General features: G+C 32.4%; 2 protein-coding genes and 1 long non-coding RNA gene across 3 annotated transcripts; all 3 read left to right on the plus strand.

Annotated features, from left to right (window-relative positions):
* Nucleotides 1-3,262: 3,262 nt before the first annotated feature.
* LOC142229168 (putative cytochrome P450 4s3) lies at nt 3,263-16,356 on the plus strand. Its single transcript, XM_075299705.1, has 4 exons — nt 3,263-3,638; nt 9,736-10,189; nt 15,294-16,003; nt 16,073-16,356. The coding sequence occupies exons 1-4, from the start codon at nt 3,488-3,490 to the stop codon at nt 16,228-16,230; spliced, it is 1,473 nt and encodes a 490-aa protein (XP_075155820.1). The 5' UTR covers nt 3,263-3,487; the 3' UTR covers nt 16,231-16,356.
* Nucleotides 16,357-18,340: 1,984 nt separating this feature from the next.
* On the plus strand, nt 18,341-18,754 carry LOC142232084 (uncharacterized). Its single transcript, XR_012721012.1, has 2 exons — nt 18,341-18,507; nt 18,571-18,754. It is a non-coding gene; the product is annotated as an uncharacterized LOC142232084 (long non-coding RNA).
* A 17,975-nt stretch (nt 18,755-36,729) lies between these two features.
* On the plus strand, nt 36,730-52,786 carry LOC142228933 (putative cytochrome P450 4s3). The gene is made up of 4 exons (XM_075299453.1): nt 36,730-37,022; nt 42,209-42,662; nt 51,790-52,499; nt 52,566-52,786. Exons 1-4 carry the CDS (start codon nt 36,869-36,871, stop codon nt 52,721-52,723), a joined length of 1,476 nt encoding a protein of 491 aa, XP_075155568.1. The 5' UTR covers nt 36,730-36,868; the 3' UTR covers nt 52,724-52,786.
* Nucleotides 52,787-72,089: the final 19,303 nt, after the last annotated feature.

Below are 72,089 nucleotides of genomic sequence, written 5' to 3' on the forward strand. Positions count from 1 at the left end.
CTTTGCCAGCGCACTTTTGAGTCTTTCCACGCTTCGGAGACGGTTCACCGGTCGCTGTCCACTCAACCGACTGTCGATTGGACTCAGGAATGCAGTGATGGAGCCATGTTTTATCCATTGTCACATATCGACGGAAAAACTCGGGTGTATTAGGAGTTATTAGCTACAAACACCGCTCAGAAACATCAACACGTTGATGTTTTTGGTCAAATGTGAGCTCGCGTGGCACCCATTTTGAACAGAGCTTCCGCATATCCTTTGATATCTTTAAGGCCTCTGCTATATCGATCAACTTCATTTTACGGTCATTCAAAATCATTTTGTGGATTTTTTTGATGTTTTCGTCGGTAACCACCTCTTTCGGGCATCCACTGCGTTCACCGTCCTCCGTGCTCATTTCCCCACGCTTGAATTTTGCATACCAATCAATTATTGTTGATTTCCCTGGGGCAGAGTCCGGAAACTCATTATCAAGCCAAGTTTTTGCTTCCACCGTATTTTTTCCCCTTCAGAAAACAGTATTTTATCAAAACACGAAATTCCTATTTTTCCATTTTTTTTTTACAATAACACAAACTACTAAACTAATTGACTTAGAGACGTCAAATTTTGACACGAATCATTTGAAGGTTGGTACTATACAAATATAATATGCATTTAATACTAGCGACGCCATCTATGTGTCAGACCGGGGACTTATCAGCCAACCTGTTATATATGTTTTTCTTATTTCGGCAAAAATGGTCAATATACCAACATTTTCCTTCGACACTACTAAGTCGAAAACTTGTAAGAATGGCATACATATTCCTATATCTCTAACACATAGCCATCGACCGATAAATTATAAATACACTTTTGCGAAGTTGTTTTTATACCCTTCACCACTACTGTGGTACAGGGTATAATAAGTTTGTGCATTTGTATGTAACGCCAAGAAGGAGTAATCATAGACCAACCTTTTAGTATACGGATCGGCTTAGAATTAAATTCTGAGTCGATTTAGCAATGTCCGTCTGTCTGTCTGTCTGTCTGTTGGTGTATTTTTGTGTGCAAAGTACAGCTCGCAGTTTTAGTCCGATTGTCCTAAAATTTCTTATAGGGTCCTGTTTCGGCTCAAAGACGATCCCTATTGATTTTGGTTCAGATTTAGATATAGCTGCCATATATATTTTTCACCGATCTGATCGTAATTGGCGTGTATATCAACCGATCTTCCTCAAATTCCGTACATCCGAATATTTGATGGGTCTCGAAAAACTTGCAAAATATCAGCCAAATCGGTTCAGATTTAGATATAGCTCCCACATATAGCTTTCGCCCGATTTACACTCATATGACCACAGAAGCCAATTTTTAACTCCGATTTAGTTGAAATTTTGCACAGGGAGTAGAATTAGCATTGTAGCTATGCGTGCCAAATTTGGCTGAAATCGGTTCAGATTTAGATATATCTCCCATATATAGCTTTCGCCCGATTTAAACACATATGACCACAGAGGCCAATTTTTAACTCCGATTTAGTTGAAATTTTGCACAGGGAGTAGAATTAGCATTGTAGCTATGCGTGCCAAATTTGGTTGAAATCGGTTCAGATTTGGATATATCTCCCATATATAGCTTTCGCCCGATTTACACTCATATGACCACAGAGGCCAATTTTTAACTCCGATTTAGTTGAAATTTTGCACAGGGAGTAGAATTAGCATTGTTGCTTTGCGTGCCTAATTTGGTTGAAATCGGTTCAGATTTAGATATAGCTCACATATATATGTTTTTCTGATTTCGACAAAAATGGTCAAAATACCAACATTTTCCTTGTAAAATCGCCACTGCTTAGTCGAAAAGTTGTAAAAATGACTCTAATTTTCCTAAACTTCTAATACATATATATCGAGAGATAAATCATAAATAAGCTTTTGCGAAGTTTCCTTAAAATTGCTTCAGATTTAAATGTTTCACATATTTTTTTTACTAACTTTGTGTTCCACCCTAGTGCATTAGCCGACTTAAATTTTGAGTCTATAGATTTTGTAGAAGTCTATCAAATTCTGTCCAGATCGAGAGATATTAAAATGTATGTATTTGGGACAAACCTTTTATATATAGCCCCCAACCCATTTGACGGATGTGATATGGTATCGAAAATTTAGATCTACAAAGTGGTGCAGGGTATAATATAGTCGGCCCCGCCCGACTTTAGACTTTTCTTACTTGTTTAATAATGGACTCAATATTAGTGGCATACTAACTCTTTTGGTGCAAAATAAACTGTAGCTCCTAATATTAGACATTTCTGCTCAGATTGTGACAACACACCCATAAACATGTACCCCCCTTTATGTTCACCAAAACCTATACCAATGATACCCCACAAATGCTTATGTTTACTAATTCAGTAGGGGTGGTTTAGGGTATGATATAGTCGGCCCCGCCCGACTTTCTACTTTACTCGCTTGTTTTAATAATGAAAGCAATATTAGTGGCATACAAGCCCTGTAGGTTCAGTCAGTTCAGATTGTAATAAAACTAATATAACTATGTACCCTTTAATGTTCTTACATATGGAAATGCGGGTTATCTCCCAATCATATACCACAAACAATGTTTACTAATTTAATAGGGGTGGTTTAGGGTATGATATAGTCGGCCCCGCCCGACTTTCTACTTTACTCACTTGTTTAAACTGGCATTTGTTTGTACGCTATAGCTTTATTAATATACCACGAAAAGAGAGTGAAAATAGGTGTATATCCTAATTTTAATTTTACTGTCCTAGATTTAAAGTCAGATAGGTCGCTAAAACATGTCTTTATTTTAAAGAATCCGCATCATTGACACGGAGTCAATACCAAAATCCTCAAAGGAAGGTCAAAATCTTTGGATCCAAGAAAATTTTTGTTTTGAGTGTAGTGAATTTTGTACAAACTTACTATCGTTGAAATTTCAAACTTTCGATCAAATTCATAATAAATTAATTCGCTTACTGTTGTTTCTGTATGCGAACCACCCCAATAAGTAAGAGCTAATGACAAGTTTAGCAGAACAAGACAATCTACAACAATCAGAGTTTGTGTAGCTTCTCTCACGCACAACTCGTCGAAATAAAGTGACATTTATCTCTTTGCTTTAATTGCCTGAGACGATTAGGCCTTTATCGTTTGAGGAGAAAGATTTATCAACAAATGTTTTTTTTTTGTTTTGCATAGTATACGCATTCAATACGAGTGTATATATGAAGTACTTGTTGGGCTTTATTTAGTTTAGTTGCTTTCTATCAGATAGTGGAACAAGTCGTTTGTTGACATTTGCGGCAACGAATACGATGTGTTGGTCGCGTGTCGTAGTCGTATTTTTTCATTGATAAACGCTATAAAGAATACTAGAACCGGTTGCTGTTTATACCCGACGAGAATATCAATGCATTTTGACTTTGTTCTAAATTGAAATAAAAGTGAAGCCTAGACAAAAATAATAAATAATTATAATGAATACATTGGCTTTGATTGCATTTGCCTTATGGGCATTGTTTATGCGTTTTTTACCACAAATTTTTGAATTCATTAAATTAAAACGTTGGGCTGACACTCTACCGGGACCAACAATTTCTGAACTTATAGAGAATGTCAAAAAAGGCCGTAAGTATAAATATGAAGTGTTATATCGAATTTGGAATTTCTCCTTCACCTCTCTCTCGTTCATTCTTTTAAATTATCTTTCTTACTGTTTTCTATTGAGACAGGTGACCTAGTTGTACAATGATATTTTCTATAACTACAAACAAATTACATATGGTCTTGAGAATTGAAAGACCAACTCTTATCAACATAACTGATATGATCATATACATATACACAAAGAAAGCAAATGCATTAAAAAAGAATAACATTTAATATTGCATAGATTTTGCATGAAGTTTTTTCAACTTGTTTCCTAATGTACCGACTCATGATTTTATTTTACATGTTGGACTTTGAGTTTGAGAGTAATCTCCATAGTTACATTATATTCGTAGCCTTTTCATTTGACCGCCAAATGCGATAAAATAAAAACAATAAAAAACATCGTTAAGATTAACATATGTATAAATATGAGACATTCCACGCTGATTCTGGCTTCTGGGACCATATGAGTGCATACACTGAAAAAAAAGCATGCCCGGTTCCAAAGATTTTGTCTTTACTTTAAAAATTTTGGTATTGATTCCGAGCCAAAGAAGCGTAGAATAAAAGTAAGGATACTTTTAAGACACAATTCTCTTTTAAATTTGGGATTTGTGTACTTGCTTCTAAGAAGCAAATTTTAATTTTTCGCTTTTTCAGGTTTTTCTCTTCATATGCTATCACAGTCCTTTAAAAACGGGTTAACGACAACTTTATTTTCCAAATTAAGACTCGACTTCCAGTAGAAATTATGCTATGTTTCAAGTAAAAAATGTCTTTAAAATAAACAGTTGAAAAACATGTCCTATATTTGAACAATTTTTTGCTTTGTAGTCAAGATGCAAAAAAACAACAAATTTAAAGACAATTTCATTAAATCTAAAGAATTTTTCTGAATTATTAAAGTCAAGTTGAACTTCGCCCAAACATTTTTTCTTTCATGTTATGATACCAATTTTTAAGTGAAATCACTTAATTCTAAGGACAATACGACTTCATTGAAAAGTTTATCGACTTTTGGGCAAGGAAAAAATTTTATATTAGAGAAATTCGTTTTCTATGCTAAGCAAAATTTGCATTCGTATTTTAAGGACATGAAATCTTTGACCTCACGACAATATTTTTTTCAGTGTATGGCCCGAGTCAAGAGATATATATATTGCAGCTATATCTAAATCTGAACCGGTTTCAACCAAATTTGGCACACTTTGCGACACTATCAATTGCACTCCTTGTGCAAAATTTAAAGAAAATCAAGGTAAAACAATGGTTTCTGGGGCCATATAAGTGCATATCGGGCGAAAGATATTTATGGGAGCTATATCTAAATCTGAACCGATTTCTTCCAAAATCAATAGGTTTCTATTCTAACCTAAACAAAAACGTGTGCCAAATTTGAAGTTGATTTGACTAAAACTGGGACCTGGACTTTGATTATAAAAATGTGTTGTCAGACAGACGGACGGCTAGATCGACTCAGGGGCCGGCCCTGAGCAATATTGCCAAAGAATATTCCCCACCGAAAAATAAGCTGACGTGAAGTATAAATAAGGATATATATATATATATATATATATATATATATATATATATATATATATATATATATATATATATATATATATATATATATATATATATATATATATATATATATATATATATATATATATATATATATATATATATATATATATATATATATATATATAATTGAATGCACTTGGTATCTTTCATAACTCTGGGTTGCATTTCTATCTCTATCTTTTTCTCTTTACACACTCTGACTATGATTTTTCAACCAGGGCTGCCAATATAATTTCAAGAACAATCTTCGTTTTTTTCCGAAGAAATCGTCATATAGATCTTTAGATCTTTAATATTTATTATTTTTTCAACATTTTCGATAAAAATAAAATTTTCTATAGAAGTAAAATTTTGACAAAATTTCCTATAGAAATAAAATTTGGACAAAATTTTCTATAGAAATAATATTTTGACAACAACTTGTATAGAAATAAAATTTTGACAAACATTTCTATAGAAATAAAATTTTGGCAAAATTTCCTATAGAAATAAAATTTTGACAAAAATTTCTATAGAAATAAAATTTTAACAAAAATTTCTATAGAAATAAAATTTTGACAAAAATTTCTACAGAGATAAAATTTTGACAAAATTTTCTATATAAATAAATTTTGGCAAAATTTCCTATAGAAATAAAATTTTGACAAAATTTTCTATAGAAATAAAATTTTAACAAAAATTTCTATAGAAATAAAATTGTGACAAAATTTTCCATATAAATAGCATTTTGACAACATTTTCATAGAAATAACATTTTGACAAAACTTTTTATAGCAATAAAATTTCCAAAAAATTTCCAAATTTTTCTATAGCAATAAAATTTCCACAAATTTTTCTATAGAAATAATATTTTGACAAAATTTTCTATAGAAATTAAATTTTGACAAAATTTTCTATAGAAATAAAATTTTGAAAAAATTTTCGATAGAAATAAAGTTTTGACAAAAGTTTCGATAGAAATATTTTGACAAAATTTCCGATAGAAATACGTTGACAAAATTTTCTATAGAAAGAAAATTTTCTATAGAAATAAAATTTTCTATAGAAATAAAATTTTGATAAAATTTTCTATAGAAATATAATTTTGACAAAATTATCTATAGAAATAAAATTTGGACAAAATTTTCCATAGAAATAAAATTTTGACAAAACTTTCTACAGAAATAAAATTTTGAAAAAAATTTTCTGTAGAAATAAAATTTTGACAATATTTTCTATAGAAATAATATTTTGTCAAAAAATTTCTATAGAAATACATTTTTGCAAGTATTTTCCACGAAAATGTGCAAAAATGTTCTACAGATATAAAATTATGACAAAATTTTCTACGGAAATAAAATTTTTACAAAAAATTTCTATAGAAAGAAAATTTTGAAAAAATTTTCTAAAAAATAAAATTTTGACAATATTTTCTATAGAAATAAAATTTTGACAAAACTTTGTATAGAAATAAAATTTTGACAAAATTTTCTATAGAAATACAATTTTGACAACATTTTCTATAGAAATAAAATTTTGACAAAATTTTTTATAGAAATAAAATTTTTAGAAAATTTTCTAAAAATAGAAAATTTTATTTCTATAGAAATAAAATTCGGACAAAAATTTCTATAGAAATAAATTTTTGCACGAAAATGTGCAAAAATTTTTTACAGATATAATATTTTGACAAAATTTTCTAAAGAAATAAAATTTCTACAAAATTTTCTATAGAAATAAAATTTTTAGAAAATTTTCCATAGAAATAAAATTTTGATAAAATTTTCTACAAAAATAAAATTTTTACAAGAAAATTCTATAGAAAAAAAAATTTACAAAATTTTCCATAGAAATAAAATTTTGACAAAATTTTCCATAGAAATAAAATTTTGACAATATTTTCCATAGAAATAAAATTTTGAAAAAAAAAAAATCTAGAGAAATAAAAGTTCGACAAAATCTTCCATAGAAATATAATCCCAGCAAAAAAATTTGGAAGTTATTCCAAAGGCACAACTTTAAAAGCACTTCCAGAAGATGCACTCCCAATGATGTTCTTTATTTTAACTACCCAGGAAGTTCTTTTACTTCAATTTTTTATAACTTGGTTTTTTCATACTTTTAATGGGTAATTTTAACTGTTTTTGTTCCAAAGAGGTTAAAAACAGAGTAAGAATTCATAAAATGGTACAAATCATTTAAATTTTGTCGAAAAAATGCTAAATCCAATCTGAAAAAATTGTGAATTTTTGAAAATATTTGAGGTCTAACGTTTCCGACAAGCGTTAGAATCCATTAAAAATTATAACAAATTATAAAAAATATTTATTTGACAAAATATCACAAAATTTTTTAATTTACATCCGAAACATTGAATTCGGATCACACCTAAAGAAGTGATGCAAATTCAGTGCATCGGCTGTTGAAATGGAGAACTTCCGTCCTATGACAAGCCCATGTTAAATTCATCGCTTCTGCGTCAATTTTGCACCACTTCCGGATCCAAAAAGAACATTTTCATTACTTTTTTGGCGACACTTTTTTTTGCTGGGATGTTAACAAAATTTTCTATAGAAATAAAATATAGAAATACAATTTTTAGAAAATTTTCCATAGAAATAAAATTTTGATAAAATTTTCTACAAAAATAAAATGTTTACAAAAAATTTCTATAGAAATAAAATTTTGACAAAATTTTCTATAGAAATTAAATTTCGACAAATTTTTCTATAGATCTAACATTGTGATAAAATTTTCCATAGAAATAGAATTTTGACAAAATTTTCCATAGAAATAAAAATTTTGAAAAATTATTCTATAGAAATAATATTTTGACAAAATTTTCTATAGAAGTTAAATTTTGACAAAATTTTCTATAGAAATAAAATATTGACAAAATTTTCGATAGAAATAAAGTTTTGATAAAAGTAATAGAATAGAAATATTTTGACAAAATTTTCGATAGAAATACGTTGACAAAATTTTCTATAGAAATAAAATTTTGACAAATTTTCTATAGAAATAAAATTTGGACAAAATGTTCCATAGAAATAAAATTTTGACAAAAAATTTGCTATAGAAATAAAATTTTGACAAAATTTTCTTTAGAGATAAACTTTTGACAAAATTTTCTGTAGAAATAAAATTTTGACAAAATTTTCCATAGAAATAGAATTTTGACAAAATTTTCTATAGAAATAAAACTTTTGAAAAATTTTTCTATAGAAATAATATTTTGACAAAATTTTCTATAGAAATAAAATTTTGACAAAATTTTCTATAGAAATAAAGTTTTGACAAACGTTTCGATCGAAATATTCTGACAAAATTTTCGATAGAAATAATTTGACAAAATTTTCTATAGAAATTATATTTTGACAAAGTTTTCTATAGAAATAAAGTTTTGACAAAATTTTCGATACAAATATTTTGACAAAATTTTCGATAGATATACTTTGACAAATTTTTCTTTAACAAAATTTTCTACAGAATTTTTCTACATTTTTAGAAAATTTTCTATAAAAATAACACTTTGACAAAATTCTATATAGAAATAAAATGTCGGCAAAATTTTATATAGAAATAAAATTTTGACAAAATTTTATATAGAAATAACATTTTGACAACTTTTTCTGTAGAAGTAAAATGTTAACACAAAATATAAACTTTATATAAAACATTTCTTTAAAATTAAAAAAAAACATTTTTTTCATATACTAACCAGAAAAATGTGATCAACAACTTCAAAATAATTTTTTTTAACTTGATAGATATTCCTACAATTTTGGTGGATTGTTGTTGACACGAGTGGTAACCGTGATACTAATACTGTAAAATAAGGTATAGCTCTTACATGTCTGAAATTTCTAGCAAAAACTCTCTTTTCCTGGCTCTAAACATGTAAACCAACAGCTTCTATTTCAAATTTTTGAACGGAGTTAATATCGTAATTTTTGGAAAAAAAATCTGAAAATCGGCATTTGCTGTATTGAGTAAAAAATCGTCAAAATGCCGATAAATCGGCAAAATTGGCAGCCCTGGTGGCAACAATATTTCTAAATTTATATATATTCACATCTACACTTATTAGTTTTATAAAAAATTGATGTCCCTACCATACTATATTCTAACATATTTGTTCCAAACATTTTATGCAAATTTAGGAACATTATAGTTTGGCATATAAAAATATTTTAGAATATCTCCCTGATTAAGAATGTTTCGATGTGTTACAAACGCAATGGCAACCTTATTATAGCTCCTATCACATCGCATGCACAAAGTAGGTCAATACTTTCTCAAAATTGTAAAATTTAGCAAAAATGTATCCATTTTGAGATTTGTATGGCGCTAACAAATTTTCTTAATTTTTATTTTTGTGACATATTTTTCTAAAATTAACTAACATTTACTTTCCTTTTAGAATTCTATTTCCTTTTATGCCACAATATATATTTATTAATTTTCATATACAGTTCCAAAATTCTTTTTGTATTCATATTTTCAGAAATTCTTTCATGGGTAAAGGAGTTACGTGTGAAACACGGGTCAACCTTTCGCATTTGGTTTGGCAAAGATTTAATGGTGTTTTTCACTGATCCCGAAGACGTTAAACAATTGCTGAGCAACAATAGCCTCTTGCATAAATCAACAAATTATAAAATTTTATTACCTTGGTTGGGCCAAGGATTGCTTACAAATGGAGGGGAATCATGGCACTCCAGAAGAAAACTGCTAACACCAGCATTTCACTTTCGTATTTTGAGTGAATTTAAAGAACCCATGGAGGAGAATTGCAAGATATTGGCTCGTCGTCTACAGGAAAAAGCCGATGAAAAGGAATTTGATATTTATCCTTATATTACTTTGTTCGCTTTGGATGTTATCTGTGAAACGGCCATGGGTATTAAGAAAAATGCTCAAATGCAAAGTGAATCGGAATATGTTAAAGCTGTCCAGGCGTAAGTAGAGTGTTTTTGCATTCCTCTATAGTAAGACTAGAAAATTTTGTTATTTTTACCTAAATCTAAATTCTTACCATGAAACTGACTACAAAGATCAGGGAGATATTATTTTTAACCGACCGCAGATGTGATCAATACGTGCCGTGATTGTACAGTCATCCTAATAAGATACAGTCTCAACGACATTAAAGAAGTGGAAATAGATGATAGGTAGAGGTTAAATACTGGCCCGATATTAGTGCTTAGTTTTCTATGTCCTCGAAGATGATGATATTGCTGACCGTCAAGAGCATGGATAGTTAAGACCTAAAGGGTGATTCTTTTGAGGTTAGGATTTTCATGCATTAGTATTTGACAGATCACGTGGGATTTCAGACATGGTGTCAAAGAGAAAGATGCTCAGTATGCTTTGACATTTCATCATGAATAGACTTACTAACGAGCAACGCTTGCAAATCATTGAATTTTATTACCAAAATCAGTGGCAGAAAATCCGCTTTTTTATCGACAAATTTTGTTCAGCGATGAGGCTCATTTCTGGTTGAATGGCTACGTAAATAAGCAAAATTGCCGCATTTGGAGTGAAGAGCAACCAGAAGCCGTTCAAGAACTGCCCATGCATCCCGAAAAATGCACTGTTTGGTGTGGTTTGTACGCTGGTGGAATCATTGGACCGTATTTTTTCAAAGATGCTGTTGGACGCAACGTTACGGTGAATGGCGATCGCTATCGTTCGATGCTAACAAACTTTTTGTTGCCAAAAATGGAAGAACTGAACTTGGTTGACATGTGGTTTCAACAAGATGGCGCTACATGCCACACAGCTCGCGATTCTATGGCCATTTTGAGGGAAAACTTCGGAGAACAATTCATCTCAAGAAATGGACCGGTAAGTTGGCCACCAAGATCATGCGATTTGACGCCTTTAGACTATTTTTGTGGGGCTACGTCAAGTCTAAAGTCTACAGAAATAAGCCAGCAACTATTCCAGCTTTGGAAGACAACATTTCCGAAGAAATTCGGGTTATTCCGGCCGAAATGCTCGAAAAAGTTGCCCAAAATTGGACTTTCCGAATGGACCACCTAAGACGCAGCCGCGGTCAACATTTAAATGAAATTATCTTCAAAAAGTAAATGTCATGGACCAATCTAACGTTTCAAATAAAGAACCGATGAGATTTTGCAAATTTTATGCGTTTTTTTTTTTAAAAAAGTTATCAAGCTCTTAACAAATCACCCTTTATATTGATACATGCTGTAATGGAATGTCGTGTAGTTTGAGAAATTCGTATTAGTTATTGATAGCTTGAATTCATCATTCGACCGTCGAACTGAACGGACGTGTTTTTTTAATAGCGGATTATCTCATCGTAATAAGTACTTATTACGAATTTCAAGTGTGGTGGTAAATGCAGCGAAATTCAAAGTCATCCACTGGGTTGCTAACTTCAGGGCCCACACCCAGAGAAGGAATATGATCACCTCAAACATGGTTGCGAAAACCATGTTACATGGTCACCACCCAAAAATAACATTTTGCTCTTGAAACATGTTTGAGGTGATCATATTCCTTCTCTGCGTGCAGTGGACCGGTATCGACTGAAGTTATAAATTTGGGCAATGACCAAGAGTTAGGCCCAATTAGTCGACCTGTAGACGGGTCGACAGGTTGCAATAATTTGACAAGTCGAACCTTCCCTAAGTCATCCACTGGGTTGCTAAATTCAGGGCCCAGTGGACGGGTATCGACTGAAGTTATAAATTTGGGAAATGACCAAGAGTTAGGCCCAATTAGTCGACCTGTAGACGAGTCGACAGGTTGCGATAATTTGACAAGTCGAACCTTCCCTAAGGTAACCACATCAGAAAGAGATTTAAAGAACGCATAAATGCCTTGTTTATCCTAAAGAAATTAGGATCAGTCGACCCAAGCACGTTGTCGACCAAGCAAAGCAATTCCTTAAAATGGGCGCAAGGAATTCTTAAAGCTGGAAAAGATCGCCGGATGAACTGCCATCTTCCAAAAGGGATCAAAAATCGTTTGTTTCAGTGGCAAAAAACAGTCTTGTGATGGCGATTGTTAATAGGGAAGCAGTTGACGGTATTGTTCCAAAGCACAAGTGGGTGAAATTGAGAATGCTTTGTCTGGCGTCTACTCACATGTGCTGGAAAAATTTCCCGGCCCAGATCCTCGACACCAAGAGGCTGGTTGGTATCAAGGACGATTAAAGCTAGTTGAGGACCAAAGGTCTATTGAATGTTTCAAAGCTGCGTTGATACTAATTGGTGGAGTTTGGGAAGGAACTGCTCTAGAGTTAGTCGAGAAGAAAGACATACCGGCTAGACCTAGAACACATGCGTGGATACCTGCAAACCCTCCTGACCCTGAATCTAATTTAAATAGGTTGAAACAATGCAATTCAGATCTTCCAACAGCTGATTGGAAGGTTGGCCGTTTGGATGAAGTGGATGGACCAAGACGGCATGCAGTGTAAATATTGACCACTCAGTTTTTGCCACATCTAAGAAAGTCCCAGAGACGCGTATGTTATGGCTATTATTTCTTCGGGGATGCAAGGGGGCTTGCCATATGTTCCGATTGACTATCTTACTAATCATTAGATTCGTTTCCCAATGCTAGAATCAGGAACATTTGTACGACGGAACACTTCAGGTTCGCTGCTTCTGATGGAAGGTCTCACTTGGGATAAGTTGGCAGCTGCTGCTGTGATAATATATGTGGCAATTTTCTCGCTAACCTATAATCTTGAAAGGGGACGGTAATTCTCTGAAGCAACTCCCTCGGATCTTTACGTAGCAAAAAATACCAAAGTTAGTAGTAGGCAGTAACTCATTCCAGCATGTCGCAGACCATGATTTCTCTCTTTGTAGCTATATCACTATCAGATTAAAAACCCTTAAGTTCCTTCTTCCGAGAGGCTCAACTGTTAATGACATGGATAAATGCTGCTAAGGTAAAATTTAACGGAGACCACGAGTTCGACGCATTGCTCTCCTTGTCGCTCTGCCACTCTCCGAAATACGAGGGGGCTCTTACTGCCATCTACTACTTACTTGAATCGGCAGCTTTATTTCCCCGTTTCTGGAATCAGCAATATTTGTATGACAAATCTCTCTGCTTCTACTGGGAAATTATTCTTCACTTTATACATTCGAGTACAAGATCGAATATGAAGCTAGCGCCTCCTGCATCGATAATGTCTCCAAATTTTCTCTCTATAGTATGAAATTTATAGGGGGACCTTAACTCTATAAATCTATAATCCATGAAGTCATTCCAAAAAGTGGATATTTCTTTCCGATCTTTACCTAATAAAGTGCTAAAGTTCGTAGTAGGTTTTAAGCCACGCCACTCTAGCGCGTCAGAGACCATGAATTCTTCGAATTTCTCTCCTTGTTGCCCTATCACTATCCGATTGAAAATCAGTCACCATCGCGTTACCAAAAGTTACTGAGATCCATCTTGTCCTTCTTCTAAGATTCAAGAGGGCTCTTAGGGTCGTCAACAATTTACTTGTACCTGAGCATACACCTGGTGTTTTGGTCACATATTCCTCTATTATTTTACTAATCGTTAAAATCGTTTCCCCGATGATAAATTTAATAGTATTTGTACTGCGAAACTCATCGTCTGTTATTTCCGCTGCATCCACTAGGCCTTACTTGGGAAACGACGAGCGAATATGAATCTACTGTCTCCTTCAGTGATGATGTATCGCAACTGTCTTCCTCTCTTCTCATGGTAGGGGGCGCCAATTCCCTAAAGCGACAATCGTAGGATTCTCTGATGGAAGATGGGTGAGAGGACGATACTGGACCTATATGTGGGGGACCCAGACCTCGAGATCCTATTACAATTAATGGATCACAGCACAGGATGCAGGGAGGAGAGCTTGCTATAACGGAATGGGTTAAGTGGCTCAAAAATAACACGACGCCACAAAACGTGAACAATTTCACAAATTGCCTGAGGGCAATAGCAGGCATTACGGTTCGATCGCGAAAGGGATTGGAATGCAAAAACATAGTCCGCGACTATTCAGAATACGGAGGGATCCGCATCATATGGATGTCGGGACATGACGGAATACGAGGAAATGTAAGTGCAAGTGGCGATAGGAGCTAGGACACATAGGAGGACCGGGGGAATAAAAACCCGGCAGCTAGAATTGAGATAACATCTGCGCCGAATAGAAGCATCGAAGGATGATGCATGTAGGTCTTGTTTTAAAAATAATGAAAACTTGCAACACTTCCTTTGTCACTGCCCTAACTTTACTATCCAACCGAAAGTGAACGGCGGTGGAATTAGTTTTGGCAGATGGAATAACCCAATGGTCTAGGCTTGTACTCTAACTGGGGTTGTCATCTATCTCCTCCAACACAATAAATGGACGAAAGGTATTCGGACTCGGCTGTAGAATTCCCTTGACTGAGCTAAACATAGAATCGGGAAGAACTCATTGATCTGAAAGGAATTCACAACCAATGGTATCACGACCTTACGGGACCGGTACAGGGCTAGTCTCTGGTGTGTATGGACCTGTTCCAGTTCTGACCAAAACACATGGAAGGGACCACTCACTTTAACATGGGCTTGTCATTGAGGGGGTAAATCTTCATTTGAGGACACGTCTTGGATTCATTCAAAAGTGACAATTCCTGATAGAATAGACAAGTCCTCATGAACCGGTATCGGTAAAACTCTTAAGAATCTGTCTCATTTTGGGCATCCGAATCGCACCAGAAATGAAAATGTTTTGAAATATGTTGAACAATTGGTTATTCTGGTAATTCTATTTCAATAAATGTGTAGATCTAATAAGATTTTAATATTAAGCGGAAGTGGAAGGAAATCAATAAATTATGACTATTTAAAAATTGCGACAAACTGGACCACCGGTACCAGTTTTGTCACACTTCCGCCAGTGGCAATTTGCATCAATTTCCCGTAGGAAATGGTCTGAATAGGCCAAGTGAGACTGAAGTAACGGATTACCGCTATAACATAACCAAGATTTTGGTTATAGATTAGCACAGCCTAGAGACACTTTGTGTTTATATCTCACTTTCCTTTCAGAATTTGCCGAATTATCCACAAACGTTCGTTCTCCTTCTGGCAGCGAAATAATATCTTCTTCAAGTATACCAAACCGGGCCAAGAAATGGTTGCCGCTTTGCAAATTCTTCATGGGGAAACAAATCGTGTTATGAAATTAAGACGTAAGATGCTCGAAGAATCAAACATTACAAATCTTCAAGATGCGGAAAAATCCATCGATGATATTGGAACAAAGAAACGTTTCGCATTTCTGGATATGTTACTAATATCACAAATGGAAGGTGTTCCCCTAAGTGATCGGGATATTCGTGAAGAAGTCGATACATTTATGTTTGAGGGACACGATACAACTAGCTCTGCTATAGGATTTGCTATTTACCTTCTCTCTCAACATGCTGAAGTCCAAGATCAAGCCTATAAAGAGGCTATGGCTTTAGAGGGTCGTGAAAAAGAATCTATGCCATATTTGGAGGCAGTGATAAAGGAGACGCTACGTTTATATCCTTCAGTACCATTCTATTCACGACAAATGAAAGAGGATACCGATGTGGGTAAATTGAAAGTACCCAAAGGGGCAAGCGTTAGTATTCTCTCCTATGTTGTACATCGCGATGAGAACTACTACCCTGAACCAGAGAAATTTATGCCTTCACGTTTTTTGAAGAATGACAAGGATCAGCATCCCTTTAGTTTTGTGGCATTTAGTGCTGGTCCCAGAAATTGTATAGGTTTGTGAAATGAGAAGTTTGTGATTGAATTTTCTCCTACTAATATCCATTTTTCGTTTATGATTACAGGTCAAAAATTCGCCATGCTTGAATTGAAATGCTCATTGTCATCACTTTTGCGTAATTTCGAATTTTTACCAGCTAAAGACTTCGTTCCAAATCCTTTGCCCGAATTGGTAATGAAAAGTGGCAATGGCATTAAAATTCGAATGAAGCCACGTCACTAAATAATTCTACCATACCATTGAAATACATAACGATGTAATTTATAAAAAAATAAGTTTGTATATAATATAATCGTACTCAATATTTGCAGATGATCTAATACATTAATAAAATCATGATAAGTTTAATCATTACATCCTAGCTAAAAAGGGAAGGTTGTTCCACAAACATTTACTTTTAAGCGCAATCAGAGATTCTCTATCCATTTGTCCACTTCCGTCGAAGTTCTTTTGGACAAGTCGTAGAACTCGACTCACAATCACCTCCTGAGCAAGGTTGCAACATTTGGTAGAATTCTACCAAAAATGGTATATTTTTTACTCTTTGGTAGATTGACAAAATTCTCGGTGTTTTTGGTAGATTTGGAAAAATATTCCCAAATTTTCTATAGAAATCAAATTTTGACAAAATTTCCTAACAAAACAAATTATGACAAAATTTTCTACAGAAATAAAATCATGAGAAAAAAATTTCAAAAAAATAAGATTTTGACAAAATTTTTTAAAAAAATAAAATCTATAACATAGAAATAAAGTTTTGACAAAATTTTCTATAGAAAAAAAAATTGACAAAATTTTCTATAGAAATAAAATCTTGACAAATCTTTCTATAGAAATAAAATTTTGACAAACTTTTCTATAAAAATAAAATTTTGACAAATCTTTCTATAAAAATAAAATGTTGACAAAATTTTTTATAGAAATAAAATTGGACAAAATTTCCCAAGAAAACAAATTTTGACAAAATTTTTTACAGAAATCAAATCTTGAGAAAAATTTTTCTATAGAAATAAAAAATTTTTTTATAAAAATAAAATTTTGAGAAAAAAAAATCTATAGAAATAACATTTGAATAACATTTTCTATAGAAATCAAATTTTGACAAAATTTTCTAAGGAATAGAATTTTGACAAATTTTTCTATAAAAATACAATTTTGACAAAAATTTTTATAGAAATAAAAATTTTCTATAGGAATAAAATTTTGACAAAAATTTTTGTTGAAATAAAATTTTGACAAAATTTTCTATAGAAATAAAATTTTGACAAAATTTTCTATAGACATAAAATTTAGACAAAATTTTCTATAGAAATACAGTTTTGACAAAATTTTCTATAGAGAAAAAATTTTCTATAGAAATATATAGAAATACAATTTTGACAAATCTTTCTATAGAAATAAAATTTTGACAAATCTTTCCATAAAAATACAATTTTGACAAAATTTTTTTATAGAATTAAAAGTTTTCTATAGGAATAAAATTTTGACAAAATTTTTTATTGAAATAAAATTTTGACAAAATTTTCTATAGACATAAAATTTTGACAAAATTTTCTATAGAAATATAATTTTGACAAAATTTTCTGTAGAAATAAAATTTTGACAAAATTTGTTATAGAAATAAAAATTTTCTATGGGAATAAAATTAAAAAAAAAAATTCTATAGAAAAAACATTTTGACAAAATTTTCTGTATAAATAAAAATTTGGCAAAATTTTCAATCGTCCTGAAATTTGGCACAGATTCGTCTTCTGGCCAAGTTCGAAGATGGGCTACACTGGTAGAAAAATGTTTCGTATTATTAACGAACGGGCTTCGTTGATTATTTTTCGTTAATATTACGAAATTTTTCGTTATAAGAACGAAAGTGATCGTTAATACAACGAAATCAATCGTTAAAAGACAATTTTGTGTTTTGGTTTTTCGTTATATTAATGAAACACGTTTCGTTAATATTACGAATATTAACTTTGTAATTTTTTCAAGAATTAGAATAAAAAAATTTTCCAAGATGAAATTATTATAATCATTTGCACATAGAGAGTAACTTTTGGAAACTTTTAAACTAAACAGTCGTTTTATATACTCTGAAACTGGAATTGAAAATTTCATTTATAAAACGAAATCGATCGTTAATATAATGATATGGCTCGTTAAAAAATAAATTTTAAATTGTTATATTTCGTCATATTAGTGAAATATATGTTCATTAATAATACGAATGGGAGTTTGAGTATTTCTGCCTCTCCTTACTCTCTCTCTCTCTCTCTCTCTCTCTCTAAAACGTCTCTTCATACTCTCTCTAGCGTGTATGTAATTTGTACATACACATCTTAGTATGGCAATAAGCACATGTGTGCGTCTTGAAAAACAAACGGTAAAAAGTTCAACAGAAAACTTGTCTGATGGGCAAACATTAACAACATTTACGTTCTTTTCGCTGAAGAGTGCACACGCTCATTACAGTTTCGTTGTGAATAATAAACATAGATGGGTGAGGTGAGTTAAATTGGTGTTTTTTGTATATTCGCAAGAAATATAGTGTACATTTTTAATCTTTAGTGAAAATGCCCCGGGGAAGTGAACTTTCAGATGAGGAAGGCGGAACAATTACGGTGATGAACCTTGGTTGCACAAAAATTGGATAAATGGACACGGTGATACGATTATCATTTTTTGATCTTAGAAATAAGAGGCTTTTTTTTCTTAAGTGAAAGTCACAATATATGTTTATTATATTACTTAATTTATCATTATATATTATTTCTTACTGTATATAAACCATATTTCAACGATCTTAACAAAAAATAATACACTACCAATTACTACACTCAAATGCGCTAATTGGTTCGGTTTCATTAATATAACGTTTGTGTTCATTTATACAACGTTCGCCTATCATTCATACAATGAATAATTTTCATTCATACAACGTATAAGCTGCACCCATACACCGAATAAATTTCATTCATACAACGAATAATATTCGTTAATACAACGAAAAGGCTACGTAATAGCAACGTAATTATTCGTTAATACTACGAAATGTATTCTACAAAGTGTTTCGTAAATATAACGTAAAATTACGTTGTTATAACGAAATGCTACGTTGGCTGACTTTTAATGAAGAATTTCGTTAATACAACGTAGAAATTCATCGTATTAACGAAACTTTTTCTACCAGTGTATAGCAGTCCAGGTTTTGATATAGCTCCCATATAAACGGATCCCCCGATTTGGAGTTTTGAGCTTCTAGAAACCGTGGTTTTTACCGATTTGCCTGAAATTGGAAATCTCGAGGTATTTTAGAACAACAAATAGGTGTGTCGAAAATAATGTGTATCGGTCCATGTTTTGGTATAGCCCCCATATAGACCGATCTCCCGAGTTTACTTCTTGGGCTTCTTGAAGCATATTTTCTATTCGATTTGCCTGAAATTGGAAATCTAGAGGTATACGCATAAGTACGCCTAATATGGTGTGTATCGGTTCATGTTTTTCATGTATGTTAATCGCCTATGTAACTTATATTTGCAGAATTCTTTCAAACAAAAAATTGTTTGTAGTATGCAAACATTCTATGTCATGTTTCATCCTCAGCATATCATGATTTAGGGCCCAAATAGTTAATTCCTGTTTCGAATCATTTCAGCTGTCTATACTTTTATTGTGTAGGTTGCTGAACTTTTAGACTTCCATAAATTGAAAAGGCGTCATCCTGTGGGCTATTGTAATCATTTAAAAAAGGGGTTTTTAGACTGCATCATTGGTTTCTCATTCAATTATTTGCGAAGAAATGGAAAATAAATATTGTCCTAACTTTTTTAATTCTCTTTCTCTCTCTCTGTCTCAAACATTTTCAAAAATTCACAATTTTTTCAGATTGCACGCACAGAAAAAACATGTTTGGACATGGTTGCCGCATCCATTTAATGCTTATTTAGAGTATGTAATTGTCGCGAAAACCATGTATTTTGTCTTTGTAAAAATAATTTTCGAGCGGAGAAAAATATATGTTGGCAATAAGCATTTAAATGGTTCTCAAATGCCGCAAACATGTTCTATTATTTAAATGATAGAATTTGAGACCATTATATGGTCAGGAAAATCATGTATCTGACCATTCAATTTTTTTACTTTTTTGCAGAGAAAAAAATATTTTTATAGTTTACGTATAGACATGTCTACAACCATTACATGGCCATAAAGACCATGTACATTGTTTTCGTGACCATTTAATTTTTTTGCAGCGACAAGAATTTTATAAAAACATTGAGCAGGTACACACGATTTTCATTTTGCGCGTCAGTCGTGTGTTGATTGTTTCTTGGAATGGACGGAGAATACGGAATTATTGTGTTTTGTGTTAATTTATTTATTCAGAAATGGCCCGTGGTTTTACGTGAATACAAACAAGGAAAGTGTAATTGAAAAAAATATACCTGGTTTTTGTTCTGCATTTTGATATATGGTATAATTTATTTTTATTTGCAGTTACATGATGTCTGCGTTTGTACATTTGATGGTCACGAAGTAAATATGGAATGATTACTTATTGTTGAAATTGAACCAAACTAGAGTGTGTAAAAATATGTGAAGTTTGCTTGCACGACATTATAAATACAAATAAACAATGAATTAGTTTATAAATAAATAAAAACAAATAAATAAAGTTGATTTTGTGTTTTCTTTTCTCAAGTGGCGTCCTTTTTTCGACGACGAAAAAAGTTTTTTCATAAAAATCAAAACATTTTAGGTTGTGACCATGTTCTTTTAACTAGAAGAAAAACATTTTTGACGAATAACATAACATTTTAGATCGTGACCATTGTCTTTTAATGGAAACAAAATTCTTTTTATCAATATAATAACATTTTAGATGAGGACAATTGTATTTTTCTTAGAACCATGTTCACTGAGCCAACATGGTTGCAGGTTAAAATGTTACATGGTCGCCGCAAAAATAGCTGCTATCATATTATTTTGCTCTTCGAATATGATTGTGGCAATCATGTTTCCAAAATCAATAGGGATCGTCTTTGAGCCGAAACAGGACCCTATACCAAATTTTAGGACAATCGGACTAAAACTGCGTACTTTGCACACAAAAATACATCAACAGACAGACAGACAGACGGACATCGCTAAGTCGACTCAGAATTTAATTCTAAGACGATCGGTATACTAAACTATGGGTCTCAGACTTTTCCTTTTTGGCGTTACATACAAATGCACAAACTTATTATACCCTGTACCACAGTAGTGGTGAAGGGTATAAAAACAGGTACATTTTTCAATTACACTTTCCTTTTTTGTGTTCACATAAAACCACGTGCCACTTCTGAATAAATAAATTAACACAAAACACAGTAAATCCGTATTCTCCGTCCATTCCAAGAAACAATCACCACACGACTGATGCGCAAAATGAAAATCGTGTGTACCTGCTCAATGTTTTTATAAAATTCTTTTCGCTGCAAAAAAGTTAAAAAATTAAATGGTCACGAAAAAAATGTAAATGGTCTTTATGGCCATGTAATGGTTCTAGACATGTCTATACTAACCTATAAAAATACTTTTTTCCCTGTAAAAAAGTAGAAAAAAATTTAATCGTCAGGTACATGATTTTCCCGACCATTTAATGGTCTCAAATTCTATCATTTAAATGATAGAACATGTTTGCGGTATTTGAGAACCATTCAAATGCTTATTGCCACCATACATTTTTCTCCGCTCGAAAACTATTTTTACAAAGACAAAATACATGGTTTTCGCGGCAATTACATGCTCTAGATAAGCATTAAATGGATGCAGCAACCATGTCCAAACATGGGTTTTCTGTGCGTGTTGACAAATAAATACATTTTAATTTTTTTATGATTTTTAATGCATTCCAACGTTTGGCTGGAACGTTTGACATCAAGTATTTTCAAGAACTCGCAAGTTTTCTAAAATGGATTTAGCATTTTTTTCGTCAAAATTTAAATAATTTGTATCATTTTATTAATTGTTGGTCTGCTTTTAACTTATTTGAAACAAAAAAGTTTTAAATTTCCCACTAAAAATATGAAAAAAGCGAGTTATAAAAAATTGACTCAAATGAACTTCCTGAGCAGTTAGAATAAAGAACTTCTTTGGGAGAACATTTTTGGAAGTGCTTTTAATGTTGTGCCTTTAGAAGAACTTCCAAATTTTTGTTGCTGGGATATGTGTGGCAAACATTTTATACTTGTTTATGAGCATTATATGCTTTCACTTAATAATAATGTGCTAAAAATAAGAGTTCCAAACATATATTTTTTACAGTTTTTTATATGAAAAGCAATCTTTTTCGTTCGTGTGGGTGTATGCACAAAATGATTCTTCATATTAAACATTTAATGTTTTAAGGAGCTGGTTAAAATAATTCAACCGAAACAGGTGTTTTTAAATATTGTTGTGTCGATCTATCTAATCGTAGACATATAAAAATTCCATGGAGAATAAAAATACCATACGAATATTCTTAATTTTGCAATAAAAGAAATCAGGGAAAATATTTTATTAACCTTATACGACGCAGTGCTTCGATGCACATACTTACTTGAGAATTTAGTTCTATTCCGTATGTGTACATGAGCAAATGTGCAGAATTGAGCACAGTCATAGAAAAATTTTGCATTTGTGGGAGCTCTTTTAAAAGCTACAACGATTCCGATAAATAAAAAATAAAAAAACCATCTGGAGTTTTTTCATTAACGTCCTCGAGCTGGACTAAAACCAAAAATATAATTAAAAAAATTGTTCGATGAATACCTTCACATTGATTGTTTTATGATTGTTCGATTTTTACCAAGAATTTTTCATTTTATAAAAAATATTATACTGATTCAAAACAATACATAGACCCATAGTAGGCGAACTTATAGAATGCTAAGAAAGCCGTGTATCTGTTTGGACATTATAAACAACATTATTTCATAAATAAAGTAAAAATATATAGTACTAGCGTAACCCGGCCCGCTTCGCTGCGCTTTCCGAAGCGTATTTGGAGGAACATTTTGCATTAACTTAGTCAACTATATCCTTCGTGCTGAAAACAAATTGGAAAAGATTTCAATTCTTTTAAACAAATCGGTTTTTCGTTTATAGGTACAAATACGGCGGGAGAGGGTGTACCCTTTCCTCCAAATTTTTTTAATAATGTTCTGTATTCAAGTAGTTGGACAATCTTCTATATTTCTTGTGAATTTTAAGTGGGGTTTGTCAAGGAAAGGTATCCTTCTCCTCAACATATCTGAAAATTAAGCACTATATTATAATAACATACAAAGAATTACTGTTTCCCATCCAATAAATCGGAAAAAGCAAAGTAGTAAAAAAATTTACCACATTAACATTTGCTAAAATGTTGGAAAATGATGCACCCTCTACGTTGGCTGCCAATTTCATGTAAATTTAAGTTCTTTACTAAAAAGAAGTCTGGCAGAAGCCTGTACAAAAATCATAAAATTATGTACCGAGTTCCCATTTACGGACAACCCTCTACTTTCAATTTAAGAAAAAAAAAACGGACAAAAGGAAACCCTCTCCCCACCTTCGCTCCACTCCGACCTGATATCGGACTATCACGTACCCTATATTAATTTCGCAACTACTCAATGGTCCCTATAAATTCTATCGAAGTAAATCGATAAAGTTTATTTCAATTTTCCACTTCCCCAACCAGATATCGAAAAGTCATATACTAATTTAAAAATTATGTATAAATTTAATCACCTCCTGCCACGTCCCTGTAAATTTCAAGTAGATCGGAGATGTTTAAATTTTGCTCTATTGTTTTAAAGGGACGTCACTTTCCCCGATACAATATCGACACCCCTAACCTTCGCTGAAAATTCATGAAACTTTCCTTCAAGTGTGGGGCAAGGAAGGTTGCCTCTTCGTTCATAACCTTCCCCCACTGCTTTTGTAAATTTGAAGAAAACTTAAATTTTTTTGTAGTTTTAGAGGAGGACCTCCTCCCCGACCAAATGTCGAAAAGCGTATCTTTTGTAAACGTCCCAGAAAATGTCAAGCAAATTATAAGCCTAAAGGGTGGCCTCTCTTCCGTCCAAATATCACAAAATCAGGTATCAACTATTACGGTTGACGGAGGTTACGATCTCTCCCCAGTCCTCTGTAAATTTCAAGTTTAATTGTTTCTCTGTATGTACTTAAGAGAAGCGGATGTTTCCCTATGTCCTTTTATTTTTATTAAAAAATCAGGAACCTGATATAAATTTCGTAGCCCATTTTTTTCTGTAAAATTTCAGTCGGGGGAGTTTAGTTTTGTTTGAACTTTCAAAAAAAAAAAAAAAAAATTTGGGCAAAGGGGTGGTCCCCCTCCCCGACCAAATATCGAAAAATAATGTAGCGGATTTTTGTCTACATGCCAACCCCAACATTCAATGAAAATTTCAAGCAAATCGCATAATTTTGTTCCAAGTTTCAAAAAGTAGGGCAAGGGGGAGGTCCCCCTCCCCATCCACATATGAAATCATCGGGTACCCCATATTAATTCCATAACCTCACCACATGTTCTCTGTAAATCTCAGATAATTTAGAGAATTTTAGTTTTTTCACTGTACTTTAAAAAAAAGTCGAACAAAGGAGAGGCCCCCCTCCGCCACCAAATATCGAAATAAAAAGTAGCGGATCTTTGTCTAGATGCCAACCCCAATCTTCAACGAAAATTTCAACCAAATCGGTCAACTTTGGTCCAATTTTCAAAAAGTCCGACAAAGGGGAGGTCCCCCTCCGCGACCAGGTGTCAAAAAATGAGGTACCCTATTTTCACCACATGAACGCCCCCTACGATCTCTGAAAGTTTCGAGTAAATCGGTTCAGCCAACTCGGTACATACAAACAAACAAACAAATAAACAAACATAAATTGAATTTTATATATATAGATTAAGCAAAAATCTATCTATAAACTGTAGTATATTTGAAAGGCTTTATGGTCTAATCATTTAATCTTATCAATATTATGAAAAGTTTGATAAAATTCAAAATTTACACTTAACAATTGCACAATAAGTAATTTTTATACCCTTCACCACTACTGTGGTACAGGGTATAATAAGTTTGTGCATTTGTATGTAACGCCAAGAAATAGTGGTCATAGACCCATCTTTTAGTATACCGATCGGCTTAGAATTAAATTCTGAGTCGATTTAGCGATGTCCGTCTGTCTGTCCGTCCGTCTGTCTGCACGCAGAGAAGGAATATGATCACCTCAAACATGTTTTAAGAGCAAAATGTTATTTTTGTATGGTGACCATGTAACATGTTTGTCACTAATATGTTATTTTCTCGTCAAATATAACCTGCTTGCCGAAATCAGATACATGATTTCCGATAAAATAACATGGTTGCGAAAACCATGTTACATGGTCACCACCCAAAAATAACATTTTGCTCTTAAAACATGTTTGAGGTGATCATATTCCTTCTCTGGGTGTGTATATGTTAGAGGTCTGCATCGAATAACTTTTCACTACATGTATGCAATTCGCTATCGAATATAGTACATACACTGTCTTTCTCTCAGAGCGCAAGTAGTGAAGTGAAGAGAACACTTGCTTGTCAAATAAAGGGTGATTTGTTAAGAGCTTGATAACTTTTTTTTTTTAAAAAAACGCATAAAATTTGCAAAATCTCATTGGTTCTTTATTTGAAACGTTAGATTGGTCCATGACATTTACTTTTTGAAGATAATTTCATTTAAATGTTGGCCGCGGCTGCGTCTTAGGTGGTCCATTCGGAAAGTCCAATTTTGGGCAACTTTTTCGAGCATTTCGGCCGGAATAGCCCGAATTTCTTCGGAAATGTTGTCTTCCAAAGCTGGAATAGTTGCTGGCTTATTTCTGTAGACTTTAGACTTGACGTAGCCCCACAAAAAATAGTCTAAAGGCGTCAAATCGCATGATCTTGGTGGCCAACTTACCGGTCCATTTCTTGAGATGAATTGTTCTCCGAAGTTTTCCCTCAAAATGGCCATAGAATCGCGAGCTGTGTGGCATGTAGCGCCATCTTGTTGAAACCACATGTCAACCAAGTTCAGTTCTTCCACTTTTGGCAACAAAAAGTTTGTTAGCATCGAACGATAGCGATCGCCATTCACCGTAACGTTGCGTCCAACAGCATCTTTGAAAAAATACGGTCCAATGATTCCACCAGCGTACAAACCACACCAAACAGTGCATTTTTCGGGATGCATGGGCAGTTCTTGAACGGCTTCTGGTTGCTCTTCACTCCAAATGCGGCAATTTTGCTTATTTACATAGCCATTCAACCAGAAATGAGCCTCATCGCTGAACAAAATTTGTCGATAAAAAAGCGGATTTTCTGCCAACTTTTCTAGGGCCCATTCACTGAAAATTCGACGTTGTGGCAGATCGTAAGTCTATTCATGATGAAATGTCAAAGCATACTGAGCATCTTTCTCTTTGACACCATGTCTGAAATCCCACGTGATCTGTCAAATACTAATGCATGAAAATCCTAACCTCAAAAGAATCACCCTTTACCACCAAGTACTTATCCGAAACAATATGTGTTCCGAAAAAAAGGAACAATAAAAATGTAAGTACTTGAGAAAAAGTACAACATGGATTCTCTTCTCTTCACGTGGTACCACAAGTATTTCTCAGTTATGTGCGAAGCAAAACTTTCCATTATTATTAATCATAGATATGTATGTATGTCACATATTTCATATATTTATGTATGTCACACACTTACATTAACGTTTGCCGTTCTTTATAACAAACCAAAACACATATTGTGGAGAGTAACTGTTTTTTTTTGTATTTCTGAAACTGCACGTGGTACATGGAGTACTCTATGAAGTTTTGTTCTCGCAATATACTCGACGTGATCACTCTGAGTACACTTCAATAAAAGAGAACGAGGAATATGTGTTTGTTGGTAGTGAAGACATCAGTGCTGCCGCTAGTGACAAATTGAGTGAAGTAGATTTTGGAAAAAAGTGGAGTAGATTGAATAAAATTGAAGTAGCATACATTTTTGAAAACAAACAATAGAATTCATTTTATTATACCCTCCACCATAGGATGGGGGGTATATTAACTTTGTCTTTCCGTTTGTAACACATCGAAACATTGCTCTAAGACCCCATAAAGTATATATATTCTGGGTCGTGGTGAAATTCTAAGTCGATCTGAGCATGTCCGTCTGTCCGTCCGTCTGTTGAAAAACGCTAACTTCCGAACGAAAGAAGCTATCGACTTGAAACTTGGCACAAGTAGTTGTTATTGATGTAGGTCGGATGGTATTGCAAGTGGTATTGTCCACTTTTACGTATAGCCCACATATAAACGGATCCCCAAATTTGGCTTGCGGGGACGATCCAGCTGAAATTTGGTACATGGTGTAAGTATATGGTCTCTAACAACTATGCAAAAATTGGTCCACATCGGTTAATAATTCAATGATTAAAACCGCTATGTTCATCGTAATTAAAGGAATAGGAAAAACAATTAGGTAATATGGGGAAAAATTTAAAAATTTGAAGCAGAACAAAAAGTGAAGCAGATTTTTGAAAGAAGGAGTGACGAAGTAAATTTTGTGAAAATGAAGCAAAATACTTCGATTGAAGTAGTAGCGGCAGCACTGGAAGACATCGGAGTAGCAACAAGAAGTTACTCGTGGCTTTTGGTGTTCATCAAAATGTGTACCAATAGTTTTGCGACTCTCTCAAATAGATGTACTCATGTAGCAAGTACACGTGTACTCTGCAGTTACAAATGGAATTGTGCAGACCTCTAGTATATGTCATTTTGTGCACAAAGTACAGCTCGCAATTTAAGTCCGATCGTCCTCAACTTTGGTATAGGGCCGTTTCTTGGGGCAGATACAATCGCTATTGGTTTTGGAAAAAATCGGTTCAGATTTAGGTATAGCTGCCATATATGTTTATCCCCGATTTGGTCATAGTTAGCGTGTTTATCAACCGATTTTCTTGAAATACCGTACGTCCAAATATTTTATGAATCTCGAAAATCTTACAAAATATCAGCCAAATCATATGACCACAGATGCCAAAGTTTACTACCGATCTTCGTGAAATTTTGCACAGAGGGTAGAATTGACATTCTACCACTGCTTGCTAAATTTGATTGAAATCGGTTCAAATTTAGATATAGCTCCCATATATATATTTCGTCCGATTTGAACTTATATGGCCACAAAAGCCAGAGTTTTGCAGTGATTGGCTTCAAATTTTGCACAAGGGGTACGTTTAATAGTATCGTTAAGTGTGTCAAATTTTGTTAAAATCGGTTCAGATTTAGATATATCTCACATATATATCTTCCGTCCGATTTGCACTCATATGACCAGGGGGGCGAAAGTTATACTCCCTTTTACGTGAAATTTCGCATAGATAGCAGAATTATTATTCTAACTATACTTGTCAAATTTGGTCAAAATCGGTTCAGATTATATATAGCTCCCATATATACGTACACCAGAGTTGGGGAAATATGGTAGACTGCTCCACATTTTAGACCCATTTTCAATGGAAGTTTCCTCCAATTAACTGGATAGCGTTAGCCGATTTAAATTTTAATTCTAGAGATTTTGTAGAAGTAAAAAAATTGTCTCCTTTATATAGCTTCCAGCAAATGTGAAGTAGTTGAGATGGTAACACAAATTTTGGCCTACATAGGGGTGAAGGGTATAATATAGTCGGCCCCGTCCGACTTTACACTTTACTTACTTGTGTTAGACATAATTATTTTTTTATACCCACCACCAATGGCGACGGGGGTATAAAAAGTTTGTCATTCCGTTTGTAACACATCGAAATATCTATTTCCGACTATATAAAGTATATATATTCTTGATCAGGGAGAAATTCTAAGACGATATAACGATGTCCGTCTGTCTGTCTGTCTGTCTGTCTGTCTGTTGTAATCACGCTACAGTCTTCAATAATGAAGCAATCGTGCTGAAATTTTGCACAAACTCGCCTTTTGTCTGCAGGCAGGTCAAGTTCGAAGATGGGCTATATCGGTCCAGGTTTTGATATAGTCCCCATATAAACCGACTTCCCGATTTGGGGTCTTGGGCTTATAGAAATCGTAGTTTTTTTCCAATTTGCCTGAAATTTGAAATCTAGAGGTATTTTATGACCATAAAAAGGTGTGCCAAAAATGGTGAGTATCGGTTCATGTTTTGGTATAGCCTCCATATAGACCGATCTCCCGATTTTACTTCTTGGGCTTATAGAAACCGCAGTTTTTTTTTAGTTTACCTCATATTCCAAATCTAGAGGTATTGTAGGACCACAAATACGTGTGTCAAAAATTGTGAGTATCGGTCCATATTTTGGTATAGCCCCCATATAGACCGATCTCCCGATTTTACGTCTTGGGCTTCTACAATCCGCAGTTTTTATCAAATTTGCCTGAAATTGAAAATCTAGAGGTACTTGAGGACTATCAAAAGGCGTGCCAAAAATGGTGAGCATCGGTCCATGTTTTGGTATGGTCCTCATATAAACCGACCTCCCGATTTGGGGTCTTAGGCTTATAGAAACCGTAGTTTTTATCCAATTTGCCTGAAATTGAAAATCTAGAGGTACTTGAGGACCATCAAAAGGTGTGGCGAAAATGGTCCGTATCCTTTCATGTTTTGGTATAGTTCCCATATAGACAGATCTCCCGATTTTACATCTTGGGTATATAGAATCCGTAGTTTATATACAATTTGCCTGAAATTGGAAATTTATAGGTATTTTAGGACCATAAAGAGGTGTGCCAAAAATGGTGAGTATCGGTCCATGCTTTGGTATAGCCCCCATATAGACCGATATCCCGATTTTACTTATTGGGATTCTATAATCCGAAGTTTTTATCAAATTGCCTGAAATTGTAAATATTCTGGTATTTTAGACTCACAAAAACGTGCATCGGATTATGTTTTTATCGGTCCATTTGGTAATGCCTCCATATAGACCGACTTCACTTCTTGAGGGAATAGAAGGCGCACTGATCATGCAAATTGCTTCAAACTCAATGTAAAATTTCCAGATTTTACTTCTTGGGCGAAAATCTACAGATTTAAGATTTCAAATCAAAACTTTATTTTATAATTTTCTTGCACACTTACAAGAGATGTTAATGATTCCTCTAAAACTCAAACAAAAAAATCCAGAATCTGATATAGTCCTCATAGGTGAAAATTTTAAATTTATCTTCGGGAAGTGTCCTCAAGCCCTCCTCAAGTCCTCAAGCCCTCCTGAAATTTCAAAAAAACCCTACTATTTGGTTCATGGTGGTGGGTATTCAAAATCCCTGATAACTACACGCAAAGAAAGAAAACGTTTGGAAAACGGGTACCGAAAACCTTTTTCTTTTGTTAGAGTTTTTTGAACTTCTTCGAAAATTTTAAACTTTTATCACCAAAACAATTCGTTTGTTATTTATTTTTTTTTTTTTCAATAAAAAAATTATTTTTGAACCAACACCACAGTCCATTTCGTTTATACCAAGCAATGTTCTTTTCTGACTTTAAGTCTTTAATAAGACACACTTTACAATGTCATAGTAAAAATTTAATATAGTAGTAGTAGTGGAACATCTTTTCGGAATCTTCCGAACATATCTGGAATATATATATAAACAAAAAAAAGTAAAAACAACTTCGTTTTGTTTGGTTGAAGCAGGGATCGAACTCAGGACCCTTGGTATGCAAGGCGGACGTACCAACCACTGCTCCACGGTGCCCAAATAAATGTATGTTTCTGTTAAATACAATTCGTTTAATCGGCTCGTGGGCGCCGAAACCTATGGTATATAAATATAACTTATATGGATAATTTTCTATTGATGCCTATAACAGCTATGTAGCCCAGTGGATAGTGTGTTTCGTTACAAACTGTATGGTCCTCGGTCCGATTCTCCGTCCAGGCGAAAGGTAAAATTTAAAAAATTTATAAAATTGAATAATTTCTACATTGTTTGTATTACAGAAAAAGGTGCTAAGAACTAAAAAAAACTCGTGGAAGTGGGAAAGATGTGAGGGAAAATGCAATTAGCCAGAATAGATTGTTTTTTTTTTTGATTTAGTCTTTATGAAATTGTCCTGGAAAAGAATAAACGTTTTTCACAAAAGTATATACTTTCCTTCCAAATAAACTTCCTTACAGCGAAATGCATATGAGAAACGATCTTTGTTTGTCTAAAATTTCGTTTGGGAGGAAAGAATTATTTTTTTGCGTGTATGTCTCACTTCTCCTGACCTTACCCAAAGATTTTTGATTATCCTACATTTACAGGATACAAATTCCCAATGCTGGTATTGAAATGTTCCTTATTATGACATTTCGCTAATAGAAAGTACTCGTAAAAAAATTAAAAATGGAATTAAACTTCTTTTTGAAAAACAAAAATCATGAATTTTCATATACGAGTTAGCTATCATTAATAAGCTGTCTATGTATATCAATTCACTGGATTTGGGCTGTACGTGCCTTACCTGGAGACATTTAAAACTAGTTAAATCGTTCGTTTAAAGAAAACAAAACAAATACAATCTACACCTGCTTTCTTATCTCTCAAATAAACTCGGAAGAGAAAGAGAAAAGAAAGAGTAGACCATCTAACTAGATCTCTTTTCGATTCAACTAAAAGAATGTGATTGTTTGCTCACCAGGGGTGGAAAATGAAAAGTACAAAAAAGGATTTTTTGAGCGAAAAAATACTTTTCACTAAATTTCAACAAAAACATGCTACAAACATGAGTTCGTCTAATTCATATTTAATGATGATGACATTCGACATCATGTTATTGTTGATTTAACACTTAACTTCTCTTCTACAAAGTGTACATGCATTTTCAGTATACTGCAAACAGCCTTTCCCAAATATTGAAAAAATTTTTAAAATTTATTGTACCATGAAAACGGCTCAAAACTGTATAGACTAATGGTACTAAATCATTCACGGTGGTACTACGGAACTTATCAGAGTGGAAAAGTATTGAAAAAAGTACTATAGTACCGCATTTTCCATCCCTGATGCTCACAGAAGCGTAAGGTGAGATCAGTTACGATGGATCAAGAACAGTGTTGCCATTTGTATCATTTGTGTAGACATTTGTCACGCACTCAAAAAAAAGTTTACTTGGATCCAAAGATTTTGACCTATCTAGCTTTAAATCTAGGACCTTTACAACCAAATATTTTGACCTTCCCTTAAGGATTTTGGTATTGATTCCGAGCCAAAGATGCGTCTTCTTTAAAATAAAGAAATTTTTTAGCGACTTATCTGGCTTTAAATCTAGGACCAATAAAATTAGAATTAGGATACAGATCTCATTTATCAAATTTTCATTCTCTTTTTGAGGTTTATTAAGTACCTTACTCATGTGCATACAAATACCAGTTTAAAAATCCAAATTATAATGGATACTTCAAAGTAAAAAATGTTTTCTTATTTCCAAAAAAAAAAAAACTTTAAACCAAAGACGATAAATCCTCAAAATAAGTCGTAGCCTATATTTGAAGCGTTTTTATCTTAAATCGAAAGTTTCAATATTTCAGTTAATTGAAGGACAATTTCTTTAAATCAAAAATGTGTTTCTTTACTTCGAGGAAAATTAAACTCAGCTCAAAGACATGCGATTTTAACGGAGGGACGCAAATTTACAAACTTTGTATCCTAAATTTAATGAAAAAAATTTTTGAAGCAAAGATTATAAACTTTATTTTAATTAAAATTTCATTAATTTAAAGAAATTTGGCCTTAATATTTTGTAAATTTCGTATCCTAAAATTTAGGTTGCGTAATCTTTAATATCACGTAAATATTTTTTTTTTTAGTGCACACAAGTAGAAAATAGTGTCTCCGAAAATAAAGAAAAAAATGTCACCATTAGACATTTTATTTCCACTCCAATAAAAACAAAAAAAAATGTACTTGATTCAGTAAAATTTTCCCACTCTGAAAGCAGTTAGAAATAGTGCACACTCAAAAAACAAAGTTGACTTTCATCCAAAGATTTTGACCTTTTCTTAAGGATTTTGGTATTCATTCCGAGCCAAAGATGAGGCTTATTTAAAATAGGTAATTTTTAGGAAACACATTCCAATTTTCTTAATTCCAAACCTTTAAACCTTATGATGCACAATCCTTACAAAAACTCTTAGCCTATATTAGCGTTTTTAAATTAAATTTGAAGATTCAATATATCAATAAAGACGATTTCTTTAAATCAAAAAAGTTTTTCTTTATTTTAAGCAACTGTTTCCTTAGTTGTCCTTAACGGAGAGACGAAAATTTCCAAGATTCTTATCCTAAATGAAAAAAATGCAAGCAATATTATAAACTTTCTTTTAATTAAAATTAGATTATTTGAAAGAAATTTGTCCTTAATATTGCGTAATTTGCGTGTCCAAAAATTTAGGTTGCATAATCTTTTAAATTAGGCCACTATTTTATGCAGCGTAGAATAAGGTATGACATTCTATTAACATTTAATACTTCTCGGGGAGTAAAAATTTAATAATGAAATATTTATTCACTGATAATAAATCAATCAATCGATTGATTAAGAACAGTGTTGCCATTTCTGTATAGAAAACAAAAAAATATAGTCCAACATTTATTTTCATTAAAGTTTAACTACTGATTTCTATGATTTGCCTCTCACATATATGATTTGAAGAACTAATCTTTTAATTAACTGAGATGTTGGATCTTCAACTGAGATGTTGAATCTTCAACTGAGATGTTGAATCTTCAGTTTCATTAAACGTAAGACAAAAATTTCACAAACAGAGGTCTTTTTTGAATTTCTTGAAAAAATTCAAACTTTTATGACCAAACAAATTGTTTGTTAGAAAAATATTTATGCAATAAGAAGAAATAAATTTTGTTTCAAAATCACAGACCATTTTGTTCTTCTATAACATTAAGTCACATTTTGAAGTTTCATATTAAATTTCGGACATCTTACCGAAATCTTGCGAATATTATTGTAATACATGTAAAATTACATTACATCCGTTTCCAAAAGTTGTATTTTTAACAAGAATTGGCCAAGTAAAGGTATCGATCTCTTGAGTAAAGTTTCTTTACATCGGCTCGTGGGCGCCCAAAGCTAGGCTTTATAAATATCTGGTTGACTCTATGCATTGCTTGTGCATTGATGGCTATAGCGATAATTGTCTGTTGATCGCAATAAGCCGATCAACAGACTATTATGGCGGATAGTTTGTAGGCTCACGCAAAAAAAAAACGTTTGGAAAACGTGTACCGAAAACGTTTTTCTTTTGTTAGAGTTTTTTGAATTTCTTCGAAAATTTTAAACTTTTATCACCAAAAAAATTCGTTTGTTACAAAATTTTTATTTTTTCAATAAAAAACAAGTAAGAAAAGTCTAAAGTCGGGCGGGGCCGACTATATTATACCCTGCACAACTTTGTAGATCTAAATGTTCGATACCATATGACATCCGTTAAATGTGTTGGGGGCTATATATAAAGGTTTGTCCCAAATACATACATTTAAATATCACTCGATCTGGACAGAATTTGATAGACTTCTACAAAATCTATAGACTCAAAATTTAAGTCGGCTAATGCACTAGGGTGGAACACAATGTTAGTAAAAAAATGTGGGAAACATTTAAATCTGAAGCAATTTTAAGGAAACTACGCAAAAGTTTGTTTATGATTTATCGCTCGATATATATGTATTAGAAGTTTAGGAAAACTAGAGTAATTTTTACAACTTTTCGACTAAGCAGTGGCTATTTTACAAGGAAAATGTTGATATTTTGACCATTTTTGTCGAAATCAGAAAAACATATATATGGGAGCTATATCTAAATCTGAACCGATTTCAACCAAATTTGGCACGCATAGCAACAATGCTAATTCTACTCCCTGTGCAAAATTTCAACTAAATCGGAGTTAAAAACTGGCCTCTGCGGTCATATGAGTGTAAATCGGGCGTAAGCTATATATGGGAGATATATCTAAATCTGAACCGATTTCAACCAACTTTGGCACGCATAGCTATAATGCTAATTCTACTCCCTGTGCAAAATTTCAACTAAATCGGAGCAAAAAATTGGCCTCTGTGGTCATATGATTGTAAATCGTGCGAAAGCTATATATGGGAGCTATATCTAAATCTGAACCGATTTCAATAAAATTTGGCACGCTTGACTATAGTACTAATTGTTCTTCTTGTGCAAAATTTTAAGCAAATTAGGGTAAAACTCTGGCTTCTGGGGCCATATAAGTCCATATCGGGCGAAATATATATATGGGAGCGATATCTAAATCTGAACCGATTTCTTCCAAAATCAATAGGGATCTATTCTGAGCCAAAACACATACTTGTGCCAAATTTGAAGTCGATTGGACTGAAATTGCGACCTAGACTTTGATTACAAAAATGTGTTCACGGACTTGGCTATATCGACTCAGGAGCCCACCCTGAGCATTTTTCCAAAGACACCATGTGTCTATCTCGTCTCCTTCTGGGTGTTGCAAACATATGCACTAACTTATAATACCCTGTTCCACAGTGTGGAGCAGGGTATAAAAATATTTTTGAACCAACAACACAGTCCATTTCGTTTATATCAAGCAATATTCTTTTCTGACTTTAAGTCTTTAATAAGACACATTTTACAGTTCATATTAAAAATTTAATATAGTAGTATGTAAAGTTGAACATCTTTTCGGAATCTTTCGAACATATCTGGAATATATGAAAAAAAAAACTTTTTGGAGTTCGGTCGAAGCAGGGCTCGAACCCACGACCCAACTAAATGTTTGTTTCTGTTAAATAAAGTTTGTTTATTCGGCTTGTGGGCGCCGCAAGCTATGCTATATTAATATAACTTATATTGATGCCAATAACAGCTACGTAGCTCAGTGGATAGTGTGCTGGCTTACAAACTGCATGGTCCGCGGTTCGATTCTCCGTCCAGGCGAAAGGTAAAATTTTAAAAATTTATAAAATCGTATAATTTCTTCTACATTGTTTGTATTACAGAAAAAGGCGCACTTCCTCGTGGAAGTGAGAAAGATGTGAGGGAAAATGCAATTAGCCAGAAAAGATTGTTTTTTGAATAATCCTTTTAGAAATTGTTTTTCCATCCTGGAAAATAGTAAACGTTTATCACAAACAGTATATACTTTTCTTCCAAATAAACTTCCTTACAGCGAAAAGCAAATTAGAAACGAAAGAATTATTTTTTTGCGTGCTTGCAAACTGTATGGTGCGTGGTTCGATTCTCCATTACGATTGCCACAGTTGGTAGAATTCTACCAAAAATGGTAGATTTTTTACTGTTTGGTAATAATAAGAATAATAGAGAATAATCTCGCATTAGCTACTTAGGCTATCAGCTAAATACTGTTTGGTAAATTGGTAGAATTCTTCATGTTTTGGTAGATTTTGCAAAATATACCTCTCCAAGTGAGATGTACATCAATCTTCTATAGAAATACAATTTTGACCAACTTATCAATAGAAATAAAACTTTGACAAAATTAAAAAAAATCATACATATTTATAGTAAGTTCAAACTAATTAGACATTTGTAAGAACAAATGGGGAAAGACCACATTTTCTTTAATGGCAACACTGGTTGGGAATCTCATACCTGTTTAAAAATGAGTGCTGGGTTTAGTTTTATTCTGAATGTCTATCGGTACGGATGTGTGTATTAATGTTAGTAAATGAAAAAATCGTGATTTAAATATAAAACTACGTATTGCTTATTGTAAATGGAAACAATTCTATTGACAATTTAATGACAATTAACGTGGTTCTAAGTGATTTATTATAATGAGTATTTGGTTTTTATTCACATTTGCATTATGGGCCATATTTTTACATTATCTATTGCCCAAGCTACGTGAATTTGTACGGCTAGTGAAATGGTCGAAAACACTACCTGGCCCAACAATTGGTGAATTCATTGAGAATGTTAAGAAAGGACGTAAGTTTTAAGTAACACAAAATGAGTAGATCACATAACCATTGAAGAACAAATTCTGATTCTATAATACATGAATCAATGGTATCGATAAAAGTTATTATAATTTCATATACTAGCATGCCATTCTCGTACCTTGATAGGCTTCTTCTAATCATGATCATAATAACAAGAGATTATTTTGGCTAAAAGCCTATTGTTAACATTCAATTGATTTGGCTTCCATTTGAAAGCAAAGTAATTCTTTCGCTATAGGTAGATAAGGGTAACGTATCGTATTTCTAATAGTTTTGGAAAGGGAATGAAATGCATTTTTTTCAATTTCAATGATTCCTCAAGCTCACAAATACATTTGCAGATGAAAATCCGTTTTTCAATATCCGTTTTTATTATCGGGTAGAGGAGTAAAAGATCTCTCTTTCACAGTAGAGATGGAAAAATTAAAACAATTGTATTAAATTTGTTATATTCCACATGCAGAAAGTAAATGGTAGAACTTTTAACGTTTGGTTGATTGGTGCACGCAGAGAAGGAATATGATCACCTCAAACATGTTTCAAGAGCAAAATGTTATTTTTGTATGGTGACCATGTAACATGTTTGTCACTAAAATGTTATTTTGTCGTCAAATATAACCTGCTTGCCGAAATCAGATACATGATTTCCGAGAAAATAACATGGTTGCGAAAACCATGTTACATGGTCACCACCCAAAAAGAACATTTTTCTCTTAAAACATGTTTGAGGTGACCATATTCCTTCTCTGGGTGTGGAATTCTTCACGTTTTGGTAGATTTAGCATAATATTCCTCTCCAAATACTTTATACATTTTCTATAGAAATAAAATCTTGGCACATTTTCATATAGGAATATAATTTTGACAAAATTTTCTATAGAAAAGAAGTTTCGACGAAATTTTCTATTGAAATAAAATTTTAACAAAATTTTCTATATAAATAAAAATTAACACAACATTTTCTATAGAAATAATATTTTGAGAAAATTTTCTATAGAAATAAAATCTTGACAAAATTTTCTAAATTTGAATTTTTGACGACATTTTTTATAGAAATAAAATTTTGACAAAAAATCTGCAGAAGTAAAATTTTTGAAAAAATTTGATAAAATATTGTGAAAAAAATTTTCTATAGAAATAAAATTGTTCGTTTTGTTTTTTTATTGTTGGTTTGTACTTCAATCATATTTGTTGTTTTGATCTCAGCTGTAAAACCATTGTGTGACTAAACTACACGAGTAGCTTAACCAACAGAGGAAATTAATGTCAGTCAAATTTATTTGGGCAAAGCCCTATAGACAGCAAGATGGTTGGATGGAAGCACTTTTCGGAATTACCACATTCCTCATCAGTATCCTTTACTTGCAGCAAAACTATTAACCAATTATCAGAATAAATTCAGGCAGTTCACTAAACCCAAAGTGGACCACACATGAACCCTCCGAAAAAAGGTTTATGATAGCCGGCTTATGACGAAATAAATTCATACAAACATTTCTCTTTTCCTTTGCCACCATCAAATCATATAGGACTTTGCCCAAATAAATTTGACAAACATTATTTTCCTCTGTTCGTTAAGCTACTCTTGTAGTGTAGTCAACACAATCGTTTTAAAGCTGAGATCAAAACAAGAAATAAAATTTTGACAAAATTTTCTATGGAAATAAATTTTGACAAAATGTTCTATAGAAATAGAAATTAAGACAAAATGTTCTATTGAAATAAAATTAAGAAAAAATTTTCTTAAGATATAAAATTTTGACAAAATTTTCTATAGAAATAAAATTTTAACAAGACTTTCTAAAGAAATAAAATTTTCTATAGAAATAAAACTTTACAAAATATTCTATAGAAATAAAAGAAAAATACAAAATTTTCTTAAGAAATAAAATTTTGACCAAATTTTCTGTAGTAATATTTTGAGAAAATTTTCTATGGAAATAAAATTATGACAAAATTTTCTACAGAAATAAAATTTTGATAAAATTTTCTATAGAAATAAAATCAAGACAAAATTTTCTTAAGAAATAAAGTTTTGACAAAATTTTCTTAACAAATAAAATTTTGACCAAATTTTCTGTAATAATATTTTAACCAAATTTTCTGTAATAAAATTTTGACGAAATTTTCTATAGAAATAAAATTTTGACAAAATTTTCTACAGAAGAAAAATTTTTGAAAAATTTTGACAAAATATTGTAAAAAAATTTGTTACAACATTTTAATATACGAATAAAATATTGGCAAAATTTTCTATAGAAATAAAATTTTGACAAAATTTTCTATAGAAATAGAAATTAAGACAAAATTTTCTATAGAAATAGAAACTAAGACAAAATTTTCTTAAGATATAAAATTTTGACAAAATTTTCTATAGAAATAAAATTTTAACAAGACTTTCTAAAGAAATAAAATTTTCTATAGAAATAAAACTTTACAAAATATTCTATAGAAATAAAAGAAAAATACAAAATTTTCTTAAGAAATAAAATTTTGACCAAATTTTCTGTAGTAATATTTTGAGAAAATTTTCTATGGAAATAAAATTATGACAAAATTTTCTACAGAAATAAAATTTTGATAAAATTTTCTATAGAAATAAAATCAAGACAAAATTTTCTTAAGAAATAAAGTTTTGACAAAATTTTCTTAACAAATAAAATTTTGACCAAATTTTCTGTAATAATATTTTAACCAAATTTTCTGTAATAAAATTTTGACGAAATTTTCTATAGAAATAAAATTTTGACAAAATTTTCTACAGAAGAAAAATTTTTGAAAAATTTTGACAAAATATTGTAAAAAAATTTGTTACAACATTTTAATATACGAATAAAATATTGGCAAAATTTTCTATAGAAATAAAATTTTGACAAAATTTTCTATAGAAATAGAAATTAAGACAAAATTTTCTATAGAAATAGAAACTAAGACAAAATTTTCTTAAGATATAAAATTTTGACAAAATTTTCTATAGAAATAAAATTTTAACAAGACTTTATAAAGAAATAAAATTTTCTATAGAAATAAAATAAAATAAATAAATAAAAATTTTCTGTAATAATAGTTTAACAAAATTTACTATAGAAATAAAATTTTGACAAGACTTTCTATTGAAATAAAATTAAGACAACATTTTCTTAAGAAATAAAGTTTTGACAAGACTTTCTAAAAGAAATAAAATTTTCACCAAATTCTCTAAAGTAATAATATTTTCACAAAGCTTACTATATGAATAAAATTTTGACAAAATTTTCTATAGAAATAAAACTTTGGCAAAATTTTCTATAGAAATAAAATTAAGACAAAATTTTCTTAAGAAATAAAGTTTTGACAAAATTTTCTTAAGAAATAAAATTTTGACCAAATTTTCTGTAATAATATTTTGACAACATTTTCTATAGAAATAAAATTTTGACGAAATTTTCTATAAAAATAAAATTTTAACAAACTTTTCTACAGAAGTAGAATTTTTGAAAAATTTGGCTAAATATTGTGAAAAATTTTTTATAACATTTTACTATAGAAATAAAATTTTGGCACAATTTTCTATAGAAATAACAATTATTTTTTCTATAAAAATAAAATTTTAACAAACTTTTCTACAGAAGTAGAATTTTTGAAAAAATTGGCTAAATATTGTGAAAAAAAATTTTACAACATTTTACTATAGAAATAAAATTTTGGCACAATTTTCTATAGAAATAAAAATTAAGACAAAATTTTCTTTGGAAATAAAAATTAAGACAAATTTTTCTATTAAAATAAAATTAAGACAAAATTTTCTTAAGAAATAAAATTTTGACAAAATTTTCTATAGAAATAAAATTTTAACAAGACTTTTTGAAGAAATAAAATTTTGACAAAATGTTCTATTGAAATAAAATTTTGGCAAAATTTTCTTTAGAAATTAAATTTTGACAAAATTTTCTATAGAAATAAAATTTTGATAAAATTCTCTAAAGTAACAATATTTTGATAAAATTTACTACAGAAATAAAATGTTGACGAAATTTTCTATAGAAATAAAATGTTGCCAAAACTTTCTAAAGAACTAAAATTTTGTCAAAATTTTCTATAGAAATGAAAGATACAGATTTTCTATAAAAATAAAATTTTGACAAAATTTTCTATAGAAATAAAATTTTAAAAAATTTTCTTTAGAAGTAAAATTTTGACAACATTTTCTATACAAATGAAAGACCAACATTTTCTATAAAAAAAAATTTTTGACAAAATTTTACATAGAAATAAAATTATGACAAAATTTTTCTACAGAAATAAAACTTTTACAAAATTTTCTATAGAAACAAAAATTCGACAAAATTGTCTATAATAATAAAATTTTGGCAACATTTTTTTTATAGAAATAAAATTTTGATAAAATTTTCTATAGAAATAAAATGTTGACACAAATTTCCTCTAGAAATAAAATGTTGACAAAATTTCCTCTAGAAATAAAATTTTGACAATATTTTCAAGAGAAATAAAATTAAAACAAAATTTTGACAAAACTTTCTAAAGAAATAAAATTTTGAAAAAAATGTCTGTAGAAATAAATTTTATGTAAATTTTCTATAGAAATAAAATTTTGACAAAATTTTCAAAATTTTCTTTTTATTTTGAAAATTTTTCTGTAGAATAGAAAATTTTCAAAGTTTTTCTGTAGAAAAGAAAATTTTGAAAAATTTTGTGTAGAAAAGAAAACTTTCTTAAGAAATACATTAAACAAAATACAATTTTGACTACATTTTCCATATAGTCAATTTTAACACAAAACAAAAAACCTAAGAAACTTTTTTCATTTTTTATTTGTTTGTTAGATTGGCAACCGCCAGCTAGATCAGAGTGTGGTGTAACACTATAAGTTTACACCAACTCAGAAGTTTGTTTTTCAAAACTAAAACATTTAAAATTTTCGGCAGTAGTACTTAAGTTTGTACAATTTAAATGCAAAAAGTTCACTTTTTGGTTCTCTTTAGTACAATTGAAAATTTTGCCCACATAGGGGCAGAGAAGGAATATTGTCGCCCACACATTATTCTCTTGGAAAAAGTATGATGTTATGATAAAGATCCTATAATCTTGAATTTGTCAAACAATTACTGTTTTTGTCAAACAATTACTGTTTTCAAACAATTACTGTATTTTATACCTTCTTTACTTTTCTAGAAATACTCGCTTGGCTTAAGGAACTTCACTATAAACATGGATCCACATTTCGTATGTGGATGGGTAAAGATCTTATGATCTTCTTTAGTGATCCTGAAGATGTTAAACAATTACTGAGTAATAATAATCTTATTCACAAATCGAAAAACTATGACAGTCTTGGTCCATGGTTGGGCAAAGGTCTTCTAACAAGCAGTGGTGAACAATGGCACAGAAGAAGAAAGTTGCTGACACCAGCTTTCCATTTTCGTATATTGAGTGAATTTAAAGAACCCATGGAAGAGAATTGCAAAATCCTAGTTCATTGTCTGGAGGAGAAAGCCAATGGTGAAGAATTCGATATATATCCTTATATAACACTATTTGCTCTGGATGCCATATGTGAGACGGCAATGGGTATTAAGAAAAATGCTCAAATGCAAAGTGATTCGGATTATGTGAAGGCAGTACAGGCGTAAGTAAAATTTTGTTATTTATTCTCACTAAAAATATAACCAGAAATATTAGAATTAAACAAGTAAATACGCTGAAAGATCGTCCAGGCCGAATGAAGCCTGCCCCATGGTTTGTATACAAAGTTCTACTAACGGCTGTGATCCAAAATGAAATTATTTCGCTTGTGGTATACCACCGATGGCAAGGTTTATTAAACTTTCTTGACATTGTCTACTAAATTGTATACACAAAGAAAATTTCATTAAAATTGAGCCAACGAAAATTCTACATTGATATAACGAAACATTTTCAATAATACAATGAAAATATTCGTTAATAGTATGAAACGTTACGTTAATTAACAGAAAATTCGTTATAATAACGAAAATGTTCGTTGTATTAACGAGTTTGTTTCATTGGCTCACTTTTAATGACACATTTCGTTAATATAACGAAACTTTTTCTACCAGTGTATGTTAGTCTATACGGAGTTAAATAAAAAAGGTCGATTAAATATAGAGGACTCTATAAATAATTATGAACCGATATGAACTAATGTTTGCATGGTAATTAGAGGCCCAAATTTTATCCGGATCAGGTGAAATTTGTTTCTTCTTCGAGGAATTCGAATGAATTTTTCTCTTCCACGATGTTTTGAAGGTCATATCTGGGGATCGGTGTATTCCATATATGCTATATATAATTATGGACCAATTTGGTTGTAAGAGGGCGTAAACTAATATCACGTGCCGAATTTCAACCAGATCAGATGAAATTTGGCTTCGTAAGGCAAATGTGGGGATCGTTTTATATGGATGCTATATATACCATAATAATGGACCGATATGGATCAATTTTGGCAAGGTTGTTAGAAGGCGTATACTTACATCAGGTACCGAATTTTAACCGGACCGAATAAAACGTACTCCTCCATGAGGAGGTGACATCTGGGGATCGATTTATATGGAAGCTATATATACCCTACGGGAAATGTATCAAACCCAGGACCGGTACAGGACTAGTCCCTGGTGTGTATGGACCAGTCCTAGTTCTGGTCAATACGTATGAAAAGGACCGGTCACTTTAACATGGGTTTGTCATTGACGAGGTAAATGTACACTTTAGGATACATCTTGGACTCGTTACTAAGGACACGTCCTGGGACCTTAGTAGTAGCACTCCGTAGACTGGTACTCATGAACCAGTTTCGGACAAACTCGTAGGAATCTGTTTAAGTTTGGTTATCCGAATCGCACCAGAAATGAAAAACTTTTGAAATATGTTCAACAATATGTTATTCTGGTAATTCTACTTCACTAAATGTGTAAATCCAATAAGATTTTTATTTGCACCAATTTCCCGTAGGGTAATTATGGACTGATATCGAACAAGTTTTGCATAGTTGTTAGAGACCATATACCAACAGCACGAGCCAAATTTTAGCCGGATTGGATGAAATTTGGTTCCGCAAACAAATATGTACCTAAATGCGTTCCGATATGGCCAATGTAACTTAGGGTGATTTCAACATACAGTTGGTAGGACACCGCTAGATTGCCTCAGTATTTCACCACCCAGCAAAAAAATTTGGAAGTTCTTCTAAATCCACAACTTTGAAAGCACTTCCACAAATCTCCTCCCAAGGTTAGGTTAGCTTAGGTTAGGTGGCAGCCCGATGTATCGGCTCACTGAGACTACTCAGTCCACTGTGATACCACATTGATGAACTTCTCTCTTATCACGGAGTGCTGCCCGATTCCATGTTAAGCTCAATGACAAGGGACCTCCTTTTTATAGCCGTGTCCGAACGGCGTTCCCCATTGCAGTGAAACCACTTAGAGAAGCTCCTCCCAAAGATGTTCTTTATTTCAACTACACAGTAAGTTCTTTTAAATATATTTTTTATAACTCGATTTTTTCTTACTTTAATGGGTAATTTTTTTTATTATTATTTTTTTTTTTTTTATTATTAGTTAACTTAGAATTACAAATTTTAAGCTAACATGAAGAGAGCTATAGCTACAAAGGCCTTAAGCTCGTAACTACAATAACAGTGTTAGATCTTAACTTTAATAGCGTTAAATGTACATATATTTATTTTTTGTTCTTACTCTATTTAAATTGCTAAATAGATAATACAATTTGGTTTAAATATATCTATACAAATTTGTATTTTTAAGGAAATTAATAATGTTCCGTTTATTATCGTTAGATGGGTTAGAAAGGAACAATATTGGATCTTTTCCATCAAAAAATGTATTCCTGGCTGCTCTAGTGTCATTACATTGATAGAATATGTGTTGAAGGCTCATGATATCGACGTGTGGGCAATTGCATGAAGGTAGATCAGTGATTTTCAATAGATGGCCATGTGTGATTAATGTATGACCAAGTCTCAATCTTATTATTTTTATGAGATCTTTTCTATTAAATTCATTGAGATGTGGACTTGCATAGTTATTTATTGTTAGTTTGTTGGGATTTACGTTTCTATACCAGTTACTTGATTTCTCCAGTGCATTGTCAGAGTTTATATGCGATTTTGTGATATATTTCAGTATATCTCTTGTGTTATAGTTCGCAGAGGTTACTAATGGAGATTTAAGGGCATTTTTCGCAGTCATGTCTGCAAATTCATTTCCGCTTATATTACAGTGACCTGGGGTCCATATAACGACAATATTTGGGTGTCTATGGATCAACACATTTCTGATATAAGAGCTATAGTAGTCTCTGTTGGAGATTTTGGCTATCATTTTAATTGTAGAGAGTGAATCGGAACAAATAGCATATTTACCTCTTTTATTAGATACAAATTTGATAGCCTCAAAGACTGCCGTAAGTTCGCCTGTAAAAATGGAGCTATAAGGTGGAAGAATAGAAGTTTTTATGATGCTATCTCCTTGTACAATGCTATAGGACACGTTGTCTGAAGATTTGGATGCATCTGTATAAATAAAATTATATGTTGCCAACCTATCGCAAATTTCTTTATGTAAAACTTGGAATTGTATCGGGTTGTGGTGACGTTTATCAAGTAGGCTAAGAGAAGTATCGATGCAATCTTGATTGAAAGCCCATGGAGGATATTTCTTATGATTGGATGCTATAGGAGGAAGTTTTATAGGTATATTAAGGTTGTTACATTCCTGTAACATCTTAGAAATAATAGAGGGATATCTGGGTATTCTCTTTAATTTGGTAATCTGTCGAGTTAATTTTTGAATTGGGTCATTAGAGTCTCTGAGAAGTGTACGTGATAATTTGGTTAATGCTATTTTAAGTTGAGTCTGTATAGATGGTATATTCGCCTCGATGTAAAGGTTATTTAGGGGTGTTGTGCGAAACGCTCCTAAACATTGTCTCAAAGCTGAATTCAGAATACTTTGTATCTTGCCGAGTTTGGATTGAGGACAAAAACCGTAAAAAGGTAACGTATATCGTATCCTTGATATTATCAATGCATTAGTAATATATATTAACGATGATGTGTCACAATTGAACTTCTTGCTCGCTAAACATTTCACTATGTTTAATGGTTGATGGAGGGAATTATAAAGTTTTTTGATATGAGAGTCCCATTTATATCTTCCGTCAATATAAAGGCCAAGTATTCTCAGGTTCTTGGATTCTTTAAGTTGAAAGTTCGAAGATTGAATTGTACATTTGCATGATTTCTTGCGACATATATGAAGAAATTTACATTTCGTGGCAGAAAGAGTTGCTCCAGATGTGTTACACCAGCTTTCAATTTGTTGGAATGTATCATCTAGGTTTATACAGGGATTTCTCCTCATGTTTGATCTAACGATTAGATTAAAATCGTCTGCGAAGGCAGTGAAATCGATTTCTTTAATCGAGTTTAATATTTTGCATAACTTATCATATGCAATCAAAAATAATACCACAGATAATGGAGATCCTTGGGGAATTCCATTATGAATGGGATATTATGAATGGGATATTATTATTATTGAATTCAAATGTATTTAATACAGAAACATTGTGCCTCAGCGCCAACTATGGCTTTAAAGAGGCTGATAAGTTGGTTTAAACCATAATGATTTTCCTTATATTAATACATATAAAAAAGATAAATGTACATTATATAATAAAAGCATAAAAAATACAATGAAGAGCTAAAAAAAAAAATTATGTAAGAAGTGCTTCCACGTTATTTATCAAATAATCTTTTGCTTTTGTTTTAAATGTTGATATATTTGTGATATCTCTCAGGCTTGACGGCAACTGATTGTATTCCATAGGTCCATTAAAGCTTATTTTCTGTTTGGTCAACTCTAAACGACATCTAGAAAAAATTAATTGATTTGCTTGTCTAGTTATTCTACCCGTTTGTGATAAATTATCACTAAATTTTACAGAATGGGGACTAATACCGTGCAAGCTTTTGAAAACATACATCAAAAGGCGATGTTTATAAATTCCTTGTACAGGGAGAACAGTCAATTGTGTGAAATCTAGAATGTAAATTGAATACTATTTTCAAGGCCTTATTTTGAATTGCCTGTAATGATTTGATTGCCGCACTTTTCCTAGCGCAATAAATTATCGGAAGATATGTTAAGTGGGAATGAATCAGCGATTGATACAACAACATCTTCGATCTTTGATCAAGTTTCTGTCTGAACTTGTGCAGAACACCAATCCCTGATGACAGTTTCGATTTTAATAAGTCCATGTGACCTTCCCATTGCAAGTTACTGCTCAAATTCATTCCTAAATATGTAACACTGTCCGACTCCAAAATAAAATTCCCATCCACATACACCCCCATCTTCTCATTATCCCCAGCAATCTGAGGCCTAAATCTTATGAACTTTGTCTTATTCGAATTAAGAACTAACTTATTTACTTTCAAGAAGTCTGATAAAATCGCTGCATCCCATTCAATTTTAGCCCTTAAAGCCTCCACATAGTTGTAGTGATACAAAAGGCAAATGTCGTCCGCGAACATATACAACTCTCCGTTTAATTCCAAATTCTGTAAATCATTTATAAAAATTTTAAACAATAAGGGGCCTATAATGCTTCCTTGTGGAACTCCACTTAATACCTCAAGTTGAGCGCTGCTACATTCTCCTATGTGGACATATTGCTTCCTCCCTCTCAGATAGTCTCTTAAAAGTTCGATAGCTCCCTGGGAAACCCCATAGTACTGTAATTTCTCTATTAAAATGCAATGATCGACCAAATCGAACGCTTTCGATAAATCAAAGAAAACACCAGCTGCCCCTCTGTAACCACTATCAAGTCCTCTACAAATATAATCAACAACATTTACCAGTGCCTCCTCAGTTCCTACCCTTTTTCTAAACCCATATTGCCTGCAGTATATAAGTTTATGTTTCTCAAGGTGAGCTGTCATTTGGTCGAACATTAACTTTTCAAATATTTTTCCCACACTGGAGAGAAGCGATATAGGCCGATAGTTTTCAACTTTATTGGAATTAACTTTTTTTGGTACCGGTACAATTTTGTGTAACTTAAGAATATCAGGAAACTTCGACTCGTCGATCATATTGTTGTAAATCATTGCGAGTGCTTCTGCCGTAATGGACTTACGTAGTTGCAACATTCTAGAATTAATATTGTCAAAACTACAGCTCTTATTGGCTTGTAATGTATCGAGTATTCTCTCAACAGTATGAGGTTCAGTAGGTTCAAAATTAAAACACATATTAGATGGGAGTATAAGAGTACCATATATATTCATATCAACAGCGTTATAAGACATTTCACATCGTAAATTGTTCACCGATTCAAAAAAGTATCTATTATACACTTCAGCTTTTTCAGCATCTGAAGTGAAAACATTACCATGACAGTCAACTATTTCTCTAGGAGTACGTATACCTTTACCAATCTGATCATTTAAAAATTTCCAAGTCCTCCATGGGTCACCCTTATATCTCTCGATGTTAACACTAAAATAGTCACTCATTAAACGTTTGCTGCAAATTTTAATCGTCTTGCTAATTCTACGAAGATTATCATTGAAACTCTCATTTCTATTACGCTTTCTCTTACGTTTCAGAAGTTTGTTCTTGTAATTTATCAATGATGCCAGTTTTTCTGTCATCCATGGACAAATTTTGCGCCGAATATCTAAATTCTCGGTTGTCGAAACGGTGCAATTCAATGCACCCGATAAGACGTTTGCACTGGTAATTGCAACTATCTGATGAGGACAATATCAGGTTATTATCAAGATAAAGTGCCAACTTATTGTAATTAATTGTTACCTTCTTTAGGGCTGTATATTGATGACTGCTGAGGGAGTATTGAAGTAAGCAATATATAATGTTGAGGTCTGATAAAGAACTGGAAATAGAGTTTATCTGCATGCCTACCTCAAAATTAGCAAAAACCCAATCAATGCAAGATCTACTTTCAGGCCTAGTAACTAGTGCGTGACAAGGTGTAAAACTAAATTGAGTAAGCAAATTTTTCAAAAGACTGCTATCTCTCCCATCGACAAGTAAGTTTATATTAAAATCTCCGACGATCACGCATGGTGAATTACCTATTCTTAGCAGCAATGATTCTAAATTAGTTGAAAATGAGTCTACCATACATTTTTGAGACCTGTACAATGATAATATGACCAGTGGTTTATTAGAGATTTTAAACATGGGTAAACTAATACATACTACATCCAAATAGTTCCCACTTTGAACCGTATGAATATTGTATATAAGGCTTTGACTTATAAACATTGACGTTCCACCATAACTGTCCCCCCTGCAACAATGGACAACCTCGTAACCGTCAATGGAACATAAACAAACACATTTTTTATCAAACCAAGTTTCCTGGACGGCAATAATATGTGGCATAACTGAAAACTTGCATATTTCATATTTAAAACGATTAAATTTTTCAATGGAGGAAACACTTCTCGCATTTATTGATAATATATTAAAAGATAATGAATTTTCACAATCAATAAATTTATTAAAGAGATCTATATTTGAAAAATATTTGTTATTCATATTGAAAATAATAGAATCTATTATATATAAAAATAAGAGAATAATAATTCAAATAATATAATTGTTAATTGAGCCTCTAGATTACAATTCATCTTCTTCATCATGAGTATCATTTTCAGACATATTAGTAGCATCTGGAGCATTATGACCATCCGCTCCTCCAGCCGATTTTCGTAGCAGCTTGTCAACATCATCTTTTGATTTTACCACAATTTGTTTTGATTCCGCATTTCGTTTAACAAAAATATTGCCAGATCTAATATACACGAAATTGAATCCTACAGCCTTTAGTGATTTGGCATAGTTTAGAAGTTCCATGGATTCTTTAGATAAAAAGTCATTTATAAAAATATTTCTAAGTCCATCAATCTCCTTCAATTTTGATTTTCCTTCCATAAAACTAACTTTACTTCTTTTGGTTGTAAATTTAACTACAATTGACTTATTATTGTTCTTTTTAGAACGATTCAAGAAGTAAGCATCTTCAACTTCATTTGCAGACAAAGCAGTACCAGTTTTTTTTGCCACATCTACCACTACATCAATTGCTTTTCTTTGCTCATCACTTGTAATACCATTTATTACACAGTCTTTTTGCACTCTGAAGTCATTTAGCAATTTGACAGTAGATTTTAACGATTTAACTTCTTCACGTAAATAATCGTTTTCTTTTTTCAGTTGTTTAAGATCTTTTGTGTTCTTTGCTACGCCCTTTAAAATAGAATCGTACTGCGATGACATAAAACGCATTGACTCTCTGATCTCATCCAGCTGATTCAGTTTTGTTTTTATTTCTAACATGTCATTTGCATTCACTGTGACACTCTCTTTCGGATTACAGAGATGACACGTATATTCAATTGTTGGATTGTTTACTAGTTTATCATATTCCTTTTGTCGTCTGGCTTCCAACAGGGTTACCAATAATATTATTGTTTCAATTAGATTAAAAACATAGTACGAATTAAAAAAATAGGACAAATGATTCAAATTTTGTCGAAAAAAATTGCTAAATCCATTCCAGCAAAATTGCGAATTTTTGAAAATATTTGAGGTCAAACGTTTCAGACAAACATTAGAATGCATAAAAAATCATAAAAAATATTTATTTGGCAAAATATCATAACATTTTTTAATTAACATCCAAAACATTGAATTCAGATCACACTCTAGAAAGTGATTCAAATTCAGTGCAACAGCTGTTGAAATGGTGGACATCCGGCCTATGATATGCCCATGTTAAATTCATTGTTTCTGCGCCAAACTTGCACCACTTCTGGATCCAAAAATAACATTTTCACTACCTTTTTGTCTATTGTATTTTAGGACCATAAAGAGGTGTGCCTAAAATGGTGAGAATCGGTCCATATTTTGGTATAGCCCCCATATAGCCCGATTTCCCGATTTTACTTCTTGGGCTTCTAGAATCCCAAGTTTTTATCCAATTTGCCTGAAATTGGAAATCTAGAGGTATTTTCGGGCCATAAAGAGATGTGCCGAAAATGGTGAGTATATGTTTTTACCCCAATTTTCCGGAAATTGTGTCGGTAAAGTTTTTGATATAGCTCCCTTATAAACCGGCCCTCCGATTTGGTGTCTAGATTCTAGAACTACAATTAGATGTGCTGAATAGACAGATCTCCCGATTTAACTCCTAGGATTTCTAGAAAGTGTGGTTTTATCCGATTTGCCACAAATTGAAAATATACATGCATTTTAAACACACAAAAAGTGTATATGATTTAGTTTTTATCGGTTGGTAAGGTACAGAAGGTGCACTGATCATGAAATTTGCTTGAAACTGAATGTAAAATTTCCAGATTTTACATTTGCACACTTACAAGAGAAATTTATGATTTCTCTAAAACTCAAACAAAAAATGGTTCTTATAAATCCAGAATCTGATCTAGTGTTCATAGGTAAAATCTTTACATTTCGCGAAGCGTACTGGTTGAGCTGATTGGCTTGGGAAATTTTTAAAGGAAACTATTATGTTTGATGCATGGTGGTGGGTATTCAAGATTCGGCCCGGCCGAACTTACTACTGTATACACTTGTTTTGTATAATATTGTCGTACATTTGTAAGTTTTATCTTTATACTAAAGAAATATTTCTTTTAATATTGATTACAGAATTTGTCGCATTCTTCATAAGAAGTCTTTCTCCTTTTGGCAAAGAAATAATATATTCTTCAAATACACCGAGGCGGGGCGCCAGCGTGATGCTTGTCTGAAAATTCTACATAATGAAACAAATCGCGTCATACAATTGAGACGGAAAATGTTGGAAGATTCCAAAATAACCAATATGAATGATGCAGAAAAATCCTACGATAGTATTGGAAGTAAAAGACGTCTGGCATTTTTGGATATATTACTCATATCGCAATTGGAAGGTGTTCCCCTTACTGATCGCGAAATAAGAGAAGAAGTTGATACGTTTATGTTTGAAGGTCATGATACAACAAGTTCAGCGATAGGATTTGCTATCTACCTACTGTCGCAAAATGCTGAGGAACAACAGCAAGCATATGAGGAAGCAATAGCCTTGGAGGGCCGCGAAAAAGAATCAATGCCTTATCTGGAAGCTGTTATTAAAGAGACTCTACGTTTATATCCTTCAGTTCCGGCCTTTGCTCGAGCTGTTATGGAAGATCTGCCAGTGGGCAAATTGGTGATACCCAAAGGTGCCACAATTTCGTTACTCGTTCATATGACCCATCGTGATGAGAAATACTATCCGAATCCGGAGAAATTTGATCCTCAAAGATTTCTACAAAAAGATAAGGAATTGCATCCATTTAGTTTTGCGGCATTTAGTGCGGGACCGCGAAATTGTATAGGTAAGGGGATTTATTTCATAAGAATTTTTGTTAAGATTTTATCGAAATTTTTTATTATTATTTTAGGTCAAAAATTTGCCATGCTTGAGTTGAAATGTTCTTTATCTTACCTTTTGCGTAATTTTGAATTCCTTCCTGTGAAAGGTTTCGAACCAAACCCCTTGGCTGAGTTGGTTATGAAAAGTGAAAATGGTATTAGAATACGCATGAAGCGACGTAATTAAAACCAAAATTATATATGCAAAAATTGATTTTGTATTTTTTTAATAAACAAGAAAAAAAATAAATATATTTTTTAGGATTTATTTTAATGAATATAATAAACACCCATATTAATTTAAATATGAAAGCATTGCAGCGTTACCAGGAATCTTTCGTTTCCTAAATTCCCCAATTTAAACCGAAATTACTGTTGTAGAAAAAATATACAAAATTTAGGCTCACTGATATTCAAAATTACCAACTAGAATATGGTATAAAAAACAGATTTTGCGCCAAGTTGTATAATCCAAAACAACAATTGAAAAGGTTTTCTTTCTTTAAATTATATTTTTAAAGAAATTTAAAAAATTAAAAAAGGGTCTCTAAAAGATCGTTGAGTGGTTTATACTCGTATAGGTTATATTCCTATAAATGTTCGGTTTACATCACTCGGTCCGGTAATACATTACAATAAAAAGTTTTTGTGTTTACTTTTAAGAGATAGCATGGACAATATAGTGATAAAAAACGATGGATAAAAACCAATGAAAAAACCCGCGAACCGGTTTATCTTCTCACACCGGTATTCGATTTCCGAGAAATTCCCATTTTCGGTGGATAGGTAGAACCGGTGTTTTCAAAGCCTCAACTACCGGCTTTCGGTTTTTATATTTCCATAGTAAAATTTCCAAGTTATTCCCAAATACATTTGGGTATTTTAATAAACTGCAATGAAAAGACCCAATAGGAGCAACGTTAAATTAACAAAAAATGTGTCTTTTAAAAAAAACTTTTAAAAAATTATCGAATTAGTTTTTGCGTTGGTTTTTTGTGACAATAAAATTTGGTTCTACTTTAAAAATGATGTGATATTTTGAAAACCGGTTATGCCGGATATTTGTTTCAAAGAACACCAAATCCCCAATTCAAAAATTTCGTCATCATTCACGAATCGAATTTCTAGAAACCCTAGGAGTTAAATTGAGAGATCGGTCTAAGGGGGGCTATTCCATAAAGATGGAGGGATACTCACAGTATTCAGCACATCTTATTGTAGTTATAAGGGGACTATATCAAAAACTGTACCCATACTCAATATATTCGGCACACCTCTTTATGGTCCTAGACTACCTCTAGATTTCCAATTTCAGGCAAATTGAATAAAAACTACAGTTTCTAGAAGCCCAAGAAGTAAAATCGGGAGATCGGTCTATATGGGGGCTATATCAAAAAACACAGACCACAATCAAACAAATCAGTTTCTAAATCCTCATGGAGTTAAAATGTGAAATAGATCCGTATGTATTTGCAAACCAAGACTTAATTCTCAGTCTTCAAGAAAAAAGCGATTCGTGATCGATCAATATGGAGACGTTACTAAAAATGATCAGATGTGTACACACCAAAAAAATATTTTTTGTCTTAAATCACGAAATTAATTTTTATTTGAAAAATCTTCAATCAAATGATAGTATCAATTAAAAAATTAATTGATACTATTAATTTTTGTCATAAATTTTTGTTTCAATTAAAAATTTGTTGAATCAATTAAATTTTTAATTGAATATTTTTAAAACTCAATTAAAATTGTAATTAGAAAATGTTCATGAAGTGTTTTTCTGTGTACCCTAGCCATATGGCTCAAATTGGGGCTATACACAGACGAGGGGTAACATGGGAATCCGGGTCGTCATGAAATATGTCGGAATAGTAAAAATATTGTCTTGGCTAAGCAACGAAAATTTTAAATTTTGCTCAGGTCCCTAGAGCAAAATGCTGTGTCCATTTCTAGTTCAAATGCTTCATCCGCAATACACTTCGAATAACTGCAACGCTGCATGAGAGTATTTGGAGTGTCCTTTTTGAAAAGTAGTAGTATGTAAAATCCATTGAATTTGGGTTATAAATTCATTTTTTGGCATTTCAGTCAATCGAAAGAGTTCGTGAGACTTTGAGTGTTAATACTGAAGAGCTTTCGGAAAATCTCAAACAATAAGATGCCCAAATTTCTGTAAATTCCCTATCATGTCTTCTACTCACATGTACTATATCCCAGCAGTGTGGCCAGTATTGGGGATTTGGTAAGGAATTTCCATAAATTTGGGGACTTTTGTGGGGATTATTTCAAGAAATCGGTTTAATCTTTTATAAAAAAAATTTATTTCTATAGAAAATTTTGTCAAAATTTTATTTCTATAGAAAATTTTGTCAAAATTGTATTTGTATAGAAAATTTTGTCAAAATTATATTTCTATAAAAAATGTTGTCAAAATATTATTTTTATATAGAAAAATTTGTCAAATTTTTATTTCTATAGAAAATCTTGTCAAATTTTTATTTCTATAGTAGTTTTTCAAAATTTTATTTTAATAGATAATTTTGTCAAAAATTTTTGTTAATAGAAAATTTTGTCAAAATTTTATTTCTATAGGAAATTTTGTCAAAATTTCATTTCTATAGGAAATTTTGTTTCTATATAGAACATTTTATTTTTATATAGAAAAATTTGTCAAATTTTTATTTCTATAGAAAATCTTGTCAACTTTTTATTTCTATAGTAGTTTTTCAAAATTTTTTTTTATAGATAACTAGCGTAACCCAGCCCGCTTCGCTGCGCCTTCCGAAGCGTATTTGTAGGAACTTTTGCGTTAACTTAGTCAACCATATTCTTCGTGCTGAAAACAAATTCGAAAAGATTTGAATTCTTTCAAACAAATCGGACTACTTGCTCTTTCGTTTATAGGTACAAATACGGCGGATATGCATATGTAAAATGGTTCGTCTTAAAAAATGTTCTGTATTCAAGTAGTTGGACAAACTTCTACATTTCTTGTGAATTTTAAGTGTGGTTTGTCAATGAAAGGTATCCTTCTCCTCAACATATCTTAAAATTAAGCACTATATTATAATAGCATACAAAGAATTACTGTTTCCCATCTAATAAATCGGAAAAAGCAAAAGTAGTAAACAATTTTACCACATTAACATTTGCTAAAATGTTGGAAAATGATGCACCCTCTGCCAATTTCATGTAAATTTAAGTTTTTTATTAAAAAGAAGTCTGGCAGAAGCCTGTGCAAAAATCATAAAATTCCCATTTACGGACAACCCTCTACTTTCAATTTAAGAAAAAAACGGACAAAAGAGAACCTTCTCCCCACCTTCGCTCCACTCCAACCTGATATCGGACTATGACGTACCCCTATATTAATTTCACAACTACTCAATGGTCCCTATAAATTCAATCGAAATAAATCGACAAAGTTTATTTCAATTTTCCCCTTCTCCAACCAGATATCGAAAAATCATATACTAATTTAAAAATCATGTATAAATTTAATCACCTCCTCCCACGTTCCCTGTAAATTTCAAGTAGATCGGAGATGTTTAAATTTTGCTTATTGTTTTAAAGGGACGTCACTTTCCCCGATACAATATCGACAAACACCGTAGTGAATAGCACCCCTAACCTTCTCTGAAAATTCTTGAAACTTCCCTTCGTTCATAACCTTCCTCCACTGCCTTTGTAAATTTCAAGAAAACTTAAGAATTGTTGTTTTTTTTCAGTTTTAGAGGAGGACCTACTCCCCGACCAAATATCGAAAAGTGATGTAGCGTATCTTTTGTAAACGTCCCAGAAAATGTCAAGCAAATTATAAGCCTAAAGGGGCGGCCTCTCTTCCGTCCAAATATCACAAAATCAGGTATCAACTATTAATATCGTAACCTCTCCCCAGTCCTCTGTAAATTTCAAGTAACTCGGTAAAGTTTAATTGTTTCTCTGTATGTATTTACTTAAGAGAAGCGGATGTCTCCCTATGTCCTTTTATTTTTATTAAAAAATTAGGAACCTGATATAAATATCATAACCTCACTCATTTTTCCGTAAAATTTCAGTCGGGGGAGTTTAGTTTTGTTTTCACTGTACTTTAAAAAAAGAGTCGGGCAAAGGGGTGGCCCCCCTCCCCGACCAAATATCGAAAAATAATGTAGCGGATTTTTGTCTAGATGCCAACCCCAACATTCAATGAAAATTTCAAGCAAATCGCATAATTTTGTTCCAAGTTTAAAAAAGTAGGGCAAGGGGGAGGTCCCCCTCCCCGTCCACATATGAAACCATCAGGTACCACATATTAATTCCAAAACCTTACTCCATGTTTTCTGTAAATCTCAGATAATTTAGAGAATTTTAGTTTTTTCACTGTACTTTAAAAAAAAGTCGAACAAAGGAGAGGCCCCCCTCCACCACCAAATATCGAAATATAAAGTAGCGGATCTTTGTCTAGATGCCAACCCCAACCTTCAATGAAAATTTCAAGTAAATCGGTCAACTTTGGTCCAATTTTCAAAAAAGTCCGACAAAGGGGAGGCCCCCCTCCGCGAACAGGTGTCAAAAAATGAGGTACCCTATTTTCACCACATGAACGCCCCCTACGATCTCTGAAAGTTCAAGTAAATCGGTTCAGCCGTTTCGGAGCCAACTCGGAACATACAAACAAACAAACAAATAAACAAACATAGATTGAATTTTATATATATAGATTTTGTCAACATTTTTTGTTAATAGAAAATTTTGTCAAAATTTTATTTCTATAGCAAATTTTGTCAAAATTTTATTTTCCAATTGATAATTGTTGATCAAAAACGACCTCGAGCTCGTTTTTATCAACAATTATCAATTGGAAAATCTATATACAGGTCGAATATAATAAAAACATCCATAATATAAAAAAAAAATATTTCTATAGAAAATTTTGTCAAAATTGTATTTCTATGTGGAAAATTTTCTCAGCATTTTTTTCCATATACAAGATTTTCTCAAAATGTTGTCTAAAGTTTATTTCTATAGAAAATTTTGAGGTACCACTACAAAATCTATCAACACATCAAAAATTCTACCAATCTACCAAACAATAAAAAGTCTACCATTTCTGGTAGAATTCTACCAACTTTGGCAACGTGTCTACCACCCAAATGTACTATTTGAATATTTAGAAGCAAATTTTCATTCATAAATACAAGGTGACAGAATTCATATCTCCAGCATTTCAAAGACGGTTACTAGTCTCTTGATGTTGTGGTTCGAAATCTTGATTTTATTGCAGCTTGCTGGGTTTGACAAAATTGTAACTTTTAGGTTATTACTGATTTTCTAAAGCGGAGACTTTTGCTTTTTTTTTTTTTTAATCAAAAATGTATTGGGGATTTTTGTGAGGAATCTATATTTAAATTGGGGATTTTTGGGGACAAAAACATCATAATTTGGGGACAAGAGCCAGAAAAATACTGGCAACACTGTACCCCAGCAAAAAAAGCATCGCCAAAAAAGCAGCGAAAAGTTTCTTTCTGGATCCGGAAGTGGTGCAAAATTGGCGCCGAAACGACGAATTCAATATGCTCTTGTCATAGGACGGATGTCCCCCATTTCAAGAGCCGTTGCACTGAATTTGCATCACTTCTTAAGGTGTGACCGAATTCAGTGTTTTGGATGTGAATTAAAAAAAATTGTGATATTTTGCTAAATAAATAATTTATGTATTTTTTATAATTTTTTTCGACAACAAGTTAAGATTACCTAATAACAAGTATATTCAGCAATAAGTTCGGCCGGGCCGAATCTTAAATACCCACCACCATGAACCAAATATTAGGGTTTCGTTTGAAATTTCAGGAGGGCTTGAGGACTTGAGGACACTTCCCGAAGATAAATTTAAAGATTTCACCTATGAGGACTATATCAGATTCTGCATTTTTAAGAACCATTTTTGTTTGAGTTTTAGAGGAATCATTAACATCTCTTGTAAGTGTGCAAGAAAATTATAAAATAACGTCTTGATTTGAAATCTTAAATCTGTAGAAGTAAAATCTGGAAATTTTACATTGAGTTTCAAGCAGTTTTCATGATCAGTGCGCCTTCTACACCCTCAAGAAGTGAAGTCGGTCTATATGGAGGCATTACCAAATGGACCGATAAAAACTTAATCCGATACACGTTCCAATTTCAGGCAAATAGGATAAAAACTTCGGATTCTAGAAGCCCAAGAAGTAAAATCGGGAAATCTGTCTATATGGGGGCTATACCAAAATATGGACCGATACTCACCATTTTCGGCACACCTCTTTATGGTCCTAAAATACCTCTAGATTTCCAATTTCCGATCGGAAGATCGGTCTATATGGGGGCTATACCAAAACATAGACCGATACTCACCATTTTTGGCACACCTCTTTATGGTCATAAAATACCTCTAGATTTCAAATTTCAGGCAAATTGGATAAAAACTACGATTTCTATAAGCCCAAGACCCCAAATCGGGAGGTCGGTTTATATGGGGACTATATCAAAACATGGACCGATCTAGCCCATCTTCGAACTTGACCTGCCTGCAGACAAAAGACGAGTTTGTGCAAAATTTCAGCACGATAGCTTCATTATTGAAAACTGTAGCGTGATTACAACAGCCAGACGGACAGACGGACATCGTTATATCGTCTTAGAATTTCTCCCTGATCAAGAATATATATACTTTATATAGTCGGAAATCGATATTTCGATGTGTTACAAACGGAATGACAAATTTATTATACCCTCGTCACCATTCTATGGTGGTGGGTATAAAAATATTAAAAATATAAGCATAGTTTTAGGCGAACAATTAATTACCACATCTGTACATCATTATTAAGTATTTAGTATAACAAGATGTTCCCCGTTCATTGTTCAATTTTGACACTAGATGCCAGTAGTATAAGTCGGCTTTAAATTGATTGCGAACTCATAATAAAAGGGTTTGCAATGGGTGGTGTTAGCTTTCAAAATAAATTACCGGATTTTATTTCATATTAAACAGGGAGATATGGCCAAGGCCGTATTCAGGGGGGGGGGGGATGAGAGGGATCAAACCCCCCCGAAATGAATGAATATTTTTATATAAATAAATATATATATTTTAGCTGCATAGAAAAATCTTATCGAAGATGTTGAAGGAAAGCTGAAGGTTTTATTTTGAAAACGCTTACCTATAAAACTTGTACAAATCCTAGAATACTAGTTGAAAAGCCCGTCAAACGACGGTCGAAAAAAACAAATTGTTTTTGTTCTCGCACCACAAATTTCATTTTTGGAAAATGTCTTTCTGCTTTTTATTTGTGTTTGTTGCTCTTTTTGTGAACATGACTCGCTTTGTTTGGCCATAACAACAACAACGAAACAGCCAAACACACATGTGTAAATGAAATGGCGCAAAACCTGCGAAAAGAACCTGCCTAATTCAGCGATGGAAGCACTTGGAGAGTGCAATAAAGAGATATTTCCAAACGTGCATATTCTTTTAAAAATTTTGGCCACTTTGCCAGTAACTCAGGGATGGAAAATACAATTTTTAAGAAAGTACAAAAAAGGTATTTTTTGAGCGGAAGGGTACTTTTTACTAAATTTCAACAAAAATTTCACTGGAAGATTATTGTCAAGAGACTGAATTTTAAAGAAAATAAAATTTTGAAAAAATGTTCTATATAAATAAAATTTTGCAAAAATTTTCTATAGCCGGCTATCATACAAAAACCTTTTTTTTTCGGAAGGTTCAAGTGTGGTTTATTGTTGGGTTTAATGTTGGGTTTATTCTTATAATTGGTTGATAGTTTTGCTGCAAGTAGGGGATTGATGAGGAATGTGGTAACTCCGAAACTTGCGTCCATCCAACCATCTTGCAGTCTATAGGGCTTTGCCCAAATAAATTTGACAAACATTCTTTTCCTCTGTTGGTTAAGCTACACTTGTAGTTTAGTCAATGTATGGTTTTAAGCTGCAATAAAAAAAACAACAACAATGCTTGAAGGCCGTGTCACAGGACGGTCCTCGTGGCGCTTGACCTATCGAAAGCATTCGATACGGTCAACCATGCCACATTATTTGAGGACATCGAGAATACGTCCCTACCGGCAGGAGCGAAGCGTTGGGTGCTGAATTATATGTGTGGACGCCAGTCGTACGTGGAATTCAGGGACAGAAAGTCAAGACCGCGTAGAGTTAAACAGGGAGTTCCCCAAGGTGGGGTGATATCTCCGGCACTGTTTAACCTCTACATGTCCTCGATTCCACCCCCTCCTGACGGCGTCGAGATTGTATCATATGCGGATGACTGTACAATCTTGGCATCTGGGCCCAATGTTGATGACATTTGCGATCGGTTGAACGTCTACATAGCTAATCTTACCAGTTATTTCACTGCGAGAAACTTGAGGATATCCCCCACCAAATCCTCAGCCACACTATTTACTACATGGACGGCAGAAGTGCGCAGGCAGTTGAATATCAGAGTCGATGGAGTAATAATTCCGACCACAAATTACCCCAAGATTCTTGGGGTCACATTCGACAGCCTTTTTAGGTCATCTGCCCATGCCACTGCAATTTGTAATAAGCTCCGTGGTAGAAACAAGGTCCTCAAGTCACTAGCCGGCAGTACTTGGGGTGCGGACAAAGAAACCTTGCTAACTACTTATAAGGCAATTGGCCGGTCAGTGGTAAACTATGCAGCGCCAGTGTGGACACCGCAGACCAGTGATACGCAGTGGAATAACATACAAACCTGCCAGAACGCTGCTCTTAGAACTGCGACTGGGTGTCTCCGCAGCACACCCCTGGATCACCTTTATGTGGAGACAAAGATCATCCCTGTGCGAAGACACAACTACATGTTGTCAAAGCAGTATCTCCTGGGTTGTTATCGCAGTAATCATCCAAACCACCATCTTATGGATACACAACCACCACCCAGGAACGTAAGGGTAGATATACATAATCTAGAGCGCGAGATCCAGCGCTATAAAAGAGAGCCTCTAGATCAAGCAGCGTACCAGGCAGGTTTGAACAGGATTCATGAGGATACTGTAGCTGAAGCGGTGAGAAGCTACAAGGTTAATCCTGTTCTTGGAGTCCGACCACCGCCCATAGCACCGGAAGAAAGAGACCTCCCACGGCAGACTAGGGTAGTTTTGGCCCAATTAAGATCAGGCAAGTGCAGCCGCCTCAATTCCTACTTATCGGTGATTGATAGCAGCGTAGCTGACGTTTGTCCAATTTGCAACCAAGGGCCACACGACACGCGTCATCTTTTCTCTTGCCCAGCCAAACCAACCCGACTTACCACCAGATCACTCTGGACACACCCCATCTTAGTCGCAGAGTTCCTTGATCTGCCAACAAGCTGATGTACCAAGCGTATAACATGAAATGGATGAGATCACAATAAACTGTTACAACAACAACAACAACAACAACAATGCTTGAAGAACAAAACCAACAATAACAAAACAAAACGAAGGGAAATAAAATTTTGCAAAAAAATTCTATAGAAAAAAAATTTTGCAAAATTTTTTCTATAGAAATAAAGTTTTGCAAAAATTTCCTATAGAAATAACATTTTTACAAAATTTTCAATTGAAATAAAATTTTGACAAAATTATCTATAAAAATAAAATTTTGCAAGAATTCTATATAGAAATAAAATTTAGACAACATTTTCTTCCGAAATAAAAAATTGATAATATAGAATCGCATTCTTTTTTCGACTAAAACATTCTTGAAGTTCAATAAAATCCTGTTTTTGACTATGCCTTTTACAAAATCGAGATTTTCTTCCCACATGAACATGTCTGTTTTGCCATATTTGTAAAAGACTATTAGCAAATAAGGTTGATAAAGACTTTCTCAAAATATTAAAATATTTTGTCAAAGCTATTGTACCATAAATCTGATATCGACTCAAAAATGTCTACACAAAAGGTACTAAATCATTCGCGGGGGTACTACGGTACTGACCGGGGTGAAAAAGTATTGAAAAAAGTACTTTAGTACTGCATTTCCATCCCTGCAGTTACTACGTGCTCATCCGAACGTTCATTTTCAAAAATGAAGAGAGTAAAGACGTATCTTAGAAATTCGACTGGCGAGAGTAGACTCAATGGATTGGCATTAATGTCGGTTCATCGCCGAATAAATGTGCCGACTGAAGAAGTCATTGATTTATTTGCTGCCCAAAAAGCCCGTCGGCTCAATTTAATATTATAAAAATATTGTATACATACCTTTGCATAAATAAAATTTTCTACACATGAGATTATATGAATATTTTTTTTTAAATTCCGCTCACACCGAAAAAAATATTGTCGTGAGACCTAAGATTTCATGTCCATAAAAAACAAATGGGAATTTTGCTTAGCATAGAAGACACATTTCTCTGATATAAAGTTTTTTCCTTGACAAAAAGTCGATAAACTTTTCAAATGAAGTCGTTTTGTTCTTATAGATAAGTGATTCGGCTTAAAAATGTGTAACTGAAACTGAAAAAAAGTTCGTTTGACTAAGGTCAACTGCAAAAAAATATTTGTATATAGTTACATTTTATTTTTTTCGAAATTTTCCACAGCCCAATGAAATTTTCCTTTTTTTAAGTATGTCTCAAATTTTTTATGAACTAAACGTGGGTATAAAGTCCAATGACCGTACACATAAGTTCAATATGAACTAAAGTAAAAGAAAATGTTCTGACGATTCCCAAAAATAGTAAGAATGAACTACAGTATGGTTAAAATGGCCATGATGATTTTTATACCCACCACCATAGAATGGTGACGGGGGTATAATAAGTTTGTCATTCCATTTGTAACACATCGAAATATCGATTTCCGACTATATAAAGTATATATATTCTTGATCAGGGAGAAATTCTAAGACGATATAACGATGTCCGTCTGGCTGTTGTAATCACGCTACAGTCTTCAATAATGAAGCAATCGTGCTGAAATTTTGCACAAACTCGTCTTTTGTCTGCAGGCAGGTCAAGTTCGAAGATGGGCTATATCGGTCCATTGTTTTGATATAGTCCCCATATAAACCGACCTCCCGATTTGGGGTCTTGGGCTTATAGAAATCGTAGTTTTTATCCAATTTGCCTGAAATTTGAAATCTAGAGGTATTTTATGACCATAAAGAGATGTGCCGAAAATGCTGAGTATCGGTCCCTGTTTTGGTATAGCCCCCATATAGACCGATCTCCCGATTTTACTTCTTGGGCTTCTAGAATCCGAAGTATTTATCCTATTTGCCTGAAATTGGAAATCTAGAAGTATTTTCAGGCCATAAAGAGGTGTGCCGAAAACGGTGAGTATCGGTCTATATTTTAGTATAGCCCCCATAAGAACGATCTCCCGATTTAACTCCTTGGGTTTCTAGAAACCGTAGTCTTTATCTGATTTGCCTGAAATTGTAAATATTCTGGTATTTTAGGTTTTTTTTTTAAGTTTTTATCGGTCCATTTGGTAATGCCTCCATATAGACCGACTTCACTTCTTGAGGGTGTAGAAGGCTCACTGATCATGAAAACTGCTTGAAACTCAATGTAAAATTTCCAGATTTTATTTCTACAGATTTAAGATTTCAAATCAAGACGTTATTTTATAATTTTCTTGCACACTTACAAGAGATGTTAATGATTCCTCTAAAACTCAAACAAAAATGGTTCTTATAAATCCAGAATGTGATATAGTCCTCATAGGTGAAATCTTTAAATTTATCTTCGAGAAGTCCTCAAGCCCTCCTGAAATTTCAAAGGAAACCCTAATATTTGGTTCATGGTGGTGGGTATTTAAGAATCGGTCAGGCCAAACTTAGTGCTGTATATACTTGTTTTCTTTACTTTTAGTTAAATTGTTCTTCTATGAGAGGTTGTAATTTCGTGAGTTGCAGTTAAAAAGGGGCTTTACATTTACCTGGATTTAAAAACGCTTTGTGGAAATCTCAAAATATGGAGTATAATTTAGTTCAATTTTCGTACGTCATAGTTAATTCTAGCTATAAAACATTTTACTGTGTACAAAAAAATATTCAAAAATAGGATATGTTTTTCAGTCCCTTATTTTAAAGACGTGTTTTACTTGAAACGTAGCATAATTTTTACTTGAAGTCAAGCCTAAATTTGGAAACTTAAGTTGCCGTCAATATGTGTTTAAATGACTAGAATCACCAAAAACGACCATTTTGATGTATATAAAGAAAAAAAAACATTTATTCCAATTGTATATATAGTGATTTTCATCAGTTCTCCCTACATACAACACCATTACTTTTATTTACTTACAATCAGACGAAGCAAAAATGCTGTGCAGAAGAAACCGTTCCGAAACATTCAATATTTTACAGAAAGTTTTAAAGTGAATTTTAGAAAAGTCAACATTTTATTTCTATAGAAAATTTTGCAAAAATGTTATTTCTATAGAAAATTTTGCAAAAATTTTATTTCTATAGAAAATGTTGGCAAAATTTTATTTCTATAGAAAATGTTGGCAAAATTTTATTTTTACAGAGTATTTTGTCAATTATTTTTTTTTTTTTTGTAGAAAATTTTATCAAAATTTATTTCAGTAGAAAATTTTGTCAAAAAATTTTTTTTTCGGTAGCAAATTTTGTTAAAATTTTATTTCTATAGAAAATGTTGGCAAAATTTTATTTTTACAGAATATTTTCTCAAAATTTGATTTCGGTCGAAAATTTTGTTAAAATTTGATATCTTTAGAAAATTTTGTTAAAATTTGATATCTGTAGAAACTTTTGTTAAAATTTTATTTCGGTAGAAAATTTTGTCAAAATTTTATTTCTATAGAATATTTTGTCAAACTTTTATTTCTATAGAAAATTTTGCCAAAATCATATTTTTATAGAAAATTTTGTCAATTTTTTTTTCTATAGAAAATGTTGTCAAGATTTTATTTCTATAGAAAATTTTGTCAAAATATTATTTCAATAGAAAATTTTGTCAAATTTTTATTTCTATAGAAAATGTCAAAATTTTATTTCTATAGAAAATGTCAAAATTTTATTTCTATAGAAAATTATGTCGAAATTTTATACATACAACACCATTACTTTTATTTACTTACAATCAGACGAAGCAAAAATGCTGTGCAGAAGAAACCGTTCCGAAACATTCAATGTTTTACAGAAAGTTTTAAAGTGAATTTTAGAAAATTCAACATTTTATTTCTATAGAAAATTTTGCAAAAATGTTATTTCTATAGAAAATGTTGGCAAAATTTTATTTCTATAGAAAATTTTGGCAAAATTTTATTTTTACAGAATATTTTGTCAATTTTTTTTTTGTAGAAAATTTTGTCAAAATTTTTTTTTTTTCGGTAGCAAATTTTGTTAAAATTTTATTTCTATAGAAAATGTTGGCAAAATTTTATTTTTACAGAATATTTTCTCAAAATTTTATTTCGGTGGAAAATTTTGTCAAAATTTTATTTCGTTAGAAAATTTTGTTAAAATTTGATATCTTTAGAAATTTTTGTTAAAATTTTATTTCGGTAGAAAATTTTGTCAAAATTTTATTTCTATAGAATATTTTGTCAAACTTTTATTTCTATAGAAAATTTTGTCAAAATCATATTTTTATAGAAAATGTTGTCAATTTTTTTTCTATAGAAAATTTTGTCAAAATATTATTTCTATAGAAAATTTTGTCAAATATTTATTTCTATAGAAAATGTCAACATTTTATTTCTATAGAAAATTATGTCGAAATTTTATACATACAACACCATTACTTTTATTTACTTACAATCAGACGAAGCAAAAATGCTGTGCAGAAGAAACCGTTTCGAAACATTCAATGTTTTACAGAAAGTTTTAAAGTGAATTTTAGAAAATTCAACATTTTATTTCTATAGAAAATTATGCAAAAATTTTATTTCTACAGAAAATGTTGGCAAAATTTTATTGCTATAGAAAATTTTGGCAAAATTTTATTTTTACAGAATATTTTGTCATTTTTTTTTTTGTAGAAAATTTTGTCAAAATTTTTTTGTTCGGTAGCAAATTTTGTTAAAATTTTATTTCTATAGAAAATGTTGGCAAAATTTTATTTTTACAGAATATTTTCTCAAAATTTTATTTCGGTGGAAAATTTTGTCAAAATTTTCTTTCGTTAGAAAATTTTGTTAAAATTTGATATCTATAGAAAATTTTGTTAAAATTTGATATCTTTAGAAATTTTTGTTAAAATTTTATTTCGGTAGAAAATTTTGTCAAAATTTTATTTCTATAGAATATTTTGTCAAACTTTTATTTCTATAGAAAATTTTGTCAATTTTTTTTTCTATAGAAAATGTTTATTTCTTTAGAAAATTTTGTCAAATTTTTATTTCTAGAAAATGTCAAAATTTTATTTCTATAGAAAATTATGTCGAAATTTTATTTCTATAAAAATGTGTTATTGTTAAAAATTTATTTTTATTTATCTACAGAAAATTTATGAAGTACAACTGTGGCAACCGTGATTATAATATTACGGTAGTCTTTGTAAGCGGATATAAAACTAAAAAGAAAAAAACATTTAAAATTGAGGAGTTGTCAAATAACAATTTATTTTCTTTAAAATTCGGTCTAAAGGAGCTCTTGACAATAATCTTCTAATGGAATATTTGTTGGAATTTAGTCAGAAGTACTTTTCCGCTCAAAATAATACCTTTTTTGTACTTGTATTTTCCATCCCTGTTTTATATTATACATGCACTCCAAAAACAATAGAAAAGGAAGATTGGAAAATGGGCGACGTCATACCAAAAGTTGCATTTACGGTGTTCGATACATACACGTTCGTTCATTATTAATTTGCAATATTTTTTGTTAAAAACTCACAAATGATGTTAAATTTTGTGTAAATAATAATGAGAAACTTTTGACCGATTGTTCTACGTCATTCCCTGATATAAATTTCTTTTTATTCTTAGTTTAATTTGTGGAACAAAAAATCATAAACGACACGTTTGCATCGAACGCCGTCAATGGTTTGATACCCTCTGCTGCCATTTTCCCATCTTCATCTTCTATTGTTTTTGATGCACTCTCTTAGTAAATGAAGTTTGCGAATGTTTTTTTCAAAACAAAAAAAAAACTTCCAAAATAAAAAGAATCAAATGTACTCGTACTCTTACTCTCTTTGTCGTATTACACTCTTTATCCCTTTAATATCAAATCTCTTTTAATTGTTCTCATTTCTCTGGGATGTGGATCTTTTGTAACACTCACTAATACACACTTATTTTCATTTATGGGCTCCATAGATTTAAGAAATGCAAGGTGGAGTTAATAGCAATGTGAATTAGAGGGCACCATTTGTGGCGGGAACTTTATGAGTTTTTAACTAGCACAAAAACAACAACATTAAGCATTACACATATACTAAAGCTATACATGCAAGATTGCTAGCCGTATATGATAATGTATTTCTTATATATCCTATACAGATGTAACTAAGCCATAACTCATACTACTTCGTGTAATGAACTGGCCCTATACTGACAAACATGAAGGCTTAACATAAAAAGACAAACTTACATGTATTTCATTAATTGCTTGCTACGCTAAAGTCGAAAACATTTCAAGCGAGTATAAAAAACTGCAACATTAACATATTATGTAAATAATTATTTTCTTATTGGAATAAACCACTTTTATGCACTTTTCTTTTACTCATCACAATAAACCATTCTTTTATATAGATCACTTTTGCAAATAATAATTGGCACATACTCGTACAGTTGACACAACAATTAAATTGCCCGATAATTAACGCACGACCGCAAACCAACTAGACGAAGCGAGCTCAACAACCGAACTGGTGCTTTCCTTGATGGATATGTACAAGATAACCTGTTGAGTGAGGAGTGAAACGGATGCATCTCATTTTTGCACTCAAATAGATAGAAACGGAAACTCACTTGGCTTTTGTTGGCAACCAACACAAACATATCTCTCTTACTCGATATATTTTTTGTTTTGTTTTTGCTGTAGCAGAGATGGTAGAGCTTGAATTTATTACTTTTATGTTTCATATATATATATATCCGATACCCACGTAATTTCCAACACACAGAAAATAATGAAAGTGAACTACTACTTGTTAACTGCGCTGAGACAATGATTGAATTAATAAGAACGATTGATTATTCAACTTGATTTATGAGACCGAATAGTATGTGTGGACAAATTTCTATAATTAAATCAATGTGTGTTTTTTTAAGAAAAATTTTCCCTAATAGATACAAAAACTTTAGGATTGGAATAATAGAACAATAAGTCCAGAAAAAAATTATCTAAAAATATAACAGTCATAAAAAGGTCATTAAAACAAAACAAAAACAAGAAAACTTGTAAAAAATCTTTGTATTAGAGAAATGGGTCTTTTAGGCTACACATTCGTATTTAAAGGACATAAAATAAAGGGTGATTTGTTAAGAGCTTGATAACTTTTTTAAAAAAAAAAAACGCATAAAATTTGCAAAATCTCATCGGTTCTTTATTTGAAACGTTAGATTGGTCCATGACATTTACTTTTTGAAGATAATTTCATTTAAATGTTGACCACGGCTGCGTCTTAGGTGGTCCATTCGGAAAGTCCAATTTTGGGCATCTTTTTCGAGCATTTCGGCCGGAATAGCCCGAATTTCTTCGGAAATGTTGTCTTCCAAAGCTGGAATAGTTGCTGGCTTATTTCTGTAGACTTTAGACTTGACGTAGCCCCACAAAAAATAGTCTAAAGGCGTCAAATCGCATGATCTTGGTGGCCAACTTACCGGTCCATTTCTTGAGATGAATTGTTCTCCGAAGTTTTCCCTCAAAATGGCCATAGAATCGCGAGCTGTGTAGCATGTAGCGCCATCTTGTTGAAACCACATGTCAACCAAGTTCAGTTCTTCCATTTTTGGCAACAAAAAGTTTGTTAGCATCGAACGATAGCGATCGCCATTCACCGTAACGTTGCGTCCAACAGCATCTTTGAAAAAATACGGTCCAATGATTCCACCAGCGTACAAACCACACCAAACAGTGCATTTTTCGGGATGCATGGGCAGTTCTTGAACGGCTTCTGGTTGCTCTTCACTCCAAATGCGGCAATTTTGCTTATTTACGTAGCCATTCAACCAGAAATGAGCCTCATCGCTGAACAAAATTTGTCGATAAAAAAGCGGATTTTCTGCCAACTTTTCTAGGGCCCATTCACTGAAAATTCGACGTTGTGGCTCGTTAGTAAGTCTATTCATGATGAAATGTCAAAGCATACTGAGCATCTTTCTCTTTGACACCATGTCTGAAATCCCACGTGATCTGTCAAATACTAATGCATGAAAATCCTAACCTCAAAAGAATCACCCTTTATTTGTGCTGACGGCAATATTCATTTATATTTCTTCTCCTTGGATTCCTACTGTTAGAAGGATTTGTGAACATTTCTACGCAATTTGAAAAAAATCCCTTTGTCAATTCCAATTTACCCCACCCTAAATCTAAAGGGTGATTCTTTTGAGGTTAGGATTTTCATGCATTAGTATTTGACAGATCACGTGGGATTTCAGACATGGTGTCAAAGAGAAAGATGCTCAGTATGCTTTGACATTTCATCATGAATAGACTTACTAACGAGCAACGCTTGCAAATCATTGAATTTTATTACCAAAATCAGTGTTCGGTTCGAAATGTGTTTCGCGCTTTACGTCCGATTTATGGTCTACATAATCGACCAAGTGAGCAAACAATTAATGCGATTGTGACCAAGTTTCGCACTCAGTTTACTTTATTGGACATTAAACCAACCACACGAATGCGTACAGTGCGTACAGAAGAGAATATTGCGTCTGTTTCTGAGAGTGTTGCTGAAGACCGTGAAATGTCGATTCGTCGCCGTTCGCAGCAATTGGGTTTGTGTTATTCGACCACATGGAAGATTTTACGCAAAGATCTTGGTGTAAAACCGTATAAAATACAGCTCGTGCAAGAACTGAAGCCGAACGATCTGCCACAACGTCGAATTTTCAGTGAATGGGCCCTAGAAAAGTTGGCAGAAAATCCGCTTTTTTATCGACAAATTTTGTTCAGCAATGAGGCTCATTTCTGGTTGAATGGCTACGTAAATAAGCAAAATTGCCGCATTTGGAGTGAAGAGCAACCAGAAGCCGTTCAAGAACTGCCCATGCATCCCGAAAAATGCACTGTTTGGTGTGGTTTGTACGCTGGTGGAATCATTGGACCGTATTTTTTCAAAGATGCTGTTGGACGCAACGTTACGGTGAATGGCGATCGCTATCGTTCGATGCTAACAAACTTTTTGTTGCCAAAAATGGAAGAACTGAACTTGGTTGACATGTGGTTTCAACAAGATGGCGCTACATGCCACACAGCTCGCGATTCTATGGCCATTTTGAGGGAAAACTTCGGAGAACAATTCATCTCAAGAAATGGACCGGTAAGTTGGCCACCAAGATCATGCGATTTGACGCCTTTAGACTATTTTTTGTGGGGCTACGTCAAGTCTAAAGTCTACAGAAATAAGCCAGCAACTATTCCAGTTTTGGAAGACAACATTTCCGAAGAAATTCGGGCTATTCCGGCCGAAATGCTCGAAAAAGTTGCCCAAAATTCGACTTTCCGAATGGACCACCTAAGACGCAGCCGCGGTCAACATTTAAATGAAATTATCTTCAAAAAGTAAATGTCATGGACCAATCTAACGTTTCAAATAAAGAACCGATGAGATTTTGCAAATTTTATGCGTTTTTTTTAAAAAAAAAGTTATCAAGCTCTTAACAAATCGCCCTTTATATATATAAAATTCAATCTATGTTTGTTTATTTGTTTGTTTGTTTGTATGTTCCTAGTTGGCTCCGAAACGGCTGAACCGATTTACTTGAAACTTTCAGAGATCGTAGAGGGCGTTCATGTGGTGAAAATATGGTACCTCATTTTTTGACACCTGGTCGCGGAGGGGGACCTCCCCTCCGTCGGACTTTTTGAAAATTGGACCAAAGTCGACCGATTTGCTTGAAATTTTCAGTTAAGATTGGGGTTGGCATCTAGACAAAGATCCGCTACTTTTTATTTCGATATTTGGTGGTGGAGGGGGGCCTCCCCTTTGTTCGACTTTTTTTTAAGTACAGTGAAAAAACTAAAATTCTCTAAATTATCTGAGATTTACAGAGAACATGTGGTGAGGTTATGGGGTTAATATGGGGTACCCGATGATTTCATATGTGGATGGAGAGGGGGACCTCCCCCTTGCCCTACTTTTTGAAACTTGGAACAAAATTATGCGATTTGCTTGAAATTTTCATTGAATGTTGGGGTTGGCATCTAGACAAAAATCCGCTACATTATTTTTCGATATTTGGTCGGGGAGGGGGACCACCCCTTTGCCCGACTTTTTTTTTTTAAAGTACAGTGAAAACAAAACTAATCTCCCCCTACTGAAATTTTACTGAAAAAAATGGGTGAGGTTATGAAATTTATATCAGGTTCCTGATTTTTTAATAAAAATAAAAGGGCATAGGGAGACA

Source organism: Haematobia irritans, chromosome 3, assembly GCF_050003625.1.
Source record: "Haematobia irritans isolate KBUSLIRL chromosome 3, ASM5000362v1, whole genome shotgun sequence".
NCBI lineage: Eukaryota > Metazoa > Arthropoda > Insecta > Diptera > Muscidae > Haematobia > Haematobia irritans.

What these genes read in the sequence shown, in the direction of transcription:
- LOC142228933 (XM_075299453.1), top strand. Translation starts at nt 36,869, where the DNA reads ATGAGTATTTGGTTTTTATTCACATTTGCATTATGGGCCATATTTTTA. An exon ending in TATGTGAAGGCAGTACAGGC is followed by an intron (nt 42,663 to 51,789) that starts GTAAGTAAAATT and finishes TATTGATTACAG; the next exon opens with AATTTGTCGCATTCTTCATA. An exon ending in GGGACCGCGAAATTGTATAG is followed by an intron (nt 52,500 to 52,565) that starts GTAAGGGGATTT and finishes TTATTATTTTAG; the next exon opens with GTCAAAAATTTGCCATGCTT.
- LOC142229168 (XM_075299705.1), top strand. Translation starts at nt 3,488, where the DNA reads ATGAATACATTGGCTTTGATTGCATTTGCCTTATGGGCATTGTTTATG. An exon ending in AGAGAATGTCAAAAAAGGCC is followed by an intron (nt 3,639 to 9,735) that starts GTAAGTATAAAT and finishes TCATATTTTCAG; the next exon opens with AAATTCTTTCATGGGTAAAG. An exon ending in TATGTTAAAGCTGTCCAGGC is followed by an intron (nt 10,190 to 15,293) that starts GTAAGTAGAGTG and finishes CTTTCCTTTCAG; the next exon opens with AATTTGCCGAATTATCCACA.